This window comes from Lactuca serriola, chromosome 4 (assembly GCF_051521515.1).
Source record: "Lactuca serriola cultivar US96UC23 chromosome 4, Lser_US96UC23_V15, whole genome shotgun sequence".
Taxonomy (NCBI): Eukaryota; Viridiplantae; Streptophyta; class Magnoliopsida; order Asterales; family Asteraceae; genus Lactuca; species Lactuca serriola.
This window is the reverse complement of record NC_136411.1, coordinates 126,114,523-126,186,611: the sequence shown is the minus strand read 5'-3', so window position 1 is coordinate 126,186,611 and position 72,089 is coordinate 126,114,523. Positions and strand designations below refer to the sequence as shown.

The following is a 72,089-nucleotide window of genomic DNA, read 5'->3' as shown; positions in this document are numbered from 1 at the left end:
AATAAAATCAAATGAACGACATAACAAAACATAAGAATTTAATTACTGATAATAAATTTATGACACTGGGATCAAAGTTGTTGAACAACCCTATTCCACTTGTCGGTACCCTTATTTTCACGTCTTCGTCTGATCAATCACCAATATTGTGGTCCACTTAAGCACGAAACATTTGTGACATAATTTTGGACAATTTACCAATAACCTGACATTTTTACCCCTTATTCTTACATAAATTTCCTAGGGACTATTTAGCTGACGACGACCAAGGGTATTGTTGTCCACCTAAATTGAGCAGCGAGATCTACAGACAATCTGTATGTGTTCAAATTTTAATTGTACTATACGTGTTTCCCGTTTCCTGATATGCTCCAACCATCAAGGACTTCCAGAATACTCCTTACACTGGGTGAGCAGACAATTATTAAGATAGAAATAGATTTAGAGTGCATATGCTATACATCCAGGTCAGATCTCTTCCAATCACGCAGAGGATGAAACATATGACTAACTGAAGTTTTAGAGGGATTGAGAAGAGAATGATGCATATACTGTGTACCAGGTCGGATTATGAGTCACATAGAGGTGATAGTATATGGCTAACAGATAGAAAGAATTCATAGAGAGAAGATGCAGAGAGATAGAATTGCATATGTCACAGTCCAGGTCGGATCTCTCGATCACGCAAAGGAGACAACATATGACTAACAGACAGAAAACAAGAAAATAACCTTCTACAGACCTAGTTTATCAGAATTCCCCAGTCACCCCATCAAAACTGGAATTAAGAAGGTAAGTGAATGACGATTCACTAATTCTCCACCATGAAAACATAACGTTAAGTTCTAAATGTATTGAGAATTCCTAGGTTTCGATGAGATTCGTTGACCTTTTCAATGGCATGTTTAAATCTCGATATGCCCCTCTCGTTTGTGACTGGGATACCGAGGATCACAAAGTGGGTGTGAATTACCATGCAAATTCACATGGTGCCTTCATTGTAACAATCACCTATTCGATGTGTCGGTAAACCACACACGCACCATCGAACTATGATAAACAATGAATCACCCTTTGCCACCTTTGCTTAGAACCAATTAGTGTGTCGGTAAACCACACACGCTCCACTAACTTCTTAGCAAGGGTGCAAAGTGTAATTTCATGGGATTGCATCAATTCACTTTTCCTAAAGTAACTAAGATTGGGAATTTTGAAAAAGACATGTAGTTACTTTGTATTTCATATTATACTTTTAATGAGAAGATGAGGTTGCCCTATCCTACCCGTTCGGCTAACGACCCTCCACCGATCAAGCAAGCGGTGGGTGTGAGTGTACACCCATTAAGCGTCATTTTATAGGCAGCAACCTTATACCCACCTTATAGACCGGCTTTGTGAATGAGGCTTACTAACGGTAAGACTAGCATTTTAATTATATATATATATATATATATATATATTAGTCTTGTAATATTATATTAGTATAAGGTTGAATTTTAAACTTGTAAAATTCTAGGGTTTGAAATTTAAATTGTCTAAATTAAACTTTTAATCACAAAACATAAATTTCAAAACTTGAGGGCAAGTTTTAAACTTTTCAAAACATGGGGGGTCAAATAACAAATAATCTAAATTAACATTTAATTACATAATTATCCATATTTAATTTATTTAATAATTTCTTGCAAAACAATTTACCAATTAATCAAAATAATTAATCTATTATCACATAAGGAAATAAATATTTTATTAATTGATAAATATCTTCAATTAGATCAAGACTATACTCATATATATATCATAAAATCGGATTTATATTTATCTAATATGATAAAGGCAAGTATCTCAAAGATAAACAACAAGAAATCCCGATATTTGCTCTTTCTGACGCTTGGACTCGCCGAGTCCATCAGACAGAAACATAAAATTCGAATTTAGCAAGCATCAAACAAGCAACCAATGCATCAATTCAATAGAAACCAATCTAGGCTCTGATACCACTGATGAGTTTTAGCCATATGAACATTCCTATGTGCACATGCAAACCCTAATGCTTGGATCTAGGTTTCTCTAATTGAACATACATTGAATCCAAGACTTCTAATGGATAATAGAGTATAATAACAATAAGAAATCAGAATTAGAAGTTTACCTTGAATCACTTGCTTGATCTTCTTGTCCTTGGAGCTTTAGAGTCACAATTGTCACTCCTCTAATGGCTTACAAACACCAACTAGCAAGAGGATGATTTGAGAGAGAGAGGAGAGGGGATCAAAATCGGCCAGGGTTTCTTCTAAAGCATAGGTGCCGATTTCCCTTGACCCTTAGGGTCTATTTATACTAGTAAGGCTCCTAGGGTTTCACCCTTAAACCCTAATTGGATAACTTAGGCCCTAAGCAATCCAATACCCTAATTGATAAGCCTTTGGACGATTTCAAGGCCTATCCATAGTCCTTAAATCCGTCCCCCTTTATCCATAAGGGATTTATAGCCCAAAGTACAACTATCAAACACTTGACAGTTTATGCCCCTTTATTCAATTAATCTCTTTAAGTCACCAAATTAATTCCTAATTAATTTATGACTTATATTAATCAAATAATAATATTATTATTCCTTATATTATTCTCATAATATATTAATAATATTTCTTCTCTCACAATAAATCATCCTGTCAAGTTGCTATGGTGAAGGTAACCCAAAAGGACCATGCACAACCGGGTCAAATACTTGCCTAATATAGTTGCAGCCTTAGACACTATTCCAACAACTACTGCTAAGGGGATTCCTCAGCAATAAATGTCCTTAAGGCAGCCATGTGGGGGATGGAGTACACTTGGTGAGCACGCAGTTCAAATAAACACCTACAGGTTGTGAGCCTGATAGCGTTCCACTCGACTGTCTAAAATAGTCTTTGGTCATCATCTATACCCCGCTAGATGATTGGATCATCAATAACATCTATAACGAGGCCACTCATCATTTTATTTTGTCACACATCAACTATTACATCTACCCATGTATTATCCAACGCATTTTGTAGATATAAAATAAATATACATTTTAAATCATTTAAAACATGTATAAAATTGTTCATCCAACATAGATAGCAAGTATACAGATAATATGCACACACAACACGTAATTTATATCAAATACTGCATATCTATGTGTAAGCTGAAAGTAACTATGCACTCACCGGATTAGGTGGTGACTCTGCACTTGAACAACGCTTCGTTGTCTCAAAATAATTTTCCCTCGACAAAACCTAGTGTCAATACCACTAGGGTTTAGTCTAACGTTAACCGCGACTAATTAATAGTCTAGCTATTATTATTATTATTATATAAGCGTTAAACAACACTCTATATAACTCATAATAATAGCCTAAATAATTATTTTAAGGACCTAATAACATTACTATAATTATTTAAAAGCTATATTAAAATTTTCATAGGCGTAACTCACTTACAGCGGATTTTAAAGAAAACCGGGCTTCGCTTGGAGAAGCATTCCCGAGCCGAAATGCTCTTTTCTCGGGACTCCGGGAGCCTCGGGTCTTCCTTCGGGTGCTAGGGGGTTTACCTATGCTTTTAGGGGGGTTAGGGCACTTAGAGAGAGAAAGTGATTTAGAGAGAGAGTGGAAAATGTGCAAGAAAGTCGGCAGCCTTCGCTGCCTTTTATAGGGCGAGCCTTCGGTCTATGTTGGGCGTATCGAAGGTGGTACGCGGCGCGTTCGTCGGATAAGATCGCCATGTGTCGAAGCTTCGGTGAGGAGACGTGGCTTAATTTGGTTCGCAGAAGACAACAGTACGCCGCGTGTTCCGAGCTCGGACGCTGGGCGTAGCAAGGGGCGACGTGTCACATATCCGAGGCGGGCACCGAGTCAACAATGGAGGGTCCAGATTGTGCCACGTCATCGATCGAGCAACAGGCTTTGCAAATTCAAGTCTAAACTTTAAAAATTCGTATCTTTCGCATACAAGCTCAATTTTCAACGTTCTTTATATCCACGCATAGGCGGGAACGTACTCTACAACTTTTGTTTATACTCCGTCGGCTAATTTTGAATTTTTTTCAAAAGTTATATTTTTAACAGGCCGGGACACGATTGGTCCGTAAAAATTCATAACTTCTTCATCCGACGTTCGTTTTTGTCTGTCTTTTTATCGTTACTCTAATATTAATGAGATCTTCGATTCTCGTTTGGGTTGTGTCGGCTAAAAACCGCTCGATCTAATATTCGAATTTCGGGATGTACACTACTAAACCGAAACTTCGAAAAATCATAACTTACTCATACGAAGTCAGATTTGGGCGTTCTTTTTTATGGTCGCTCTCAGTTTAACGTATACTACAACTTTGGTTTAGATCACTAAGGATAAAAAGTCCTCCATCGTATATTCACTATTTACGTCTCCCGGTATCGTGCCAGGTTCATCGCGAAACTTCGACAGGTCATAACTTTTTCGTTATAACTCGGATTTCGGCGTTCTTTATATCTCCGGAATCCTTTTTTCGACTACTACAACTTTATGTAAAGATATCGGGTTTATCTCACACTTTAATTTTGACGCTTATTTTTATCCCTTATTTATTATACTTCTATTATTAAGTTATAAGCACATAAATACACATAATTCACATAGTATTCAAATATTTCATCTTTATTACTTCAAAAGAGTTACAATAGATGACCTATACTATTACATCGTATAAAAATGCTTAGCCCCAAAACACGGGCGTTACAATTCTCTCCCCCTTAGGATGATTCCATCCCGGAATCATGCATCATCAAACATATGCGAGTAGCGACTCATCATGTTACTTTCTGTTTCCCATGTGAGATTCGGCCCATTCGAATCTTTCCATCGGACTAGCACTAAGTCGACCATCTTGCGTCATAGCTTCTTAGTCTAACGATCAACAAGTACCTCAGGCTCTTCGATTAGCCTCTTATTCCCATCCATTCTTAACTCTGAGATCGGGATTTTGTCGGGAACTTCTCCCGTGAACTTCCTTAAATAACACATGTGGAAGGTGTTATGAATACCATCTAGTTCTTCGGGTAATTCGAGTTTGTAGGCTTGGTTCCCAATCTTCTGAAGAGCTTTAAACAGTCCAATAAACCTTGGACACTACTTTCCTTGTTTCTCGAATCTTATAAGTCCCTTCCATGGTGAGACTTTAAGCAAAACTGAATCCCCAACTTCGAAGGTCATCGGTCGTCTTTTCTTGTCGTCATAGCTCTTCTGACGATCCTGAGCTGCTAACATCCTTTCCCTAATTATCTTTAGTTTCTTAGCAGTCTCATGGACTATCTCGGGGCCCATAAACTGCTTCTCTCCGGCATCAAGCCAACAAGACGGCGTATGACACTTCTATCCATACAAAGCTTGGTAGGGCGCTGTCTTGATGCTCGAGTGAAAACTATTGTTGTAGGAAAATTCTACCAAAGGTAAGTGTTCGTCCCAATTCCCTTGGAGCTCGAGGGTACATGCTCTCAGCATATCTTCCAGTGTCTGAATCGTTCTTTCGCTCTGACCATCAGTCTGTGGATGGTAAGCCGTACTCAAACATAATTTCGTACCCAATTCCTCTTGTAGGGTTCTCCAAAATCTTTATGTGAAACGACTATCACAATCTGATACAATTGTTAGAGGAACACCGTGAAGTCTTACAATTTCCTTCACGTAAGCATTTGCGAGCTTATCCATAGACCACCTCTCGTTGGCTACTATGAAGTGTGCACTCTTAGTGAAACGATCAACAATTGTAGCTTCTTAGTCTAACAATCAATAATTACCTCAGGCTCTTCGATTAGCCTCTTATTCCTTCACGTAAGCATCTTGCGTCGTAGCTTCTTAGTCTAACGACCAACAATTACCTTAGGCTCTTCGATTAGCCTCTTATTCCCATCCATTCTTAACTCTGATATCGGGAACTTCTCCCGTGAACATCCTCAAATAACACACGTGGAAGGTGTTATGAATACCATCTAGTTCTTCGGGTAATTCGAGTTTGTAGTCTTGGTTCCCAATCTTCTGAAGAGCTTTAAACAGTCCAATAAACCTTGGACACTACTTTCCTCGTTTCCTGAATCTTATAAGTCCCTTCCATGGTGAGACTTTAAGCAAAACTGAATCCCCAACTTCGAAGGTCATCGGTCGTCTTTTCTTGTTGTCATAGCTCTTCTGACGATCTTGAGCTGCTAACATCCTTTCCCTGATTATCTTTAGTTTCTTAGCAGTCTCATGGACTATCTTGGGGCCCATAAACTGCTTCTCTCCGGCATCAAGCCAACAAGACGGCGTATGACACTTCTATCCATACAAAGCTTGGTAGGGTGCCGTCTTGATGCTTGAGTGAAAACTATTGTTGTAGGAAAATTCTACCAAAGGTAAGTGTTCATCCCAGTTCCCTTGGAACTCGAGGGTACATGCTCTCAGCATATCTTCCAGTGTCTGAATCGTTCTTTCGCTCTGACCATCAGTCTGTGGATGGTAAGCCGTACTCTAACATAATTTCGTACCCAATTTCTCTTGTAGGGTTCTCCAAAATCTTTACGTGAAACGACTATCACAATCTGATACAATTGTTAGAGGAACACCGTGAAGTCTTACAATTTCCTTCACGTAAGCATTTGCGAGCTTATCCATAGACCACCTCTCGTTGGCTGCTATGAAGTGTGCACTCTTAGTGAAACGATCTATGACCACCCAAATCATGTCGTGACCGTTCTTTGTCCTGGGCAGTTTAGTCACAAAATCCATGGTGATGTCTTCCCATTTACCCATGGGTATAGGTAAAGGTTCTAAACACCCATACGGTTTCTGATGTTGTGCCTTAACTCTCGCACATGTTACACACTCGGCTACATACTTCGCAACACCAAGCTTCATCGTCGGCCACCAGTAGTAAGGTTTTAGGTCCCTATACATTTTAGTGCTACCGGGATGAATTGAGTACATGGTCTTGTGCGCTTCTTCCATCAGAAGATCTCTTATTCCTCCTGTCTTAGGTACCCAAATCTGATATTGGAATACCTTCAGTCCTTGACGGTGTGTACCGAACACCAACGTTTTTCCTAAACGTTCTTCTTTTTGGTCATTCTTTTCTGAAGCTTCTTCTTGAGCTTTCCTGATATTTTCCACAATCGTCGAGAAAACTTCTATTCTCAAGGCTCTTGGCCATTTTTCTCAAGGTTGATTTTTCGACTAAGTGCATCAGCAACAACATTTGCTTTACCGGGGTAGTAAAGTATCTCAAAGTCGTAGTCCTTGAGTAACTCTAGCCAGCGTCGTTGTCTCATGTTCAACTCCTTCTGATTAAAGAGATACGGGAGACTCTTATGATCAGTGAAAAGCTTGCATTTCGTGCCATAAAGGTAATGCCTCCATATCTTTAGAGCAAAAACTATCGCTGCCAACTCCAAATCGTGAGTGGGGTAGTTCTTTTCGTGCTCCTTCAATTGTCGAGAGACATATGCTATCACCTTTTCTCTTTGGGTCAGAACACAACCCAACCCAACTCCAGATGCGTCACTGTATACTGAAAAGTCTTCAAATCCATCGGGTAGAGAAAGTATCGGTGCTTCGCATAACTTCTTCTTTAGATTCCCGAATGCCTCTACGTGTTTCTCACTCCACGTATATGTAGATCCTTTGTGGGTCAACGCTGTCAATGGAGCAGCTATCGAAGAAAAGCCTTGGATAAATCGTCGGTAATATCCAGCTACCCCAAGAAAGCTTCGAATCTCTGTGGGACTCTTTGGACGTTCCCATTTCGTCACAACTTCGATTTTTGCTGGGTCAACCATTATTCTCTCCTGGTTAACCACATGACCCAAGAATTGGACTTCTCGGATCCAAAGATCACACTTGGAAAACTTTGCATAAAGCTTCTCCTTCTTCAGCACTTCTAATTACTTCTCATAGATGCTTGTCATGCTCCTCTTGGCTTTTCGAGTAGATCAGAATGTCGTCGATGAACACTATCACAGATTTATCGAGGAATGGTTTACAAACCCTATTCATCAAATCCATGAATGCTGCTGGAGCATTGGTTAGTCCAAACGACATTACCAAGAACTCGTAGTGTCCATATCTCGTTCTGAATGCAGTCCTCTCAATATCCTGATCTCTTACCTTCAGCTGATGATATCCTGACCTAAGATCAATCTTTGAGAAATAGCTCGAACCTTGTAGCTGATCAAATAGGCCATCAATCCTCGGCAATGGGTACTTGTTCTTTACCATTGCCTTTTTCAGCTCTTTGTAGTCTATGCACATCCTCATGCTTCCATCTTTCTTCTTCACGAATAACACCAGAGCTCCCCAGGGCGATGAACTAGGTCTAATGAAACCATTATCCAATAGCTCCTGAAGTTGCATCATAAGCTCCTTCATCTCCGTCGGTGCTAATCGGTAAGGTGCCTTTGCTATTGGTGTTGTACCTGGTAACAAGTCTATCTGAAACTCCACTTGTCTATCAGGTGGTAATCCAAGAAGATCTTCGGGAAAGACTTCCGGATAATCACATACGACCGGTATATTCTGCACCTCCTTCTTTTCCTTCTTAACATCAATCAAAAATGCCAAATATGATACACATCCTTTGCATAAACACTTTTTGGCTTTCATCAGGGAGATGATTCTAGAATTCACTATGCGTTTGTCCCCGTACACCATAAATGACTCCTTTCCAGGGGGATTTACCCTAACTATCTACTTTCGACATAATATCTCGGCATCGTTAGCGCTAAGCCAATCCATTCCCAAAACGATGTCAAAACCGTTCAACTCTGTGGGCAACAACTCTTCATCGAATTCATTTCCATTTAGGTCGATGACTACGTTCTTAATACGATTACTAACAGGTACGAATTTACCACTGGAAACTTCTACAATCAGGGCATTATCAAGTTTTTCTACAGGTAATGCTAGTTTCCCACCAAATTTACACGACACAAAGGAGTAGTTGGCTCCGGAATCAAATAGTATATTGGCAAGCAAACCATTTGCAAGAAAGGTACCTGAAGTGACGTCTGTTGCCTCCTTCGCACCCTCGAGCGTCATCTGGAAGGCTCTCACCTTCGACTTTGGTGGAATGTTGGGCCTTGTCGCGTCTTTCTTCTTCGGGAAATCCTTGGCGATGTGCCCTTCTTGACGGCACTCGTAGCACAGCCTCTTGTTAATGGTGCACTCATTGGCATAGTGCCCTGTTTTCCCACACTTGTAGCAGGTTACTTCCTCGCTACATTTTCCTGAGCGCTTCTTCTTGCACTTCTCACACCATTTCGATTCATTTCCTCCTCCCCCGAACTTCTTTGAACCGAACTTGCTCTTCTTTTTGTTGGGTTTAGCATACCCTTCAAATTTTCTCTTCTCGCCAACCTCAACCTTGCTGGCAGCTCTTCCCTTACTCATATCCTCTACAGACTTGACAGCCCAGATAGCTGCCTCCAGAGTATGTGTCTGACGCACTGGCAACGCGTACTCCCATGGAAGTCCCTTTGCATACTTATCGATTTTCGTCAGCTCATCCGAAACAAGATGCAAGGAAAACCCCATCTTTTCTGTGAAGTTGTTGGTGTATTCATCGATCGACATGATTCCCTTCTTCAGGGTCAGGAACTGGTTCTCTAGCTCGAGCAAGTTTTGAGCTGAGCAGTACTTTCGTTTGAACTGCACCAAAAAATCTGCCCATGTCAGTTGTAGGGGCTCATTGGGGCTCAGATTCTTTCCCAGGGTATTCCACCAACGCACAGCGCCTCCTCAGAACTGACGCACTGCAAAGGTGGTTTGCAACTTGCATATGAAACCGCACGTCATAAAGGCTAACTCCATTTCTGAGATCCAATCCATGACTCCGATCGGATCTTCCTTTCCAGTGAAATTCGATGGCTTGCAAGTCAGAAAATCCTTGTACTTGCATCCATTCTTCTCACCTCTATCATCCTTGACTTGACCAACGGTCCACTGTAGTTCCCCTCTTCAGACTACCTTTCGTTCAACTCGGGTTGTTCGATCGGTATGGTAGCTTCCGCTCGATTATGTTGGAGTAAACATCTAGTTTCCTCCATTTGACGATCCAACATCATCTGGATCATTGCTTGCACTCCGGCCATCGTGATTGGCTCGGGAGCGGCTATCTCAACCGGTATTTGCTCAATCACTCGAGCTTGGTTTCTGTTTCCATTTGCATTCCCGGCTCCGCTACGGGTTCTCGCCATTTTGATCTATACACCAAATAAGGTGAATTTAGATCTTTATTTAGGATGGTCGTTTAAATCATCCTTATCCCTCTGAAACGTTTACATGTTAGTTCTAATATCGTAGTCGTACATTTGGAATCCTAAACACATAAGGTTTCCAGATCCGGTCGGCAATAGACCATAGATCTGAACAAATAACAACATATCAGGCACAAAGCATTTAGCACATAAAAGCATTTTAGGCATAATTCCTAAAATAAACTAGTGCTCACACCTCACAATCATCGCTTAGCATTCTAAGTTTAAGTCTAGAAATCCTACAAATTCCTAGTTCACTTAAACTAATGCTCTGATACAAACTGTGACATCCCATTTTCACGGCCAAAAAAGACCGATTTTGTTTATGCTTTGTTTGAAAATCAGAGTAACATTTTAAATAAAAGTGTTGCGGAATTTGTCCCAAAACAAAATATGATAAAGATTTATCAAAAAAATTTCCATAGAAATGTATTTCATTAAAAGACTCGGGATGTCATGTTCGATACAGATCATAAGCATAAACAATAAAACATAGGCCTTACTACATTATTCCGTATATACAGGCCTAAAATCCCTTAATCTCTCATCCCAAGACATCACATCTATGCTCATGCGTCCCTACCTGTAATACAAGAAATTGAGTGGGTCAGGCTTGGGAGACTGGTGAGCACATAGGGTTTTCAACCCATAATAAATAAGTTTATTAATTCCATCAATCAACAATAACCCGATTAACCATTCCTGTTATCCTCTTATTACATCCCTAAACACCTATCATAAGGGACCTAGACTAAAGATCATCATTGAGATGAACACTACTGCTAAGGGGATTCCTCATCAATAAATGTCCTTAAGGCAACCATGTGGGGGATGGCGTACACCTAGTGAACACACAGTTCAAATAAACACCTACAGGTTGCGAGCCTGCTAGCGTTCCACTCGACTGTCTAGAATAGTCCGTGGTCGTCATCTATACTCCGCTAGATGACTGGATCATCAATAACATCTATAACGAGGCCTCTCATCATTTTATTTTGTCACACATCAACTATTACATCTACTAATGTTTTACCCAACACATTTTGTAGATATAAAATACATATACAGTTTAGATCATTTAAAACATGTATAAAATTGTTCATCTAGCATAGATAGCAAGTATACAGATAATACGCACACACAATACGCAATTTATATAAAATACTTCATTCTGTGTGTAAGTTGAAAGTAACTATGCACTCACCGGATTAGGTGGTGACTCTGCACTTGAACAACGCTTCGTTGTCTCAAAATAATTTTCCCTCGACAAAACCTAGTATCAATACCACTAGGGTTTAGTCTAACGTTAACCGTGACTAATTAATAGTCTAGTTATTATTATTATTATATAAGCGTTAAACAACACTCTATATAACTCATAATAATAGCCCAAATAATTATTTTAAGGACCTAATAACATTACTATAATTATTTAAAAGCTATATTAAAAATTTCATAGGCGTAACTCACTTACAGCGGATTTTAAAGAAAACCGGGCTTCACTTGGAGCAACGTTCCCGAGCCGAAAGGCTCTTTTCTCGGGACTCCGGGAGCCTTGGGGCTTCCTTCGGGTGCTAGGGAATTTACCTAGGCTTTTAGGGGGGTTAAGGCACTTAGAGAGAGAAAGTGATTTAGAGAGAGTGTGGAAAATGTGCATGAAAGTCGGCAGCCTTCGCTGCCTTTTATAGGGCGAGCCTTCGGTCTACGATGCGTGTACCGAAGGTGGTATGTCGTGCGTGTGTCGAAGCTTCGGTGGGGGGACGTGGCTTAATTCGGTTCACAGAAGAAAGCAGTACGCCGCACGTTCCGAGCTCGGATGCTGGTCGTAGCGAGGGGCGACGCGTCACATATCCGAGGAGGGTACCGAGTCAGTATTGGAGGGTCCAGATTGTGCCGCATCATCGATCGAGCAACAGGCTTCGCAAATTCGAGTCTAAACTTTAAAAATTCGTATCTTTCGCATACGAGCTCCGTTTTCGACGTTCTTTATATCCACGCATAGGCAGGAACGTAGTCTACAACTTTCGTTTAGATTCCGTCGACTAATTTTGATTTTCTTTTAAAAGTTATATTTTTAACATGCCGGGACACAATTGGTCAGTTAAAAATTCATAACTTCTTCATCCGACGTCCGTTTTCGTCTGTCTTTTTATCGTTACGTTATTATTAACGAGATCTTTGATTCTCGTTTGGTTTGTGTCGGCTAAAAATCGCTCGATCTAATATTCGAATTTCGAGCTGTACACTGCTAAGCCGAAACATCGAAAAATCATAACTTCCTCATACGAAGTCAGATTTGGGTGTTCTTTTTATAGACGCTCTCGGTTTAACGTATACTACAACTTTGGTTTAGATCACTAAGGATAAAAAGTCCTCCATCGTATATTCACTATTTACATCTCCCGGTATCGTGCCGTTTTCATCGCGAAACTTCGACGGGTCATAACTTCTTCGTTATAACTCGGATTTCAGCGTTTTTATATCTCTGAAATCCTTGTTTCGACCATGACAACTTTATGTAAAGATATCAAGTTTATCTCACACTTTAATTTTGACGCTTATTTTTATCCCTTATTTATTATACTTTTATAATTAAGTTATAAGCACACAAATACACATAATTCACATAGTATTCAAATATTTCATCGTTATTACTTCAAAAGAGTTACAATAGTTGACCTAGATTATTACATCATCTAAAAATGCTTAGCCCCGAAACACGGGCGTTACATTATAGTTATGGACTTAGACAATAATCCAAAAAATTATCCCAACTACCACCAAAATCCAGTACACATGCCCGCAACATGCCCTCCAATGTGTGGATAGTCCGCTCATTCTGATAATCAGTCTGCGGGTGGAAAGTCATGTTGAAGTGCAGACGAGTACCCAAATCCTTGTGGAATCTACTCCAGAACCTGGAAGTAAACCGAGCATCCCTATTAGAGACCATAGAAACCGACACCCCATGCCGTGCTACCACCTGCCGAATGTAGATACCGACCAACTTTTCCGCTGAAATACTCTCCTTGATCAGAATAAAATTCACGCTCTTGATCAATCGATCCATAATGACCCATATTGAATCCATTATGCATGCCGTCTGAGACAACTTTCTGATAAAATCCATCATAATCTCTTCCCTTTTTTCAGACGGGAACTTCCAACAGCTCCATTTTTCCGTGAGGTCGCTGATGCTTGGCCTTGACTTTCCTGCATGTCAAGCACCTCTCCACATACTAGCCCAGGTCTCGCTTCATACATGGCAACCAATAGTCAATCTGAAGATCTCTATACATCTTTGTCGCTCCGAGATGAATAGAGAATCTTGAATTGTGTGACTCCTCCATCAAAACCTGATGCACATGCACACCACGCCAATATGGAACCCACACCCTCTGACAATTGGTAAATAATCCTCGACTATCATAATCAAATGAATCCACCTGACCCACTACGCGCTCACTCTTCCAGTGCTCTTCTGTCATAGCCTCAACCTAAGCATCTCGAATCTTCTCTAAGAGTCACGTAATCACTGTCATCCTTAAAAACACATCCCCGATCGAGGGCATCAACCACCTTGCGGCTGAGAAAATCGGCTACCACGTGGCCTTTCTTAGGTGATAAACGATCTCACAATCATAATCCTTCACCACATCCAACCATCTACGCTGCCTCATGTTCAGATTCGGATGGCTCATCAGATACCTCAAACTCTTGTGATCTGTGTAGACAATACAACGGATTCCATATAGTTAATGTCGCAAACTCGAGAGGGCGAGCACCATATCCCCCAACTCTAAATCATGCGTAGGATAATTCGCCTCATGAGGCTTCTGTTACCTAGAAGCATAAGCAATCACATAACCCCGCTGCATCAGCACTGTACCCAAACGTAAGATTGATGCATCACAGTACACTATAAAATCCTCAACGCCCTCCGGCAGGGTCAGAATCGGCGCCCCACACCATCTCCGCCTCAGAGTCTCAAAAGTTGGCTCCTGCTCGGGCCCTCAATGAAATGTGATGGTCTTCTTCGTCAATCGGGTCAAAGGAACCACTATCTTGGAAAAATCTTGAATTAATCTTAGATAGTAACCCCCCAATCCAAGGAAACTCTGAATCTCAAAATGAAACCTCAGAACCTCCCACCTCATCACCGCCTCAACCTTAGCTGGATCAACCAGAATATCGTTCGGGTTGACAAGGTGTCCCAGAAACTTCACCCCGTGCATCCAGAACTCACACTTAGAGAACTTCTCATACAACATGTCTCTCCTTAAAGTCTCCAATACCTCCTTCAGATGCTCCACACGCTGCTTATAGGTCTTATAATAGACCAGGATGTCATCAATAACACAATCACAGACCAATCCAACATCGGCCTGCATATGCAATTCATGAGATCCATGAATGTGGCTGGAGCATTAGTGAGCCCGAAGGGCATCACCACCACTCATAATGACCATAACGAGTTCGGAAGGCCGTATTCTACGTATCCTCCTCTTTGACCCTCATCTAATGATAACTCGAACGTAGATGAATCTTGGAAAACCAGGATGCACCCTGGAGCTGGTCAAACATATCATCAATCATTGGGAGTGGATAACGGTTCTTCACCATTAGCTTATTTAGCTCCCGGTAGTTTATACACATTCGATGCAACCCATCCTTCTTCTTCACAAACAAGATAGGCGCTCCCCATGGTGAACTACTTAGCCGAATAAATCCTTTGTATAACAGCTCTAACAGTTGTGTATATAACTCTTGCATCACTGGGGGTGCTAACCGATAAGGTGCTTTGACTATCGGAGTCGCACCTGGAACCAAGTCAATCCGAAATTCCAGTTGTCTCTCTAGAGGTACTCTAGGAAAATATTTGGGAACACATCCAGGTACTCTTGAAAAATCAATACATCACTCACAGTCGTCTTACCCTTCTCTCGGGTATCCATCACATAAGTCACAAACCTAAAACAACTCTGCTAAAGGTAGAGTCAAGCCCGAGCTGTTGGACAGAGAGCCAACTCACGTTGAACACCCTCTCCCTGAATTGCTAACTTTCCCCTACTTGGGTTTCGAATATGCACCAACTAATGCTTGTAATGAATCATTGCCCCATTGGGGCTTAACCAATCCATCCCCACAATAACCTTGCTCTCACATAGAGGAATAAGAACCAAAACAATTGGGTACCACTCACTAAACAACTGCAATATACAACCTCGATGAACCCCTGATACACGCACCGGTCGATCATCAGCTACTACAACCTCTAATGGATAATCCAGCTCCCTCGAGGCATCGATAAACCTCTTGTTGAGCGTAAGAAATACAAAGGATCAGGTAGCCCCCAAATCGAATAAAACCAAAGCAGAAATATTGTTCACATGAAACGCCCCGAAAAGCAAAGCACGAATATAAGCATGAAAAATCAACATAAATAAAGAGATAAGGAGAAGATACATACCCGTCACCACATCAAGTGCTAAGTAAGCATCCTCGTTTGTCAGCTGAAATTCCCTGATCCTCACTACACGTGCTTCCGCCTTGCCCTGACGACCATCTATAATCCGCAAGGTCGCCGAAGCGGGCGCTGCAACTGGTCCTACCGCTGCTAAATTTTGACGACCGGCCTTTTATGGACCCATTGATTGCAATGAAAGCAAATCAAACTCAATCCCTAGGTGGTGGCTATGCAATCTCAACTAAAGTGCCTAGTCTTGTCACACTTGTAGCACCCTGAACCACCTCCTCTACAAGCTCCATCGTGTGACTTGCCGCACTTGCCACAACAGCCCTGACCCTACTGGCCCTTTGATCTCGAATCAAAACCCTTGGACTTTCTTGAACCCTCAGAACCATGAACCTAATCTGACTTCCTCTTCTTCTCCATCTCTAAGTGAATATGGCTCTCGCCACCATATCCTCCAATGTCCTGAAACTGGATATACTCTCAAACTGACTAATTTTCCTCCTCAAGATATCGTGATATCTTGCCTTATTAATCTCCTTGTCAACCATATATTGCGGAACCAGTAACTCCCTCTCAAGGAACATAGCGGTGATCTCTGCCACTGTCTCAATACTCTGGTGAAGGTCCTGATACTCCATTGCCAACTGTTGGACCTCTATTACAGGTGAAAACTCAGCCAGAAACCTCATCATGAAATCCTAGCAAGTCATCGACTCAATCGTCTGAACCTCCTAACACGTGTCCAACCTCCTGTCACCAATCTCGAGCTCTTTCTTTCAGAAGACAAGATGCAAGTCTAACCTTTGCCCCTTATGGGCAACAAGTAGTTCGGAAGGCATTCGCGATATCCACTAACTAATGACCGCTCACAATCGGGTCCTTCTCCTCGAAGAACTCTAGAGCCCCACATGCCCGAAACTCTTGGAAAGTCAAAGTGTGGGCTCCCACCATTGCCACTATCTCAGAAAGAAAAGAGCCCAAGCACTCATCTAGAATCTCGATGATACCCTCCCTGATTGTACCGAAGATCACAGGAGTCTACTCAAGAATACTGCAGGTAATCTCTAATGAAATGAACTCCCGTATCTGATCATCCATATGTCCGGACCCAGAGCCCGAACCTGAACCACTGCCAGAATCTACTCGCATGGCCACCATACTGAAAATAAACCATTCAACCCATTAGAATATATATACTCAAAGAACCTCACATTCTCCAAGCTTCCTAGTATCATCATGACTTTCTTTGAATCAAGTACGGATCCTCTGGTTCCAGTAGTATATGTGACAACCCAAAATTTCCATTCTGTACAAACCATTTGAAGCCAATAGAAGTAGAACAGTTACAATGAAAATTCAGACTTCGAGTATAAGTTTGGCAAATTTTCAGGATTTACATTTAAGGGGATATCAGGAGAGTGGATGCACTAGGGTTTCGTGCAACACTGTTATTCCAACACTATGTTATATTATAAATCATTTCGGGAATAAAAATATTTTCTGCCAAAAATATCTCAGGACTATAAATAGAATTCTGAACCAAATTATGTCATTAGTTACATTTCCAACTAGAGAAAAGCCATTTTCTCTCTCACGGATCTTCGGGTTTTTATCCCAAATCATGAGTACACTTCTCTAGTTGTCTTATAATGCTTATAATGTGCTTAATAACTTAGATTACATAGCAAATCTGTGAGATTCGGGAGTTTACCGCCCAAGAACGTTCTTGGAGAGTAAACTCCTATATGTGGCTTAAATGCTACCTAGTCTTTTCCCCATGTTAGGTAACTACCTTAGGCTTGTATGCTAGTGTTTATATGACTAGAAAACATCAAAATCGGATCAAGACCCCAAGATTTGGGAGTTTACCGCCCAAGAACACGCGGAGAGTAAACTCCATTTTAAGGGCCAAAAGTGTCCCAATGTCCCTCAAAGCCTTAGAACTCAACATAGGGACTAGCATTACATGTTTTAGACCACAAAACAATTAAAATCAAGGATGAAAAGTGAGTTCACAGCCAAGGGTGTTCCAGGGCCGTGAACTCCATGTTTAGGTGTCAAAATGCCTTGAAAATCTTCCTTAAGCCAAGAGACAAATTAGGACAAGTACCCTAGTGTGTTTGGGGCAAGCAAACACCATTAAAACACCAAGAAAAGGGTGTTCACGGCCCAAAATGTTCCAGGGCCGTGAACTCCAATAAAGGGTGCCAAATGGTGCCATAAATCCTTCTAAAGCCAAGTACAAAAGCCTAGTTTTAATCCTAGTGAAATTAAGGACTTGAAAACACCATAAACATCCTCCCAAGGGAGATTACGGCCGTAATCTCCAAGGGAATATGGTCCCAGGGCCGTAAACTCCTAAAAGGAGTTATATTATGCCCTAAACTCTTCCATAGACCAAGCCATTAAGTAGAAATGCTTCTTAGGACCTTATAGAGCATCAAACATCAAATGGTAACATAGGTGTCAGCTTACGGCCGTAAACTCATGAGTTTACGACCGTAAACTCACTTAGTAGGGTCATTAGGGCCGTGAACTTCATAGTGGAGTTTTCCTTGAGCCTTACACACAATAGCTTCCCCTACAAACACTTAGATGCAATCCTATAGGCTAATAACACTTGATAAAGGTGTTTAGCATGTCCTAGGGTGTCTTGACTTGTTTATTAGTTTTTTATAGACTAATTTGTTACGTATATGTGAAATTATATGTTAACTAGGATCATAGAGTGTGTTCAAGACTTCACTTGACACCTAGCGGTCCTACCTCTTCAGTTCATCCGTATCACCCACAACAGGTGAGTTCATACCCCTTAATCAATGTTTTAACTATTTTTAAATGTTTTATGGGGGGATACAAGTAGAATCATGCTACTTATTATATCAATCACATGTGATTAATAAGCAGCATTTAAATGATTTACTACTCATTAGCCGTTTTACCAAACAGTTTCCTTCAAATGATTTTCATAAACATTTTATATGTTTTAAAACTCCTTATTACACTGTACATTTTACTCTGTATATTACATTTCAAACTTATTTACAATTGTCTTTCAAACAAATGTTTCTTTATACTAAACTGTTTTATCAAACCCATGCCTTCAAACCGTTTTATAGATTGACATCAAGTCGATCTTCTCTTAAGATAATAATTATGTTCAAAGGTTTTACAAAACTTATTTATGCTTTTATATTATAAATTGCATGCCTCTATATGTATAGTTATATAAGAAATGTTTAAAAGACTTAGGAAGGCTATCCACCCTATTTCCTTTTCGCGCTTGAGATGTGGTCTGGTGGGATATCGGGTACTCGTCCGAAGGTCATTTAAATATTAGTTATATAACATATGTACATATATAGTCATAAAGGCCCTTCCAGTTCATCCCATGCCCTTGGGTAGCAAGGGTATACATCCATGTCCATACGTGCCGGTTAGATTACTAGTAAACTACCATATGGGTAGTTTAGGAAGATACTAGAACTATTACTAGAACACAATATCATACTATGAGTCAGTTCATTCATGAGTCAATACTTACAACTATGAGAACATATACAACTATACTAGAGAGAGAACATATACAACTATACTAGAGAAGAACATATACAACTATACTAGAGAGAGAACATATACAACTATACTAGAAAGAGAACATATACAACGATACTAGAACGAGTACATTACTATACTTGCTAGGTAGAGAGCACGTACATTACAGCTAGAACAGTTCATTACATTACATATACATGAATACGTTAATAATTGTGATCCACTGTATCGGAGCATGCCTTAAATGTCATGGACCGAGTTGTAGCCAAAGTCTCTTGGAGGGAGAGCGTGAGTTTGCGTATAGATCTATACTGGATTGACTATCCTACACCTTGTTACTAGCTACAGCCGGACCTGCAGGTCTGCGGGTGCCAAACGTCATTCCGTTTTACGACCATTCTTATGTCGTTATTACCAGTCAATAGTATGGTACAATTAATCACATGATGCCTTAATATAAATCCAGTTTAAGGTAGTTAGTACAACAGTAGTTCTTATAGCGCTACATTTTAGTACTACATTAATTTTCCCTGTACATATAATTAGTGATCCTTTTCACTTATACTTTAAATGTAAAAACTATATTTTGTTAATGATAGTTACACTTGGGAAAATTACACACTTTTATGAGAAACGAACATTTAGCACAGTTAAGTCTTGGTAGAAGAATACATTGAGAACAGCTAGGTCTTGGTAGAAGACACCCTTTACATAATATTAGGAATCATAGGGATTTCTAGGGTTTTTCAAACGTTTACAGTTGTTTTACGAACATTTTTACACTTACAGTTCATATACATTTTAATACTTACAAATTCTTACATACAATTAAGACACTAAAATACTTATGATCTCACCAGCTTCAAAGCTGATACTCGCTTTCAAAATTACTTGTATCCTCAGGTCATCATAGACAGGTACCGATGCACGGAGAAAGGAAGATGGAGCTAGTTCAAGACTCATCTTTCATTTTGATTTATGCTTTAGTGTTTATCAAAATTTGACAGAACACTTGTATAATAATTATATTATTAATGCAATGGATGATGTTGTTGCTTGTTTACTACTTTTCATTGTTGTGATACTGTACATGACGTCCTCCGCCCCAGAACGTCTCCGTCGTTCTTGGTTTTGGGGTGTGACAGTATAGGCCCATACTACCTTCGATATCTATCCATAATTTCCTTAAGGATCCTCTCAAGTCCCCCAAGTTACTTCCTTATCCATCCAAACAACCTCTATGAAAGCAAGGTTCTCGACACCGAATCACCTCTTAGATTTTCCTAGGGCTACCGCCACACCACACACAGTCATCAACTGCAGAAGGAACTCCTTCTAACACCCTCTAACTAGCTCACGAACACAACTACATATCACTAATATCGGATAATTCTTTGAATGAAATGTCTCGCACTACAACGGTTGGAATCGGATAAGAGTTGCGCAATAGGGTTAAACCTAACCTTTTGAAATTATCTAATCACAAAAATATGTAACTTAGCATATTATCTTACTAGTTAGCTGATGTTAATGTGAAATCATAAAAGCACAAAGCAAGTAGCATTTGAGCATTGAGTAATCTAAATCAAAGCATAACCTAAACATGCCATCCTATCACTGACTGATCCAGTATTAGCATGCAAGTCTACAAGCTCATACTATAGGCATCTAAAGGCATCTCTCTTAGCATTCTATCATGCAAAAATCCTGAGTAGATCCTTTGCCCTAGTCTAGCATGCAATCCACAGATTCACAATGCAAACATATCACAAGAACATGTATGGGTATTTTGGGAAAACTTACTTGAGCTCGACCGATTGCATGCACCACAACCCTTTCTTTTATTAGAAAACTCTTTCGTAAAACATTTCTTTTTATGAAAAGTCTACTAAAACCTCAGTTTAAGTTCAGGCACACCCGAGAGTATGCCTGAATCACTCAAACCAAGGATTCGATACGAAATTGTAACGTCCTAAACTTAGAACCAAATTTTTTTGTTTTTATATTAAATAAACCATCAGCCAAACATGTTTGTCAAAACCATAGAGTATTCAGAAAATATCCATAGGTACATCAGAGTTTAATAAGCGAAAAATCGTGGTATGTGCAATTCGATCATCCTAAGTTCTTCCCTTTTGAACCGGAGATACCCGAAACATAAAGTGAAAACCATAAACATAAAGCTGAGCGAGTTCCCCAGAATAACTCATACCATACATATATGTCAGCTCAAGGCTGTACCGAGTCTATTTCACCCCGAGTCTATTTCAACTCATGTGCCAGCACAAGGCTGTATCGGGTCAATTTCACCCCCAAGTCAATTTCACCCCTGGGTCTATCTCAACAAATATGTCAGCACACTAGGTTGTACCAGGTCTATTTGTAACATACACGTTTTGAAATCATGTATTGTAAATTATAAAAGAGAATAATATTATGAAATATTATGTGAAATTGTGTGTTGAGTTCTAACAGATAGTTTTTACTAGAAATGAAGTAAAATTATGTTTAGAATCACTCAGAAAATATTGGAAGTCTTATGAGATTCCAATTAAAAGCCAAATAGTGAAATTTAGTGAAAATATAAAATTTTAAATAAGTAAAATTTTGTTATTGAAATCTACCAAAATGTTAATCCGAAGAGAATTATTTCTACTAGAAATGAAGTAAAATTATGTTTGGAATCTACCAAAATGTCTTCGTAAGAGAATTATTTCTATTCTATGGTATTAGCAGAAGGTTAGACAAGGCTATAAGCCTGAAATCTACCAAAATGTTAATCCGAAGTTGTATGTCGTATGTGCCATTTGGGCCAAAGATTTATTGATGTATATCAAGTATGGAAATTGTTATGTCTCATTGATTGTATATTTTTGAATCAAATCAATGATTGAAATCGAAAGTTTGTCACATGATTCTCATATGCCTTTGTTGTTCCTTGTTCCTCTTTCGTCTGCCATATTGAAGTATATATATATATATATATATATATATATATATATATATATATATATATGACATATCATTATATTGTATCTATTATTGAACTCACTAAGCGTCACCGCTTACCCTCTCAATGTTTAACAAATTTGCAGGAGATAAGTAACCAATATAGTCATATACTGTCGGAAGGTTTAGAATAGTTGTAATATTACTTTTGTATTTAGGGATAATGTATGTATAAATATATAGTATCCTAGGTAGTTATGTAATATATATATATATATATATATATATATATATATAACACTTTGTAATAGTCGGTTTGTATCTAGTCATTTGAAATATCTGTATCAATGTAAAATATTGTTTTTATGAATATGCAAGTAGCATGTTTTGGAGTAACTATATTGTCAAGTATGAAAGTTTGGGTCTTTTAGAAATATGAAAGTGAGGGTCTTTCACTATTTCACCCCAAAGTCTATTTAACCCCACATGCATATAGAAAACAAGCACATAGGCATACAAGCATACAACAGGAGTCATAAAAACTACAAGCACATACAATCCCTAGTGTCCTACAGTATACTGAGCAAGCTTACCTCAGTCTGCTGAAAGTCAAATTGATGCTCAGGCTGCTGAACCGGATAATCCCCGCACTAACCAATCAAATAAAACCCTAATTAATAATTAGGTCAAAACCATAATCAAGACTTTAATCAACTAATCCCGACTCCCAGGGTAAAAGACCATTTTACCCTTCCCTCAATTGGCATAAAAGTCGTGGCCTGAACTTAATGGCACTAAAAGCCCAATAATGGCCCAAAACCTAAAAGACATTCAAGGCCCAATATGGTCCCAAATTCATGAAGGCCCAAGGCCTAACAATGGACAAACTTAGAAAAACCCGTGCCCAACAAGTGCCCAAAACCCTAAAGTCTGAAGACAGCCCAACATCAAAATCCCATGACTAGGTCGAGTACGCTAAGTGTGAAGGGTTTTGAGCATTCTAACACTCCTATGATGTACATGCAACCCTAGAAACCTTGGATCTATGTTTTACTAAGATACATGCAAATTTGATTTTTCCAAGGTTCTTATCCTAACTAGCATGGCATGGGGAACTTGAAACATAAAAGCTAGTAGAAGAACATACCTTTCTTGTTGCTTGGATTCCTTAAGAGCTTTGTGAGCCTAGCACCCCAAATGTGATGCCTCAAATGTTTCACACAACACCACAACTCTTGGGATAACTTTGAGAGAAGCACACCGTCACTCAAAATCAGCTAGCCCTCCTTGTTCTTCACTTAGTGCTGATTTTGGTAGCTTATGGGGTATATATATAGTGTGTCACTAGTAGGGTTACACCATGTAAACCCTAAATGACATGGCTTTTCATTTCCTCCATGATCCATGGGTTTTAACCTCCATGGACTTGTTGGATATAGTGTCTAAGTTCATAACTATATTTGGTATGTACTTGACCCGACCCGGCATGGTCCATTTGGGTTGCACTTCACCCGAACAATTTATGGATAATATTTGAGAATAGTACAAGTTATGATTTATTAATATATTATAAGTTGTAATATATTAATATAAGATCATATTATTTAATTAGTAGTGATCTATAATTAATCTAGGATTAATTTAGTGATCAAAGATTTTACTAATTAAATATGGGCTTTTATATTTATATAGTGTGGGCTTATGCTTATTTGGAATGGGCTAGGCTTGGATGGAGAAGTCCATGGATAATCCATGGAGCTTTAACCCATGGATCTCATGGAAATGAAGAGACATGGGTATTAGGGTTTACATGGATGTAACCCTAATCCACCACACTATATAAAGGAGGCTTTGGCTGTTGAAATCAATCTAGTGGATACTAGTTGACACATGTTAAGGTGAGGGCCGATTTCAAGAGAAGTGTGACTATTCTCTCAAAGTTCCAAGTTTGTGGTGATTTGTGACTTTCATTTGAGGCATCCACATTATTGGTGCTAGGCTCTAAAACTCCAAGCAATCAACTACAACTACAAGGTAAGTGTTTCTACTAGCTTTATTTGATTCAAGTTCCCTATGCCATGCTAGTTAGGATATAAGCCTTGGAAAATTAATTATTTGCATGTATCTTAGACAAACATAGATCCAAGGTTTATTAGGGTTGCATGTATACTTAGGAAGTGTTAGAATGCTCAAAACCCAACAGTGGTATCAGAGCCTAGGCTTGTTTGTTTGATACTTGTTGCAATATGCTTGGAAAAAGTCGAAATCTTGCTGTCTGACTGATGGACTCGCCGAGTCCATGGGGGGACTCGCCGAGTCCACTTGTATCTTCAACCTACTCGCCGAGTAGGTTCATGCACTCGACGAGTAGGGTCGACAGAGTGCAGATTTTCGACTTTAGTTGCTGGAAATGGATTAGAAACATTACCCTAAACTGTTTTGGTACTTGAAAACTTGTTTTAGAAGGTGTAATGTCTTTTCTAACTCATTTACAACAACTAGTTATCAAAATTACAAAGATTAAGTGTGATTTTGATATATGAAAGTGTTCATGTTCATGATCTTGTTCTTATGATGTTTAGATGATCATAGGAATTATTTGTAACCTATGTGGTAGATTAATTCATGATCATAATGTGATTTAATGGAGTCCATAACTTGTCCTCAAGTTATGGAAAACCAAAAGTCTCTTGGATTGAAAACCATTAAAAGAACACAAGAGTTAGAAAAGTGAAGAGTCTTCATTATATTACTCTATTAAACTCATAAGTTACAAGATATGAAAAGTTTTTTGAAAGTTTACAAAACTTGCCCTCAAGTTTTGGAACAAGTAAAGTTAGGTTAAAACTTTAGTTCCAACCCTTAGAATTTTAAAAATTTAAAATTCAACCCTTATACTTATATTATTATGATTTAATAATTATATATATATATATATATATATATATATATATATATATATATATATATATATATATATATATATATATATATATATATGTATAAGAACAAAGTCGTCTTACCGCTAGTACGCCTCATTCACGAAGCCGGTCTATAAGGTGGGTATAAGGTTGTTGCCTATAAAATGGTGACTTAATGGGTGTCCACTCTCACCCACCGCTTGCTTGACTGGTGGAGGGTCGTTAGCCGAACGGGTAAGACAAGGACTTACAAATTCTCATTTAAAGTATGATGAATATTATAAAGTAACTAAATGTTTTATTAAATTCCCAATCTTAGTTACTTTAGGAAAAATGTGAATAAGGTGCTAATCCATGAAATTACACTTTACACTTTGTTTAAGTCGTTGGTGGAGCGTGTGTGGTTAACCGGCACACTAACTTGGACTTAACAAGGTAGGTAAAGGGTGACTTAGGGTTTATTATAGTATCGATGGAGCGTGTGTGGTTTACCGGCACATCGATTGAGTGATAAACCTTAAGGGTACCAAGTGATTTGCATGGTTACTTCACACCTCGTTTTGTGATCCTCGGCATCCCAGTCACAAAACCTGGAGGGCACACTCGAGATTGAAACATGCCTTTGAAAAGTTCATTGAATCTCAAAGAATCTAGGAATTTCTAAGAACTAATCAAAACCTAATACTTAACTATTTCGGTTTTCGTGGTGGAAATTGGTGAATCGTCATTCACCTACCTTTCAAATATGGTATAGCTTAGATTACGACATACCTCTTCTAAGTTATATTATATTGTGATTGGATCCTAGCCTTAATATTACATTTGGGTGTTTTATTAAGGACTCTCTTATATCTAAACTAATCTTGTTCTCTTCTCTTCAGATGTCTTCCAACAATGCTTCTGGCTCTAATCCTAATGGCTCCTTCACCCTTATGAACTTGTGTGGGAAAGTTACCTTTGATGGATCCAACTTCAATGAGTGGATCAGAAACATCAGGATGATTACCCGCTACGAGGACAAAGAATATGTCCTTGACAAGGAGCTTAAGGAGATTGATGAGATCACTGCAACTCCTCAGGAGATCACTGACTTTCGGGCACATGAAAGGGATGCTACGAAAGTGGATTGCATCATGATGGCCACGATGACAGCGGAACTCCAAAAGTCTTATGAGGATTTCTACCCTTATGAAATGCACCAAGATTTGATGGAAAGATACCATCAAAGTGCAAGGCAAGAGAGGTATGAAATCATCTGCTCCATGATAACAACCATGATGAAGGACGGGGAATCCGTCACGAGCCACATGCAGAAAATGCAAAGGTATGTGGATCGTTTGCTGAAGCTTAATGTGAACTTCCCTGAGGATCTTGCAATAGATATCATTTTGCACTCCTTACCATCGTGTTATGATCAATTCCGCATGACATATCACATGAATAAGGAAGAGGTCACACTCAGCAAACTTCAGGGACTTCTCAAGACCGCAGAATCAGGTCTTAAGGGGAAGTCGGTTGCTATCACTCCTACTCCAAACTCAACTCCGGTTTTGGCAATTGGGAAAGGTCGGTGGAGGAAGAGAAAGAGGTCCTCGAAGGGTACCAAGGCTCGGACCCTTGATGGCTCTTCTTCAAGTGGAACCAAGAAATGTTTCGTCACTCCTTCTTCTGACCCAAAAGAGGCTGAATGCTTCTATTGCCATGAAAAGTCTCATTGGAAGCGGAACTGCCCAAAATACCAGCAGGATGTGAAGGATGGGAAAGTCAAACCCAACCATGTAGGTATTTACACTATCATTTCTAATAACTCACCCCATTCTAAATCTTGGGTCCTTGATACCGGTTGTGGTATTCATATTTGTTGTGACTTGCAGGGACTAAGAAGAAGTGAGAATGTGGAGCAAGGAAGAATAAACTTGATCATGGGGAATAGGAAAGTTTCACCTGTCACCAAGATTGGAGTTTATACTTTATCGCTAAGTAGTGGGTTTAATTTAGAATTGAATAAATGTTGTTATTCGCCAGGAATGGCAAGAAATATTATTTCCTTTCATGCTTTATACAAACAAGGGTTTACCTTTTCATTTAATAATGAAGTTGGTTCTATTGATGCTTTCTATAATAATGTCTTTTATTTTAAAGCATTACCTTGTGATGGTGTGTATGAAGCTGTATCTGTTGTAGATAACTTAGGAAATAATGTTTTGTGTATTGATTCTACTAATAATAATAACTTGGATAAAGCATCATTATGGCATTGTCGTCTTGGACATATAAGCAAGAAACGCATAGGCCAACTCCAAAAGGATGGAGTCTTGGAGTCGTTTGACCTAAAGTCAGATGATAGTTGCGAATCATGCTTACTTGGAAAAATGACAAAGTCACCTTTCACAGGCTCGTGTGAGAGGGGTGAAGGTTTGTTGGACCTTATACACACGAATGTGTGTGGACCATTCAAACATGCCACAAGGGATGCTAATCGTTATTATTTGACTTTTACTGATGATTACAGTAGATATGGATATGTCTACTTAATCAAGCATAAGTCAGAGACTTTCGAGAGGTTTAAGGAATTTAAACAGGAAGTCGAGAATCAATTGGGCAGGAACATTAAGATGCTTCGATCCGATCGAGGAGGTAAGTATCTTAGTTCAGAGTTCCTCGACTATCTTAGGGAATGTGAGATTGTCTCACAATTGACACCTACCAGGACACCACAGTTGAATGGTGTGGCTGAGAGGCGTAATCGAACCTTGTTGGATATGGTTCGTTCCATGATGAGTCGAGCTACGCTACCAATCTCATTCTGGGGGTATGCCTTAGAGACTGCCGCCCATATTCTTAATCTTGTCCCTACAAAGAAAGTTGCCAAAACTCCTCACGAGATGTGGACTGGCAAAGTACCTAAGCTAGACCACATCAAGATTTGGGGTTGTGAGGCTTTCGTGAGACGCGAGACTCATGATAAGCTCGAACCTCAAAGCGAGAGGTGTATTTTCATCGGCTACCCACAGCAATCCTTTGGTTACCTCTTCTACAGACCTAGTGACAATGTGGTCTTTGTAGCAAGAAGAGGAGTCTTTCGAGAGAGAGAATTTATAAGCCAAGGAGACAGTGGGAGGCAAATTGATCTTGAAGAAATTCAAGAATCAAGCGGTGAAGGAACTTCGAACACTAGCCCTCAACTTGAGGAGGAAACTCCTGTTGAGCCAGTTGATGAGCGTGTACCTCTGAGGCGTTCCACGAGAGTTAGGAATGCACTTGAGCATTATTATGGCTTCCATATTACTGCGGAAGGTGAGACACTTATTAGTGATGAGACACTAGTAGGTCTGGATGAACCTAACAGCTACACGGAAGCCATGGCAGGCCCTGAGGCTGCTAAATGGAAAGAGGCCATGGATAGCGAGATACAATCCATGTATGACAATCAAGTTTGGAACTTGGTTGAGAATGTACCTGGTCGTAAGACTGTAGGGTGCAAATGGGTCTTCAAGAAGAAGACCGACATGGATGGTAAAGTACACACTTATAAGGCGAGACTGGTTGCAAAGGGCTTCTCTCAAATTCCTGGAGTAGACTATGATGAGACCTTTTCTCCAGTAGCCAAGATTAAGTCTATTCGGGTTCTGTTAGCCATAGCTGCATTTCATGACTATGAAATATGGCAAATGGATGTCAAAACCGCTTTCCTTAATGGAAAGTTGGCTGAAGATGTTTACATGAGTCAGCCAGAGGGTTTTGTCAGCAACGAGTACCCTAATAGAGTGTGTAAGCTCGAGAAGTCCGTTTATGGATTGAAACAGGCACCTCGCAGGTGGAATCTTTGCTTTGATGAGAAAGTCAAGGAATTTGGCTTTTCGAGGAGTGAAGATGAATCTTGCGTCTATATCAAGGCTAGTGGGAGCATAGTCAGTTTTTTGGTACTGTATGTGGATGACATACTACTCATAGGAAATGACATTCCAACCCTGCAAGAAGTAAAGTCCTGGCTTGGGAAGTGTTTCTCTATGAAGGACCTTGGTGAAGCTGCCTATATCCTAGGGATAAAGATTTTGAGAAACAGGAGTAAAAGGCTAATTGGACTTAGCCAAAGTACCTACTTGGACAAAGTGTTGAAAAGATTCAACATGCATAACTCCAAGAAAGGTGAGTTACCCATTCAGTGTAACGCCAGATTGAGTAAGACACAAAGCCCTAGTACTGAGGCTGAGATAGCAGAAATGAGTCGATTTCCTTATGCTTCAGCTGTAGGATCGATCATGTATGCTATGACGTGCACTCGACCTGATGTAGCCTTTGCTTTGAGCATGGTTAGCAGGTATCAGGCGAACCCTGGCAAGGAACACTGGACTGCGGTAAAGAATATCCCCAAGTACCTGCGAAGGACTAAGGACTGGGTCCTTACCTTCGGTGGGAGTGATGACTTGAGAGTTGTAGGGTATAGTGATGCTAGCTTCCAGACTGATAGGGATAATTTCCGCTCTCAGTCAGGCTGGGTCTTTACCCTAAACGGAGGAGCAATCTCTTGGAAGAGTTCCAAGCAGGAGACAGTGGCTGATTCCACTTGTGAATCAGAGTATATAGCGGCAAGTGAGGCAGCAAAGGAGGCGATATGGCTAAAGAACTTCATCGGAGACCTTGGAGTTGTACCAGCTATAAAAGAGCCAATGGAGATTTTCTGTGACAGCAATAGTGCGGTTGCCTTAGCCAAGGAACCAAGGGATCACGGGAGATCCAGGCACATCGACAGAAAATACCATTTTATCAGACATCGAATTGAAGATGGACTCCTCGTGGCGAAGAGGGTATCATCAGATGAGAACCCGACAGATCCCCTCACGAAGGGACTGAGTAGGGTTAAGCATCTCCAGCATGCTCGGAGCATAGGGCTGAAGGATGATATAAGTTTTAGTAGTTAGATAACCCGGAAATTTGTAAAGTGTAATTGACATTTGATGATGCATAAAAGGTGTTTTATTTATGTGTAAAGTGTTACTATCTCTTGTCGATCTTTTACTATATTTCTTTTGCATGTTTTGACTTCTAGAATAATTTTGTTTGGTATAACATATTATTCAAACCTCCACAGTCGGTCATATGTCGGAAGTAGGTATGAATCAAGACTGTCATGATGGGTTGTAGAGGTCTAAGGTGTTGGACAAGGCTACAACAATCATGAGTGCTCATAAGTTCTGAGCATTGGACTCAACCCACGCTCACTGTAATCACTTCATGGAATTTTATCTCGAGTGATCGTGAGACGGTAATATCATATAAGTCTTCAAACCTAGAGATATGATTTGTTACTTACGAGTTGGTTATGCATTGATTGTACGTAAACGCATTGGTAACTCGATGTTATAAAACGTGCCTTTGTGTGTAATTCAATGAGTGGTAGAACAAACATATGAGTCGAAGTTTATCTGTTCCTTCTTGGATTAGAAGCTGATATCTGGGCCCCTCGATGATTTTGTTTTGACCTATGTACCGGGCCCGGTCAGAACTAAATTGATGTGTTCAGTTAAGTTCTATGTCAAACAAATCGGAAATCGGGAAACAAATGCTGGACAATAAGCAAGACAATGTTCCATGTGTTTGTCCGGCTGATATCTAGAACAGAGGATTATATGATCACTTATCTAAATGGCGCGTTCAAGTTCAACAGAGTTTAAAGAGCTACGAGTGCTGATCGGTTCATGAAGTTATACTTGCAAATATAGTTACTAGACTTATCCAAGTGGGAGACTGTTGGATATAGTGTCTAAGTTCATAACTATATTTGGTATGTACTTGACCCGACCCGGCATGGTCCATTTGGGTTGCACTTCACCCGAACAATTTATGGATAATATTTGAGAATAGTACAAGTTATGATTTATTAATATATTATAAGTTGTAATATAGTAATATAAGATCATATTATTTAATTAGTAGTGATCTATAATTAATCTAGGATTAATTTAGTGATCAAAGATTTTACTAATTAAATATGGGCTTTTATATTTATATAGTGTGGGCTTATGCTTATTTGGAATGGGCTAGGCTTGGATGGAGAAGTCCATGGATACTCCATGGAGCTTTAACCCATGGATCTCATGGAAATGAAGAGACATGGGTATTAGGGTTTACATGGATGTAACCCTAATCCACCACACTATATAAAGGAGGCTTTGGCTCTTGAAATCAATCTAGTGGATACTAGTTGACACATGTTAAGGTGAGGGCCGATTTCAAGAGAAGTGTGACTATTCTCTCAAAGTTCCAAGTTTGTGGTGATTTGTGACTTTCATTTGAGGCATCCACATTATTGGTGCTAGGCTCTAAAACTCCAAGCAATCAACTACAACTACAAGGTAAGTGTTTCTACTAGCTTTATTTGATTCAAGTTCCCCATGCCATGCTAGTTAGGATATAAGCCTTGGAAAATTAATTATTTGCATGTATCTTAGACAAACATAGATCCAAGGTTTATTAGGGTTGCATGTACACTTAGGAAGTGTTAGAATGCTCAAAACCCAACAGGACTATCCATGGAGCACCCTATGGGTTTTAGCCCAATCCAATAAACCATGGATCATTAGCGCACTATATAAGAATGGATGATTTACACAATCAACCCCATATATTTAATTAGTCTCTTTTTGATCAACAAATTAATTCTTGATCAACACTAATTAAATAATATGATTTCATATTAATATATTATAACTTATAATATATTAACAAATCATAAGTGTCCTTCTTCTCATTTTGTCTATCCAATTATCATGATGCCATGCAACCCAAATGGACCATGCCAACTGGGCCAAGTACATACCAGAAATAGTTATGGACTTAGACACCTTATCCAACAAAGTATACCCCTAGTACGCCTTGCGTACTAGGTTGCTACAAGAAGTCGGAAATCCAGATGCGTACGCACAACATATGCATTCGTATGCCCCCTTCAGCCACTTCATCCATTAATCCCGTAATGCTTAAGACCAAATGTCCAAATTTCAGATCCAGACCTTGGGGAATGTCTTAATCCATAAGGTCACTAACTTGATGCTTTTGCATGGCTCAAAGGGACCCAAACCTTAGATTTAGCATCCTACTTTCACCAAATGTACATATAATCATGCATAGTTGATCCTTAACCAACAAGATGTTAACTTTATGAACTAAGGATCTTAGAAACGTCAAGAGGAGCAAATCATAACTTATGGAGTGGTAAATTCACACTAGATCTCATTTATGGGACCAAAAGTGACCAAAACTCTACTAGATCAAGATCTAAGCATAGAATGAGCAAGGTGAAAGCTATATACCTTTATGCTTTTCATTGAGAACCCTTGTAATTTCTCTTTATCATAATCATATAGCAATGTTATCATGGTATCAAAGCAGAGGTTCGATACGTTGTTAGAAGCCTTTGTAGCAGTCCTCTGTGGCGCATATCAAACTTTTCTAGGGTTACTGTAGCAGATGGTATTCATTTGTTGTTGCTGGTATTCATTGTTGATATGTTGATTCGTTGTTGTTGTTGATTCATTGTCCGATTGATTGCTTCCGCTGGTTTATTACTCCTTTCATTCTCGGATTGTTATATTGTCATTGTGGTTATTTATTCATTGTCAACATGACTGGAAAGGATGATTCCCTTTAGTCAATCAGTACTCATCTGGATGGAAAGAATTATACGTATTGGAGTTACGTTATGAAGAACTTCCTTCGTGGGAAGAATATGTGGGGCTATGTCACTAGGACTAAAGCCAAACCCTCAATGCCTCAAACTGATAATTTTGATTTGTTGCTTGATGCTTGGGAGACTGATAACTCCAAGGTCATTACTTGAATTGATAACTCTGTTACTTAGTCTATTGGTATGCAGTTGGCTAAATATGACACAACAAAGGAAGTTTGGAATCACTTGGAGAGATTATATACTCGGTCCAACTTTGCTAAACAATACCAGTTAGAATATGATATTCGTGCCCTTCAACAAAATGACCAGAGCATTCTAGATTTCTATGTTGCTATGAATGATCTGTGGGATCAACTGGCTATTACTAAATCTAAAGAGTTAAAAGATTTTGAGCCTTACATTGCTAGGAGGGAAGAAAAACGCTTGGTCCAGTTCTTGATGGCCTTGCGTTCTGATTTTAAAGACCTACGTGGAACCATTCTTCATCGCTCTCCTCTTCCCTCGGTGGATTCTGTTATCCATGAGTTAATTGCAGAAGAGACTCGTATCAAGTCTCATGCGGATAAAGGGTTTAAAGCAATCTCTATTCTTACTCGCGCTCCTGCTGTGGTTGTTGTTTCCTCTAATCAGTCTCGACAAAATTCAAGGGTTGCTTATGATGAGTGTGCATTCTGAAAACAAAAAAAACATTGGGAAGCTCAGTGTCCATTGTTAGTCAACAAGGATAAATTTGGTCAACCTCAGTCGGGACAACAAAATAGGTATGGTCAATAGAAGTTTCAGCCACGTTCCTCTGGTACTCCTCCATGGACCCCTCGTCCTCCACAGTTTGATGTTGCTGCTATACCACTAGTTGACACAAAATCTGTTGGAAACATGCCACCATCTGCATTGGATCCTAAGGTGTTTGAGAGTTTCAGACAGTATTTGGCCTCTAATCCCACTTCCATGTATGAATCTATGTCTCATTCTGGTACTACTTCATCTGGTACATCAGGTATTCCCTCATCTTTGTAGATTTTAGATTTTGGTTCAACCCATCATATTACTCCTCATTTATCATCATTTACTTCTTTGTCGCAAGTGTCATCTATTTCTGTTAAGTCTGCTAGTGATACATCTATGTTAGTTGAGGGTGTTGGGTTTGTCTCTATTTCTCATATCACTCTCCTAGATGTTTCTTACATTCCCAAACTTACATTGATTGTTTCCTCAGTCAGTCAGTTATGTAAGTCTGGTAACTGGGTGTTCTTTTCTGATCTTGTCTGTGTTATACAAGATCAATACACCCAGAAGGTGATCGGGATCTGTCATAGGGGTGGGAGAACTGTATGTATTGGAGGTTCTCAAAGTATCTGCTATTACTGCCTCTAGCATTGATTTATCTTCTTTTCGTTTGAGTCCTTTGTCGTCTAAGTTTTATCTTTGGCATTCTCGTCTGGGACACATATCTGTATCACGTTTGAATTTTTTAGCATCTAGTGGTGTTTTGGGTCATTTAAACACTTGTGACATTTCTAATTGTAGTGGTTGTAAACTGAAAAAATTCTCTTCTTTACCCTTCAATAAAAGTATGTCTTGTTCTACTGCTCCTTTTGACATTATTCATTTTGATGTGTGGGGTCATGCACCAGTATCCACATAGGGTGGGTCAACCTATTACGTATCTTTTATAGATGATTATACTCGATATACATGGGTTTATCTTATGAAACGCATATCTGATTTCTTTGATATTTACAACAATTTTAGAGCTCTTGTTAAAACTTAACATTCGGCTGTGATTAAGTGCTTCAGGTGTGACTTATTGGATGAATATACCTCTAATGATTTTACTCAGTTACTTGCTTCTGATGATACCATACACCAATCTGTATGTACCGACACACCTCAGCAAAACGGTGTTGCAGAACAAAAACATTGTCATATTGCTGAGACTGCTCGCTCATTGCTCTTGTCTGCATAGGTCCCTAGTGCCTTTTGGGGAGAATCAATCCTAATTGTTGTGTATGTGATTAATCGTATCCATACTTCATTAAATTCAGGAATGTATCCTTTTGAGAAGCTATATGGTCATCTACCATACTACTCTTCCTTACGAGTTTTTGGATGTACTTCTTTTGTTCTTCTTCCTCATGTTGAAAGGAACAAGTTGGGGCCGAAATCTGCTATTGTGTATTTTTGGGGTATGGTATTGGACAAAAAGGATATCTTTGCTATGACCATGTGAGTCAAAAGTTATATGTTTCCCGACATGTCCCTTTTTTGGAACATATTCCTGCTACAACCCACAATGTAACGATGTCTGATCTTCTGCATATTGATCCTTTTAATGAAGATATAGAGGCTCGAGATCCATCTATGCCACCTGATCCTTCAGCTCATGACACACCCACTTCTTCAGAGAGTTCCTCGACTCCACCTGTTCCTGAGCCTGCTCCTCCGATTGTAGAAATTAAGGATCCACCTCCACCACCACCCCTTAAAAGATCTACTCGTCCTATCAAGTCCGCCAAGCTACCAGATTTTGCTTACTCTACATATTCAGGACCATTTGCTTCATTTATAGCAAACATCCATCATCTGTCTGAGCCTGAATCATATAGAGAAGTTGTTTTAGACCCTCTTTGCCAGAATGCTATAGCTGAGGAGCTCACTGCTCTTCATCAGAATCATACATGGGATTTGGTTTCTCTTCCTCCTGGGAAACATACGATAGGTTGTCGTTGGGTGTACAAGATAAAAACAAAAGCCGATGGGTTTGTTGAGAGGTACAATGTCATACTTGTAGCAAAAGGGTATTCCCAACATTATGGTTTTGACTACGAGGAGACATTTGCCCCAGTTGCAAAGATGACGACAATCCGTACTATGATTGCAATTGCATCCGTCCGACAGTGGAAGATCTTTCAAATGGATGTCAAGAATGTTTTTTTGAATGGTGACCTCCATGAAGAGGTTTATATGACTCCTCCCCCAGGAATTCAACACGGCCGGGTGAGGTTTGTTGGCTTCACAAAGCTTTGTATAGTCTCAAGCAAGCCCATCGTGCTTGGTTTGAGAAATTCTCCATAGTGATAACCTCTATTGGATTTTTCCAGAATAATCATGATTCTGCTCTATTTGTTAGATGCTTAAGTGCAGGAGAAATTCTTCTGTCCTTATATGTGGATGACATGATTATTACAGGTGATGACCATGGTGGTATTGAGTCTTTGAAGCATGATCTAGCTCATCGATTTGCTATGAAGGATTTGGGCTTGTTGCGTTATTTCTTGGGTATTGAGGTAGCTCAGTCTAAGAAAGGGTATTTTCTTTCCCGAACTTAAAATATATCTGACTTGTTTACACGGGCGGGCCTCTCTGACAATCAGACTGTTGATACTCCTCTTGAAACTAATGCATGATATTCTTCTACTGATGGTGTTCCTTTGTCCGATCCAAATCTTTATCGCACTGTTGTGGGAAGTTTGGTCTATCTCACAGTTACTCGTCCATATATTGCTCATGTTGTTCATGTTGTCAGTCAGTTTGTTATTGCTCCTACCTCTATTCATTGGGGAGCTGTTCTCCAGATTTTGAGATATCTTCGTGGCACTCGGTTTCAGACCCTCTTGTTTCCCTCGACGTCTTCTCTTGAGTTACGTGCCTATAGTGATGTTGATTGGGATGGTGATCGTCATGATCGTAAGTCCACCACTGGATTTAGTGTATTTCTTGGGGAGTCTCTCATTTCATGGAAGAGCAAAAAACAGGACGCTGTCTCTAGATCTTCCACGGAGGCTGAATATCGTGTTATGGCTATAACTACATGTGAGATTATCTGGTTACGGTGGCTGCTTGCGGATATGGGAGTTCACATTTCTTCATCTACTCCTTTGCATTGTGATAACAAAAGTGCGATACAAATTGCGAAGAATTCTGTTTTTCATGAGCAGACGAAGCACATTGAGATTGATTGTCATTTTACTCGTCATCACCTACAGCTCGGGACTATTTCACTTCCGTTTGTTTCATCAACCTTGCAGTTTGCGGATATTTTTACGAAGGCTCTATCGGCTTCTCGGTTTCAATTCTTATGTGACAAACTCTCAATGCTAATTACTGCGACATTGTGAGTTTGAGGGGGGATGTTAGCCTATATATTATTAGCCTACTTGTTTATGGACCCTTTAGTCTCTAGCCCATTAGGGTTTTTTGTCTAACTAGTATTTATATCCACTTTATTCTTTGTAGTTTTTATGTTTTTCATTGAGAACTCTTGTAATTTCTCTTTATCATAATCATACGGCAATGTTATAAAAAAAATATACATTTCAAAGTAGATATTTGAGACAAAAAAAAATAAAAAATAAAAAATTGACATTTCAAAGTTATCCTTCAAATTTCCAATTTGTTTGTGGAATTTTGTAGTTATTAGTTTTGTTTAATCTGTATCTTAAATGCACAATGCACATGCTTAATCCATGGAGTGCAATGAAAATGTTTTGATGCATTCATTATCAATACCTTTTGGGTTGTTTGGAAATTTAGACATACTCTCATATTTGGAACAACTAGTGTTCTGTTTTTAATATATTAAAACAATATATTCAGCCATTTAACAAAAAAAAAAAAAGGTGTTATCTTTGATGATATCGTGTCTCGTTCATTTTTTAGGTTAGTAATAAATAGTAAGAACCATAGTTTGAACTAGGTCTGTTGACTACTATTATGTAATTTGTTATTTGCTAGCACCCTCCTAGCTATTTAATAAAATCTTTTGTTAAAAAGAAATCGCACTTCCAATCCAAGGCTCAAATGATGTTGCTGTTTTTGGTTTTTTAAATCCGATGAAATAAACATTTTGAAGTCTCTATGATAACGTTTTTGTTTGAAGTCTCCACGCAAATATTAGAAAATTTGAAGGTATATAATAAAATGTTGAGTTCCAAATCCAAAATGAAACACGATTTGATCCTCCAAGTAATTTTTTTGGGTGCTATCTGAAATTCTTAAAATTCATGCATCACTATTACTATTATTATTATTAACTTTTTTTTTATTAAAATAATTATATCTTCTATTTTCTAATTTGGCCTCTACCAATAACCATAAGAACCCAAGTCCCATGTTGACCCAAATTACACTATTAAGATAATGACATGTTAATGGTTATCCACCTTCTGTTATAGATTAAATTATTCAAAGTGTTTTTTAACAGCATTATTTCCCAAAAAAAATTATATTAATATTGCCTTTTTTATCACATAAATAATAGTAATAAAAAAATCATTAAACTACTAATGAAATGGACTTTATTTACTTTATTGTTTTGTATTTTATTAACCGGGTTTGTCACTCCGGATATTATTCATTATCTGGTTTAAATGATTTAAGTAGTTAGACTTTAGAAAGTCCACAATATTATCCTCTTTGTATTTTTGGTAAGTTATAATGTTTTTGAATTATTAATATTCCAAAATGATTGAGTATAGAAAATAGAAAGAGTTGATCTTAATCAAATAGTTGCAATTCGAGAAAATGATTGGGAGCAAGTGTGGGTCACGACACATGTTAGCGTACAGGCAAACCCATGTGCCCACATGAGTGTACGAAGTACTAAATTGAAAGGGGCTAAGATTAACGATGCTCTCTCTCTCTCTCTCTCTCTCTCTCTCTCTCTCTCTCTCTCTCTCTCTCTCTCTCTCTCTCTCTCTCTCTCTCTCTCTCTCTCTCTCTCTCTCTCTCTCTCTCTCTCTCTCTCTCTCTCTCTCTATATATATATATATATATATATATATATATATATATATATATATATATATATATAAAGAGAGAGAGAGAGAGAGGTTCAATTGAGAAAATAAAAAAGGTTGAGAATAGAAGAATCATTCTCAGCTACTCATTTAATCTAAACATAAAAAGACACGGTGGCAAACTTGTAATTATGATAATAACCTTCAATCTCAAATATGTAACTGTATAGAAATAGATAACAGCTCAAACTCATTTCTAATCGATCATTCATCATCCAAATTTCTCCTCCAACCTTCAACAATCATCCAAATTTCTTCAATTAAACCATCATCAACATCATTCAGTGTTAATCAATCATTGATCTTCGTCAATAACATGTTTATCAACACGATTTAACAGTTAACAACAAAAAATCGTTTTTGGTTTTTTAATCTAACCGTCAATTCTGCTTGAATACGACCAGATCTTCAACATCCACGATTAATTATACTCCCGGTGTCATTAGATCAACATCATCGATAATCAACAAAAAATCCACTTCACATCATTCATTCAACATCGATTATCAAATAAAACTTCAAAATTTAGGTTAGAAAAAGATCAAATCGGTTTTTTTTTTTTGAAAAATTTCATATAATTCTCTATCAATCTACTATTTTGTAAGATTTAAATAGTCAAAGTATCATGTTTTTAACATTTTTAAAAAAGTTAAATTGTATGCACTCAAACTGTTTAATGAAATGCATAAACTAAATTATCATGTTATATTCATATATGAATATGTTTTCTCACCTGAATCAGTATATGATTATTAAAACAAAAAAACAAATATGCAAGTCTGTATGTTATTCATATGTGAATAACATATAAAAATTATATATATTTGTGAAAATACCTTGTAATATTCATATGTGAATATACTGTGTAATATTCATAAGTGAATATATCATCTAATATTCACAAGTGAAATATACTATGTAATATTCACATGTGATATACCATGTAATACTATGTAATATTCAGATATGAAAATATTATCTAATATTCATAAGTAAATATACCATCTAATATTCACAAGTGAATATACTATGTAATATTCACAAGTGAATGCATCGTCTAATATTTAAATATGAATATACTATGTTTATTATATGTTATATTCATATATGAATGATATTTAAATTGTAAAAAAAAAAATTAATCATAGTTTTTATTCATAAGTGAATAATGAATGTACTGTAGTAAAAAGCTAATTCATTTTTATTCACTTATGAATAAAGATAGCTGAAAATATTAAAAAAAAATAATTTTATCTTAAAATTATATCAATATGGATGTCTATTTGTAGAGAATAAAAAATCATGAATTTTGGTATATTTAAAATCATTTTTCAATAAAAATAGCATCTTAAAAATTAAAAAAAAAAAACGAAAAAACTATTTTTTTGTATATATTAAGGTAATGCTTAGCATAGTTTAAGGAAACATGTTTTGTTGGAAACACATGTCTATTCCTTTCCCATTTCCGCTGGTACGACGGAGGCTTTTGTAGCAAAAATAAATGAGTGGCTGAGAATGATTCCCCTATTCTCAACCTTTTTTTCTCAATTGAACCCTCTCTCTCTCTCTCTCTCTCTCTTTCTCTCTCTCTCTCTCTATATATATATATATATATATATATATATATATATATATATATATATATATATATATATATATATATATATATAAGAACCACTAAAGATTAAAAACCATAAGAACCATACAATATTACCAAACTACTCATTCGGTGCAAAAGACCCTGTAGTAATGGAGAAAGACTGAGGGTATTACAGTAAATTTAAACATAGTTGATTAAACAAACTTTCTTTTAGAATCCCCTTCCTCCTCAAATGGCACACACATAAACACACAATTACTTTTTTACTTTCCTACTCCTTTCTCTTATCTGCACAAAATCAACAGTGCCTTCATATTGTACTAGCTAGGGCTTGATTATAACTAGAGATCCGCCATGGAAATCGATGGCAAAACAAACCTTTTTCTTCTACTTGGATTTTATCTTCTTCTCTCTTTGATTGCTCCATTTGATTCATCGCTTCAGTATGACATCAACCATATCCCTCGGCTGTTATCAGAAACAAAGAAGCTGAGAGTTCAAGCCCTAATTGATCAGTTAGGGTTCTGAAACGCAGCAAAAACAATCATCGTTGACGAAAAGAGGAGTCTCAGGCGGAGAATGCACCATGTTTCCATTGGAGTTGGTGTCATTCACGATCCTATTCTCATATTTCTAGATGAGCCGACATCCGGCCTCGACTCCACTGGTGCTGACCACCCCTGACTCTAACAGAATCAAACTTCACCGTTGTTGATGTATCGGTCTGCCAAATCTGGAAACATCCTTCCAGTCACAGTTATGGATTACTTGGACCTGGTAAGGATCTTCTACCGGCGATGATGTCATCGATCTCCCCGCTCATCTCGTCAATTTGTAGAAACAAACCCTATCTCGATTTCCAGTAAATTGACGCCCTTCAACTCCCAAGTATTTTCTAACAACAATTTTCAGGTATGATTTTGTGTTTTCTCCATTTTTATCGTTTATACTAGTTGTAAAATCATATGATTTACTCTTTGCTGATTCTCTGAGATTTTTTGGAGGATTATGATGATTTTCAAGTATTTTGAGTTCGAATCTCAGATAAGGGGTTGGGTAGACATCATAGGCATGTGCTTTTCTCTTTTTTTAATTATAAAAGAAGTAAATACTGATGCCTATTGCCTTTGTTGCGGACGAATTTGTATTACTTTATTCATTATTAATTGTCGCTTGCGTGATTGGTTGGATATAGCATGTTTTGTAGCTTGCTAGCTACCTATATCTGTCGGACTTGGTTAATCAGACATAACGTTCGTCTGGAACAGATGTTGCATGCAAATTAGATAAAAACTCAAAGATTATAGTAGCTTGCTGTTCTTGAGGTATAATGAAATCTAGCAGCGAATATTATCCAATGTTATGGTGTTATTCAAGTAATGCAGTCGACTAGATCCTCCTTACGATCTACAATATCAAAAGTGAGTTTTATATCTTTTAATACTTATTCATTTGAAGTTTATAAAAGTGAATGATGTTGTAAATAAATTTCTTTTCTACAGTTGGAGGGGACAAATTGGGTGGTTTCTGAATTTGCGACTATAGTAGCACAAAAAAATAGCCCTTCTTGATCAATGTGAATCTTTATTCACTTGTGCATTTTCTCTATAGGTAAATATTTACATTTTAAATTGTCAAAAAAGTTTAATAAAACTACAAAGGAACAACATTCACATATTAATATTAGCCCCATCACTTTTACATACTCTATTTAAAATTGGATAAAAGTAGATCATTGTATAACATTTCTTTCATCTCATGTTTCAGAAACAAACACATTCATAGAAAAATCGTAGTTTAATGCAGTTAATTCATAGCTTAATGCGGTCAGTTTACAGTTTTATAGCTTTATTTCACAGGTTAATACAGTCAATTTATAGTTTAGTACACAAAGTTCACAAGTAAATATAATAAATTCACAATTTAATACACAAAATTTATACATTTATAACTATATTCTCAACTTGAAACTTACATTTATACCTTTAGATCTGAAACGTAGTGTTTTTTCAAAGTTTATTTACACAATATCCACAATTTAAATTTTACATACTTTATTCAAATTAGAGAAAATCATATTTTTGTATAATGCTTCTTTCATTTAATATTTCAGAAGCAAACATAAAATTCACAAAAAGAACACCTTAATAAAGTAAATTCACAATTTAATACAATTAGTTCACTCTTAATACAGCCAGTTTACGGTTTAATATGCAAAATTCACAACTTAATACAACAAATTCATAGTTTAATATATAAAATATTATACATTCACATCATAACCTCTTTGTTCCTTATAGTATCCTAAGAGGCATGATTTTTATAAATTTTAAATTGTGAATACATGATTTTTTCATAACTACGAATGCATGATTTTATAAGTTTTAAGCTATGAATAAAAGATATTTTGTACAAATTTAAGTGCTTTAATAAAAAAAACATAAATTTTAAACTGTGAATGTTGTAAATACATCAATATTTTTGAAGTTTTATATTTTTCTTATGTTAGTATTTTCTCAAATAATGTTAATTTAGGTTTTTTTTAATTATGAATTGTAATGTTTTAATGCTTCATTTACTGTTTAGTTATGTTAATGTTAGTTTTAACTTTTATTAATAAAAAATATATATTTTAAAATGTGAATACATGATTTTTTATAAGTTTTAAGACGTGAATACATGGTTTTTTTTATATGTTTTAAGCTGTGAATACATGATTTTTTTATACATATTTGATTGTTTAAATGAAATACATACGTTTTGAGTTGTAAATGCATGAGTTTTTTATAAGTATTAAGCTGTTATGACATGATCTTTTACATAAATCTGAATGTTTCAATGAAAAACATAAGTTTTAAGTTGTTAACGCATAATTTATTATGATTTATATAATTTTGAATTAAGTATGTAAAATTTAAATTGTGAATATTTTTGTAAATAAACTTTGAAATAAGCACTAGCCTATAAATCTGAAAGTGTAAATATAAGTTTTAAGTTAAGAATATGGTTTTAAATGTATTTGGATTCATCTACAACTTATTTTTATGTTTATTTTTAATGTCTGAACTTGTAAACATCAAATTCGTGATTTATAAATGTATGCATGTTTAGGAAAATAGGAAAAAACATGAAAAATATAGAAATTGGTTGACCCGATGGTCGAACCGAAACCAGTCACCACACCGGTTCGACTATAAAAACATTTTTTAAAACATTGTCTAAAATGCTCTATTAAACTATGAATTTGTTTGGTGCACACAATATATTTGATGAAATGTTTAAACCACAAAATCGTAAGCACAAAGCTTAGTGAGTTCCCCAAAATACCGCATACTATACATATATGTTAGCACAAGGCTGTACCTGGTCTATTTCACCCCCGATTCTATTTCAACTCATATGTCAGCACAAGGTTGTATTCGGTCTATTTCACCCCCAGGTCTATTTCACCACCGAGTCTATTTTAATTCATATGTCAACACAAGGCTGTACTGGGTCTATTTCACCCCCAAGTGGCCGAGTCTATTTCAACTCATATGTTAGCACAAGGATGTACCGGGTCTATTTCATCCCCATGTCTATTTCACCCCCACATATATATAGCAAACAGGCACACATGCATACTACACATACATTTGGACTCACAAAGACTACAAGCACATAAAATCCGTAATGTCCTACAGTATAGTGAGCAAACTCACCTAAACTACTCATCGGAAGCTCAACCGCCACCTCAACAACAGAAAAACCAAACCAAGCTTCTTAAAGCCAAACCGAATCAATCTGTAGCCAAATGCTCAATTCTACTCAAGTTTGACCAAAAGTCAAACTGGTGAAAAAGTCAATGGTCAACGGTCAAAGTCAAACAATCAACATCCAGACCATTACCACGTCGTGGCCTTCCTTGGCCACGGCATGGCCATGCCAGGACAAAACAATCGAGTTTTCAAACTCTACCACGTCGTGGAAAACTATCTGAAGTGTCATTTCTTCATCAAGCACTTAATCCTTACGGATCTAAATCCAAAAAATCTACTCCTTTCAATGACTTAATGGATAAAGTTTTCAACTTTATACATTTGGACTTTATCCAAAGCTAAAATCATGAGCCCTAAGTCCAATAAGCACTTAATATGACCAAAAATCAAACATGGGGTCAAGAACACTCAAGCTAAGACATTTTTCTCACTAACTCATAAGTTCAAGACCATGAGAAAACCATATCAAGTTCTGGATTTCCTAAAACTCCAAGAGCATCAAAGAATGGGACCAAAAAAAATGGGCTCAAACATCAAACAAGATACAAAAAGGTCAAGATATGAACTTTATACCTCCAATAACTCATAAATGTGGAGAAGATGTTGGATCCAATCATGTTCTTTGCTTCCTTGTACCAAGATGAACTTCTTTCTTCTTCAAGTTTCACCAAAAGAAGACATTAACCTCAAGATCAAGCCACCAATCTCATTTCCATGGAATAGAGGATAGGGTTTCTAAATGAAGGGACGGGGGCTGAAGAAGATGACCTAGAATGGGGGTTAAGATTCTTAAATATGGGAGCAACCCTAAAAATATGTGGGCTTGGGCCTGAACAGCTTCCACATCGTGGTGGCTTTATTAAACGTGCATCCCTTTCCAACATGGCCATGTCATGGAATAGATTTTTCTTCAAAACTCCATCTTTAGCCCTAGATGAAGAAAGGCTTAACCAATCTCGAATACGGGTGTCACAACTCTCCCCCACTTAAGTTAGTTTTCGTCCTCGAAATCCGCTCTTACCACTTACTCTTAAACATCCTATAAAGCCCTTGTGGATTTTCCAAGTCCATTCCCCTTAACACGAGTCGAAGCCACTCTAGATGCCAGAAGTTGCAACAACCACGCAGTGACTCCCTAAAGCTAAGCACATAAGTTAACCCAGGCAGAAACTTCTAAAAGTCTAACGTTAACAAATGCATCCACAGGTTAACACCCTAACCAAAGACCCTTTCTTTCGAAACTGATTTCGATTCAATATTTAGTGAGAATCATGCAACCCAACGAAGAACAAATACCATCACAACTAACTAACATCGAACGTGGCTACCTCCTCATCTGAGTCTGAAAATTCCAAAACCATGTATGACTTCCATACAGACACTGCCACCCGAACCTCAGCCATGATGAGTAGAACCTCCCAATTCCGATCTGAACAAGGCCTCTCCAACATTTCCAACCAAGTAGAAACCCCAAATAAAATCCCAACAGACAAAAACTAAACTAGTATGTACTTCAATCATGCCGGCCGAAAATTTGCAAATTCGATTAGACCAAAATCCTTACCAACCTTGCTCCATCTTACTGGTAAACTAAAGGAATGAATCCACATCCCACTACTAGAACTGGCAACCTCACACTCGGACGCGAAAGAAAACCCCAAACAAATCCTATCCACTTAACACACGTCTTGCCCCCGAGCCTCACTCACGATAACATAAACAAAAGGGTCTTGCCCATGGGTCTCACCCAAAATAACATAACCAAATGGGCCTCACCCACAATCAAAAGCTACACAAGTCTAAATATCGACATAGCTCTAACAACCCTCGTGCCTACACAAGGGGCGGATAAACAAAAATGACGGGCCTGAATCAACCCAAGCGAAAGGTGTGATACTCCCACAATCTTATAATCACCACCGCAACGGCCTACCTCGTCCAAGTGAATGCTATGGGCCAGATCATACTCTTACAACTGCAAAATCCCGATCGTGAATTTCCACAAATTTCATATCCAGAACTTGTGCCCAAAAACCTTAATTATACGCTTGACTTCCTGACAAGTAATCACCAACCTACTGCTCCCATCAACATAATGATGGTTCATCCAATAATTTCACATTGCATCTGAATACCCTATCAGCTCGGGTATACATTCACCTGAAAAATCACTTGATACATTTACAACGAACCTCGTGACTTGAGGTTTAAGAACCAATACCCAACATTCGTAACCAAACCCATCATAAACCATCCTTAAAAAAACGGGGTCCCCAATTGCGAGCCTTCATCAAGAGACATCCGATGCATAACTAAGACACCCACCAAAACATCCTTTTATTATCATTAAGATCCAAAACAGCTGGTCATCGAGTCTCCCGACTCATAACAATGCACTAAATCTCAAGCATTCCAATAAGACTAATGCTCTTAGACCTAATAGTCTCATTCAAATGACACCGGGTCCCACCCATAAGAGTCATACCACCACTGGTTCACAATACATCATGACACCTAACCACTAAAATGATAGGATCACGGTATTACGGTGATCTTGTCGTTATTCCATCACTATACTGGAGACTCACGACTAGTACCATAGGGGCCTAAAGATACCCAGCCATCAATCCACCAAATTGTAGGAACCGAATGAATATCCCTCTCAATGTTAACCGAATCACAAATATGGGTCATACCCTTCTATGATGCACAACTCCTTTCATAGTACCGACGGCTACTAAAGCAAATTTTAGGCGAAAACATGGTTGCACATAACCAGAGAATGAGATAGGGGGTTCCACTCTCATTACATGTTGTCCATCTTTAGTCCATGACGACGAAATGCTTAACCAATCTGGAACATAGGTGTTGTATGTTATCCAGGGTGTCATCCCCAAGGTTTTTGGGTGTATGAAGACCCGCTATGATCGATTTGTTCGATGAGTGGTATGCCGTTGTGTCTGAGGATGCTATTGTTATGGCTACCGCAGCTGTTGCTGTTGCGGGGGTTCAGGGGAGAGGATCATTCTAGTATCGAGACTTCAGCAGCATGAAGCTCCTAGAGTTTAACGGGGTCAAGGACCCAATCATTGTTATGAGGTGGTTATAAGATATGGAGGTATATTTCTTCACTTGTTCCTTTCCGGATGACTGGAAGGTTAGGTGCGCCCTGTACCTTCTTTGACTGGGCCCAAAGGACTGGCTGAACCTAGTGACCGGTTCTTACACTCCTGAGCAGAGGGCTTCTGTTACTTGGCAATGGTTCTCATAGATTTTTTGCACTATGTATGTTCTCCTGGTGGAGAGGGAGAGGGAGAGGTTAGCTAAGGAATGTTTGGCATTAGGGAAAACGTGGAGTCGGTGACGAAGATCACCAAGATGTTTACTAAGAGGGCTCTTTTCTGTCCTAACTATGCTGCTACGGAGCAGTCCCAGATGACGCGATAATTAAGCATGCTCAAGAATGATATTCAGTAGTTTGTTTCTACCCAAAGTTATAGTACCCTATTTGAGCTTCAGGATGTCGCACGAAGACGGGAGATTGATATTGACACCCCGCCAAGAGAGAAGAGGTAGGCTCCGGTGTAGCCACAGCCTGCATCGAAGTAGTTCATTGTCGCTATTTTGCGACCAGAATGAGTGAGGAGTCGCACTTGTGGAAAGTGCGAGAAGGCGCATGAGGATCTTTATCCATCATCTACTAGATGCCACAAATGTGGAAAGGAGGGGCACTATGCGAGGGATTGTCCTAGCAGGCCCCAGTATCGAGCACTGGGATTTGTTATGATTGTGATTAGGTGGGCCATGTGAAGGCCAATGTCCCTTTCTTGCTTCCAGGACCGTGCAGGCAACTTCCCTGACTACATTGAGGATCATAGATGGGCGCCAGGGTAGGGCAGAGCCCCCCTGGGGCTCGAGGTCGTGCTTTCCGGCTCACGACAGAGGAGGCTAGGGCGGCACTGGACATCGCTACTAGTGTGTTTTCATTTATGATTATGTCGAGATATTTTATTGTATGCTTATGATTGTATTTCTATTAGGTACATTCTTAGTGAACTCTTTACCTGCTCTTGTGCTATTTGACTCGGGTGCGAGTTGGTCCTTTTTGTCTCACTCCTTCAGTAGGGTTTTTGACATGTCTCTTGGAGAGTTGGAGTGCCCATTGCAAGTTTATATTGCCAACGAGCATGAGGTTTCTACTTCGAGGGTTTTTCGGGATTATGTTTTGGAGATTTTCGGGGTGTCTTACCCGATCGATTTGATCCCTATTCCTATGGGGGATGTATGTGATAGTGGGTATAGACTGGTTGAGCAAATTTGGCGGCATGATAAATTGTGAGGGGCGGTGAGTTATAGTTCTAACCCCAAGTGGGGGAGAACTGATAATTTATGGAGAAGGTACTAGCGTTGGATCAACCTTTTGTTCTGATGTCAGGGCTCGGCAGTATCTACAACACAGGTGTATGTGTTACCTTGCTTATGTGATTGACAGCCAGGTAGGCAAGGGGGTTTTGGTTTTAGTTGTTCCTATAGTCTGAGAGTTCCCGGATGTCTTACCGAAGGAATTACCCAGCGTGCCTCCTACGAGGCAAGTGGAGTTTAGGATCGATCAAATCCCTGGTGCAACACCAATTGCTAAGGCACCATACCGATTAGCACCGCCAGATATGTTGGAGTTGTCCTCTCAACTTCAGGAGCTATTGGGCAAGCGGTTTATCATACCTAGAAGCTCGCCTTGTGGAGCACTGATTATATTTGTGAAGAAGAAGTATGGATTACACCGGATATGCATCGATTACCGGGAGTTGAACAAGTTGACAATGAAGAACCGTTACCCACTTCTACGGATTGATGATCTCTTTTGTAACGTCTCATTTTCACAACCAAAATTTTTCATTTTTAATAAGCTAAAAATTTCTAATTATAAAACCATTATTAAGAATAATCTTTTATTTCAAAATACATTTATCGAAAATCAGAGTAATGTAAGAAAAACATAATCCTCAATATTGTTGATGAGTGTCTACAGTCCTGCCTACGCCTTCCCATGATCGTCAATGGAACCTGAAAATATAAACAAATAGGTAAGCACAAATCTTAGCGAGTTTCCCCCAAAATACCCCCATACAAAAAACGTACTAGCATGCATAACGGGGCCACAATCATAAGATTGAAATGCCTTGGCCCACAACCTCTCGGGTGGATTGCCACTCTGGCCCACAATATCTCGATTGGATTGCTATTGGCCCAATTTCTCCAGATTAAATTGCCACTTTGGCCCATAATCTCTCGATTGGATTGTTACAGGGTTTGTTGGCCGTCAGCACAAATGCAGTGCAACCTCAACCTATCCCACCACCATATGTCGACATATAAACAATTAAGGATCAAGTAGGCACATAATAGATGCAACTATCAATCATACAATTCACTACTGCCTACTAGAGCTCTTGTAGCACGCTGCTCTGCTACCACCTAACCTCCAAGGAATGTGTAACCATAAGTAACCAAAGGTGAGATAGCCACCTGAACAGATGATCCTACTCTAAAGCCACAACCAAACAAGGAACAAGCAAGAAAGACTAGAAAAAGAGTTCTCATGTTATCCTACATGACTACATACAGCCCCTAGGGCACCTCACTAGGCGATAACCAACTTACTGGCATTATAACCAGCACAACACTATTGTTGCATCCTATCATACAATGATATATGTACATAAATCTAACATATCACTACAACAAAACAACGTCCTCTAAACAAAGATACATAACCAACAATCCATGAATGCATAAATATATCTACCTAAAGGTGAAATAGACACTTGAACGGATGATCCTACTCAAGAGACACAACCAAACAAGGAACATGAAAGAAAGCCTAGATCAAGAGTCCTCATTCTGTACTACGTGACCACATACAATCCCTATGACATTCCTTTACTAAATGATAACCAAGACTAGTGTGTCGGCATTGGTGCCTTCGACCCACGGGTACAGTGAGAAAAACTCACTTGAAAGAAGAACCCCGAAACTCTGATATGTGCTTCGTTTATCTCGAATCCGATAATCACCAAACCAGGTAGAATCTTAATCAACAGTCCAAAACCCTCAAGTTTGACCTAAAGTTAGACTAGTCACAAAAGTCAATGGACAAACTTGGTCAAGACCAACGCCACATCATGGCCATCCTTGGCTACATTGTGGGGTTACAAGTTCAAATAGTCAACATGCAGGACATTGCCATGCTGTGGTCCTCCTTGGCCATGCCTTGGCAATGCTAGAACAAGGCAGTCCCGATTTTGACTTTGGCACGTCGTGGCTACTGGAAAATCACCATTTTATCATTAAGAGATTAATCCTTTCAAATCTAGGCTCATACTTCCATAACTACTTCTCCACACCGACTTAATAGATAAAGTTTCCAACTTTATCTATTAGGACCTCGCCATAATACAAGATCTTAAAACTTAAGTCCATAAAGTCCTTAATATGACCAAAACTCAAATATGGGGCTAAGAACACTCAAGCTAATACCTTTTTCTCACTAGATCAAAAGTTCATGACCAAATGAGCACCACAACAAGCTCTTGAGTTTCTCAAACTCCAAGAGCACTCAAGAATGGGACCAAAACATCCAAAATGGGCTCAAACTTGAAATAAGAAGAAAAAAGGTCAAGATATGAACTTTTTACCTCCATCAACTTAGAAATGTGAAGAAGGTATTGGATCCAGGCTTGCTCCTTGTTTCCTTGCACCAAAATGATCTACCCTCTTCTCCAAGTTTCACCAAATGAAGCAAACCACCTCAAGACAGATCCATCAAGCTCAAAATTAAGGAAATGAGACTAGGGTTTCGGAATAAGGAGATGGAGGCAGAAGGAAATGACCTAGAATGGGAGTTAAGAGGTTTAAATACAGGAGAAACCCTAAAATACATGGGCTTGGGCTGCTACAACTACCACACCAGGGCCATCCATTTCCACGTCAAGGCGTCCTTCTTAAACGTGTGTTCATTAAATTGCACGCCACGTCGTGGGCATCCATTCCTCACATCGTGGCTGAGGGTTTGCTCCAAAATCTTATTTTGATTCCTTTAATCTTGGCTAACCTTCTTCAAGAAATGGGTGTTGCAATTCTCCCCCACTTAAGTTAGATTTCATCCTCGGAATCAGTTCTTGAAGTTTCCTGTCAAACACCATATAAAGCCCTTGTGGGCCCTTCAAACTCGACTGATTTGACACAAGTTGCGATCATTTTCATACCAAAAACATCAACCATCGACAGGACAGGCTCAATGCCCAAGGTATTGAGCCAATTCGAGAAAAGACTCTAGCAGTCCAATTTACAACGACTATGACATCCCTTGATCTCCTAACACCCCTGTAGATATAACGAGAAACAAGCGACCTGGCAGAAAACCATTGCATAAATGAAGAATTCACTTCGTAGCCCATGACCCGCAGACAAGGCTAAACCATCCTTTCTATCAATTGTAACACCACAAATTCCAAGCATAAACATTTTGACCCTTATCGTGAAAATTATTTGCATAGTTGGTCCCATGTGGCATTTAAATGAAAATTTGGACTCGATCTCGTACGATGGGCGTATATGGCAGAAACACAAACCCTAATTTTTAGGGTTTGGATCCTATTTAAACATCCTTAACTCATTGATACATCTTCATTATTCAGCCTCCATCTCCATATTCGATCCTAGCTAACCCGGATCAATTTTTGAACATCCTTGAGCCATTAATGTGTGTTTTGGTGTTCATAGAGGAAGGAGAAGAAAAGGAGAACATCTTGGAAGATAGGAATAACCTTGGATCTAGAAGTTTTGTACTCTCCTCCATCTCCATAAGGTATAAAGTTTATATCTTGATGTTTATTTGGTTAGATCTAGCTTGTATGATGTTATTATATGCTTTTTTCCCCAAATAATGATGTCCTTGAGTATGGCATGTGATAGACAAAATGGGTTGTACTTTTGGATGTTTTGCAGTGTCTAGGGTCATAAAAATGTAACCTTGGTCCCTTCTTCACTTCCATGCTAATGCTAGATTGTTGAAAAGCTTAAGACAAGTTAGGGTTTTGGTGTTAGGCATTTTCTAGGCATGCAAACTCATAAAGACGGAAACTTCATGGTTTGGAATGCTATTTGGGGGCTAGATCTACATTTTGACGAAAGGAATTAATGAAATAAGCACCTAATGGGAAAGTGACATTTGGACGAGTATGTTGGGCATACTTCTGAGTATGTTGTGCCTACTCCCTTGGGAGCCCAATCTAGAACTTAATACGTTGGGTGTACTCAACCTAAGTCAACTCGGTTGACTTTTTAACCGATTTGGAACTTAATACGATGGGAGCCCGATCTGGAACATGCTGAGTACATTGGGCATACTCAACCTGAGTTAACTCGGTTGACTTTTTGACCTTTGACATTGACCATATTTTGACCAAGTTTGACCTAGGGGTATTTTGGGTAATTTGAGTGGTAATTGAGTTTGGTTACTTTTTTTGTATAGGTGACTGGTAGAGCTGATATTTGAAGCATTTTCCTATTCAGCTATCTTTTCAGACTGATAGGTGAGTTTTTCCTCATTGTATTCGTAGTTCAAAGCCACCAATGTCGGCCCACTGCGCTATACATCCTGGTTTAGAGAATGATGCTATGTTGTATTGATATGTTAGAGATGAGTCCCGATATATAGGATGTTGTTATGCGATAGCAATATGTAGACCTGCCTCTTAGTTTGTTGACTGGTTATATGATTATCTGTTTACTGGATATATGTTATATGTTATGTATATGTCAACATAGTATGGTTGGGTTGAGGCGATGTTGCTTCTTACGGATGCCAAAAAACTTGGGAGAAAGTCAGTCATAAGTTGTGGGGCCCAGAGGCCAACCAGACTTATGATGTGGGCTCGGAAGTAAGCCAAACATGAGATGTGGGTCGGAAGGCAAGCCAGAACCATGTTATAGAGTCAGTGGTAATCCAGTCTGTTAGCTGTGGACCCAATATGCATGTTGTTATATGTTATGTGGTGGTACTTTGGGGTGAAATCACTAAGCATTGGCTTACGGATTTCAATTTTATGTTTCAGGTACTTTAGATGATCGGGGGAAAAGCAAAGGCATGATTGTGCACATCCTTTTTCGGTTTTTATGATATTGGATTTTGGGACACTTTGATTTTGATTATTACATTTCGAACAATGATTTGTAATTAATTATGGTTTTTGGATTGGTTTTGAAAAACAAAAATTTTACTCTGATTTTTAGGATGTTACATGTTGGTATGAGAGCCCTAGTTTGAGATAATTGTATGAGCATTTATGCTAATCCATACTCAAACTAAGGATTTGTAAAAGTTTTTAAAATAATTTTGAAAACTGTTTTTCAAATATGGTTTTCAAGGGTAACCAAAGAATGAGATGTGTACGACCAGCCGAAGCAAGGAAGTATACCCCAAGATACCCACATGATTATTTGCTTATGATAAAATTGCATGTTAGTTATAGAGTAGGGATCTTCATGAATTGTGTGATAGAATTGCCTGAATTATGATGCCTTATGCCTACAGAGTTTTTCTGCTCGAATGTTGCTTGCTAGTTGCTTGTAGGACTTTTTCGGGTGTGAATTAACTACTAATTAAATATGTTAAGTCACATGCTGCAAGGGTTAAATAATATTAGAGTGAAGGATTTGGTCCTATTGTGAAGCTCTTGTATGAGTCTAACCGTTTTAGGGTTGAATCTTTTAATCTAAGATTATTTAAGTTATATTGCATGCGATTGTATTCATGAAGCAGTTAACTGGCACCAATGGGAGCCTTTCAGCAACTATTGGCAAGGTGAGGTGGGGATCCTATGATAGCATAGGGAGTGTGTTGTACTCATGGTGCACTATTTAGCGGGTGTTGGAGTGTCGTATTGGGTGAGTGTGGGTAGTAGGGCTGCTAAGGAATCTTTAGCCACTCTCGAGATTGTGAGGATATGATGTATGCATATCCTAGTTCTGGGATTGTTTTTAGGTAGTTTGTGATGATCTATTGAGACAAATACGGGTAAATATGGAAGGTAGTATGGGCCCGTAGTACTAAAAGCACAGGATCTGTACATGTAACAATGAAGTCACAAACCCCGAGGGTTTAGTCTCTCTGTGTTGGTTGAAATGGTTTGACGTGTGGCCTTCCTGATATATTTTGGTTCATTTTCAGTATGGTGTTCATGAGGGAATCTCGTACAGGATCAGGATCTGGTGGCCAGGATAGATCGAGGTTGACTGATGATCAAATACGGGAGATGATTGCCATTGAGGTTTCACAAATATTGCAGGAAGAGTTTTCTTCCATCCTGGATCAGATCATTGGCATGCTAAATGCCAAGTTCGAGGAACGAACTGCAGCCTTGCAGACTGCTAGAGGGACCGATGTGGTGACTACTGCGGGAGATCTTGATGTGTGCATGCAACTCGGAAAGAGAATGAGGGCTCATTCAGCGATGGACGAAGAGTTTGAGGTTACTAACTAGGTTAATGGAAGTCAATAGGGCTTTGATATTTGCGAGAAGTGTGGTGGAACCCACAAGTTTGGTTGTCACAAGTTCAAATACTACAAGTGTGGAAAGAAAGAGCATGTCGTTCGCAAATGCAAGAATGATCGGATGTGTTTCCACTGTCACCATTCAGTTCATCTCAAACCTAATTGTCCTTCATAGGTAGCGGAGGGAGTGCAGGACTAGATACCCACCGTCCGACAGGAGATCAAGGTTGAAACACAAGAAATCACAGGTATGATTTTTGATCCTTGGTTTAATCGTGAATGGATAGTCATTCGTATAGTTAGCTTGTTAGAACTATCATGTTAGCATCTGTAAGTTACAATGGGTAAGGGTTGCGGATTTCGGGGTGCTTCGTAAATCATAAGAGTAAGAGGATCGTTCATAAAGGTTTGGAAGTTGTAATGTTGGGAAAGCTTCTGACATCTCCATCTAGGGATCGGGATTTCCTTGTGATTGATGGTTATTATTCGAGAATTATTATAAGCCATTTTTCATACTGAGAGATGTATTAAAAGGTGTCTGGGTGAACCGGTTTTAGGCTTCGACGTGGAATACGTCGTCTAATGAAGGAGCAAGACTTGAGCGGAGGAGAACTGAGCGTTCTGCTTGAAGGATCAGCAACCAGATTGATTTTGATGGTCTCCGCGCGATGAGCCAAAGGAAGTTGCAGTGTAAATTTGTTGGATTTATGGTGTTCGATATTGTTGAGATCTTTTATGGTGGAGAAGAATGATAATTGATCTGAAGGGGGTGCAAGGTGACTTGTTGTTAGATTCCCTACTCTCAGAGTTATGCACACAATCCTTGCATTGGAAGCTTTTAGACAATATCTTGTTGTAGTCGGCTATCCCTTTTAGGACAACAAAATAGAGTTAAGAGGATCGCCTATTGCTCAGGTTGATTATCAATTGAAGGTGGTGTTAGGGCCAAGATCCTTATGATATTCAGGATCCTCAAATATCCAGGATCATCGGCTACCTCAAGATCCCGTCTAATTATCGTTAATATTTTTATTAATATTTATGACGGTCATATTTTGTCCATAACTAACACGTGTTCGGAACTAGTCAAGGGAATACCAATTCTCAACAAAGAATCATCTCAACTATGCTAAAGACCCAAAATACTTGGTCAAATAACGTTCGTGAAGCTGGTCATAGAGGACCCCAAAACTATCAGATATCTTGTTAGCTAGACTAGACTATAAATTGACACTTGTATTCTGCACACGACACACGGTTCTGAAACCTAAGCTTACACTGTGAAATTGCTTGCTTATTTTTACTAAGAACTCCTTGTAATCACCATTTTTATATCAGTAAAATCATCAAGGCAGGTGATCATTATCACCTCCCAAGGTTTTGTGCCAGAGATCCTAGCAAGGATCAAGGGCTTTCCTTGTAAACCATTGTGTCACTTTCCTTTATCATTTGCAATTACATATTCTGAACATCACAACCTCTCATTCAATTTGGTTGATTAGCACTAAGGCGGTTTTTGACCAAAACAATTTGGCGCCCACCGTGGGGACGTGGTGCTCGAAATCCTCGAGAAAATCATGTCTACACAACCGATCCTTTCTTCATCCTTTGCTCCTTCCATTCCAACTAAAAACCTACCACCTCCTTCGAGTGCCCCCCCTAATTAGAGGAAAACTCATGAAACTTCCAAGATAAACACCCCTCCGGTCACTAACCAAGGAAGTTTCAGATCCCCAGGACTCTAGGATCCGACTGCCTTGGTCACTACCGCAAAACTCTTTGCTATGATGAAGAAAATGATGCAACAGATGACCCAATAACATGAGGAGAATAGAGCTCTGCTCAAAGAAGTGGAAAAGATGAAGACGGAATCTCAGAAGTCCCAGGGAACAACGGCCACAATTATACAACCAAGGATCCTGAACTTTGGCGATGCAGGATCCTCAAAGAATCACCAGGAGAACACAGTTCCCGCCACTGTGGCATCGCCCTGGGGGACAACTATAGACAACCGATCATCTATGGTCAATGATCTCAATGAGACTTTCAATACTCCTAGAAACCTTGATTCTAGTAATTTCTTAAACGGCAATACTATTAATACTAAATATATTAACGTTGATGTAGGAATAAACCCAAACATGGCCAGGGAACTTCAACAATTAAGACAAATGATCTCCAGTGTACCTGGAGTGGTCCAAACAATACCAGAAGCATCTCCTACAAGCCACAGGATCTCGATATTTGCTCCCATGATAACCAATACCAAAGTTCCTAAGCGCTTCCAAACTCCCAACATGAAGCTATATGATGGAACTACAGATCCTGAAGAGCATATTGCCCAATACAGAGAAAGGATGGAGATCATTCCCATCCTAGGTCACTTGAAGGAAGCTTTCCTATGCAAAGGCTTTGGTCTGACCCTTACAGGATCAGCCATCAAATGACCGTTAAACGTTCCCCCATACTCTATTACTTCATTCGAACACTTAGTCAATATCTTTAATAACCAATTTTCTTACAACAGAACCTTCAAAAAGATCACTAGCAATATCTACTGAGTGGTTCAGGATCCTAATGAGAAACTTAGGAAGTTCGTTAACAAGTTTGGCAGGGAAGCTTTGAGCATCCCCAACATCGGCATGGACACCATTATAGAAGCCTTCAAAATGGGACTTAGGTAGGATTCACCCTTCTATGAAGACCTTGTGATGACCCCATGCAAAAGATTGGATGAGGTCAAGTGTTGGGCATTGAGGATCACAAGGCTCGAAGAGGATAGAGAAATCCATAAGATAAGCAACCCTTCGAGTCAATATGAGAACCCCAACAGAAAGGCCGAGTCCTCGACTCCAAGATTGTAACGCCTATGTTTCTGGGCTTGTCATTAATATTGATGTAATATTCTAGGTTAATTGTAACCTGTTTCGAAATAATAGAAGTGTATTATTTGAGTATTATGTGTTTTGTGCTTAATTGAATTAAGTATGAAAATAAGTGTCAGAATGAAATGTTAGATAAATCCGAAATCTATGGATAATGTTGTAGTAGTTGAAACGAGGTTTCCGAATATATATAGAATGGTGAAATCCAAGTTATAACAAAGAAGTTATGATCTGTCGAAGTTTCGCGACAGAACCGGCACAACGCTGAATGACATAAAATACGAAATTAAGATAGAGCGATATTTAGCCCTAGTGATCTAAAAGAATGTTGTAGAGTTGGTTAAACCGAGAGCGTGCATAAAAAGAATGCCCAAATCTGACTTCATATGAGGAAGTTATGATTTTTCTAAGTTTTAGCTTAGCAGTATGCAGCCCAAAACTCGAATTCGAGATCGAGTGATTGTTGGTCGAAACAATCTAAACGAGAATCGAAGATCTCGTTGATAGCAGTGCAATGGTGAAAAGACAGATGAAAACGGACGTTAGATGAAGAAGTTATGAATTTATAGCGGAGTTTTCCTGTCCCGGCCTACTGAAAATAATACAATAAAAATAAAGTCAAAATTAGCCGACGGAGTCTAAACTAAAGTTGTAGAGCGTAGTCTCACCTACGCGTGGATATAAAGAACGTCGAAAACGGAGTTCGTATGAGAAAGATATGAATTTTGGAAGTTTTATAAATAATTAAAATATATTAATTTTAATATTAATTCGGATATTATCCGAAGGAGGGGGGGAGTCATCGATCTGATCCGAACTACGCCCAGCGTACCCGGAACTACCTCAGTTACGTCACCTGACCGAACTCAAGTGTCATACGCATACAGTGACGTCGCGTACGCCCAACGTAAGGCTTAGTACGCCCAGCATACCTAGATTTACGCCCAGCGTAATCGAGGTTTCAGCACCATATAAATAGATGTCGATGGCTGCCGATTTCTTTTGTTTAAACTCTTCTCTCTCACTCGTTTTTACCCCGTTTTACGTGCAAGAAATATCCCGAAGCCCCGGTATTAATCCTGAGCCCCGAAGCAAGTCCCGAAGCCTCGAAGATCCTGAGAAGTGCAATTCCCGAGCCGAAGCTCTACCCGTGAGAAGCCAATTTTTGTAAAGATCTTCCAGATCTACCGAAGGATACTACTTCTACAAGTCGTAGTGATGTCCGATCATCTTCTGATCAAGTGAGTGTGTAGTTACTTTCTTCTAACACATAATTATGAAGTATTTTTACGAAATACATGTTATGTGTATATTTTGTTGTTATATGTGTGAATGTATATTCACTTTCTTCTATCTCATAGATATGATTGATTCTCTATAAAAATACGTGTTATGTGTATGTGTCTCATCTGTTTGTTTGGAATATGTATTGAATGAGAATGCTATACATGTTTTAAACTATGTATAAAAATATATATTTTTATCTACTAATATGTTGGGTAGAATATGGGTAGATAGTTGATGTGTGATAAACATATGAGAGACCTCGATGTTGTTGTTGTTGATCTAGTTATTCAGCGAGGTATGGATAACAACCACAGACTTTTTCTAGACAGTCATGTGGAACGCTAGCAGGCTCATAACCTGTAGGTGTTGTGAACAATGTGTTCACCGGTGTACTATATCCCCCTCATGGTTGCCTTTAGGACATCTACTGTTGAGGAAACCCCTTTGCAGTAATGTCCGCCCCGATGAAAATCCTAGATTAGGTCCCTTGAGATATATGTTGTTTTAGATACGTAAAGTGAGGATAACGGGAATGGATAATCGGGTTATTATTGGTTGGTGAAATTAAATTTAATTATTTATTGCGGGTTGCAAACCCTATATGCTACCAGGCTCCCAAGCCTGACCCACTCAGTTTATTTGTATTATAGGTAGTGGCGCGAGGGCATAAGATGGGTGAATCATCAAGTTATTTTTTTATTAGACCAGTTGTTATATGTAACTGTTGTATGGTCTATCTTTTGTTGTTTATGCTTATCGGAACATGACATCCCGAGTTATGATTATATAACGAAAATACATTTCTTTATGAAATGCTTTGGTAAATATTACTTTTATCATATTTTGTTTTTGGGAACAAATTCCGGAACTCTTTTAAATCAATGGATTTACGCTGAAACTATTTTAAAAGCATAAATAAAATCGGTCTTTTCTGGCCATGATTTTGGGGATGTCATTGTAACGTTCGTAGATCCGGGCTAGTCAATCTAGAGGCAATAGGGTCGAAAACGAATTTTCGACAAAAGATTATTTAGAATAAATAATTTGAACCAAGTTGTAGTATATGTCACAAGGTTTCAGTACATATGAAGAACGCCGAAATCCGAGTTATAACGAAGAAGTTATGACCAGTCGAAGTTTCGCGACGGAACCGGCACGGCACCGGGAAGCGTAAATATTGAATTTACGATAGAGCGAGTTTTAGCCTTAGCGATATAAACGAAGATCGTAGAGTATGTTAAACTAAGAACATCGATAAAAAGAACGCCCAAATCTGACTTCGTATGAAGAAGTTATGATTTTTTGAAGTTTCGGATTAGCGGTGTACAGCCCGAAATTCGAATATTAGATCGAGTGATTTTTAGCCGACACGACCTAAAGGAGAATCAAAGATCTCGATAAGATTAGCGTAACGAGAAAAAGATGGGCGAAAACGGACGTCGGATGAAGAACTTATGAGAATTTAACGGACTAATCCTGTCCCGGCCTGTTAATAATATAAAATTTAAAATCGAGTCAAAATTAGTCGACGAAGTCTAAACAAAAGTTGTAGAGTACGTTCCTGCCTTCGCGTGGATATAAAGAACGTCGAAAACGGAGCTCGTATGCGAAAGTTACGAATTTTTAAAGTTCGTAGTCAAATTTGTGAAGCCTGTTGCTCTATTGATGACGTGGCAAGATCCTGGTTGTTGCTTGCTGATCACGCCTCTCTTCGGATGAAGGACATGTCGCCCTTCGCTATGCCCCGCGTCCGAGGACACGTACGCCCCGCGTACTCCGATCTTATCCGGTTCCGATGCGAGTCACGTGCGAGACAGCTGGATGCGAACTGGCCCTATTATCCGAAGCTACGCGCAGCGTAATGCTGTTGTACGCCCAACGTACCTCCGAAGGCTCGCGCCTATAAATAGGCTGCGAGGGTTGCCGAGCAAAACACACCAAATCCCACTCTCTCTCTAACTTATTTCTCTCTCTAGCTTCCCAAACCACCCCTAAGCCCTAGGAATAATACCTAGCACCCTAAGGAAGCCCCGAGGCTCCCGGAGTCTCGAGAAAAAGTGTCTTTCGGTTTCGAAACGCTGCTCCAAATAAAGTTCCGGTTTTCGATAAAATTCGCTATAAGTGAGCTACGCTTACACAATTTTTAATATAACTTCCAAATAATTATAGTAATGTTATTAGGTCCTTAAAATAATTATTTGGGCTATTATTATGAGTTATATTGAGTGTTATTTAATGCTTATATAATAATAATAATAGTCAAACTATTAATTTGTCGCGGTTATCGTTAGACTAAACCCTAGTGGTATTGATACTAGGTTTTATCGAAGGAAATTGTTTTGAGAGTATCGAAGCGCTGTCCGAGTGCTGAGTCACCACCTTTCAGGTGAGTGCATGGTCCCCTTCAACTTACACATAGATATGAAGTATTTACTATGTGCTATGTGTGCATATTGTCTGTTTACTTGTTGTCTATGCTCGGTGAAAGATTTTATACATGTTTTAAATGACTTAAACTATATATGTATTTTATATCTACGAAAATGTTGGGGTAAAACATGGGTAGATATAATAGATGAAATATGAGTTGGACGAGGAGTTGAGAGGTGATATAGACCAAGAGGTATGGGTGAGAGGTGTACGATGTGAGAAGCCTTTTTCCCAAACGATGTCCCCGTCATTCAGCAGAGTATGGATGACAACCACGGACTATTCTAGACAGTCCAGTGGAACACTAGCAGGCTCGCAACCTCTAGGTGTTGTGAACGATGTGTTCACCCGGTGTACTCTAAACCTTGGTCACCATGCAGACTTGGTGCCTAAACATTGGTGATCATGCAGACTTTGATGCCTAAACCCTGGCGACTATGCAGACTTAGTGGCTAAACCTTGGCGATTATGCAGACTTAGTGCCCGTTGTGTAAACCATGGCAACGATGGACTTCGTGTCGATTCCTTTGGATGATCCTTAGGAATGAATGAAGGAGGAATAGCTGATTCTTAGGGTAGACCCTTAAGAATAGAGAATATAATGGGGATGGGTAATGGGTTTTAATTGTTTGATTGTTTAAACATAATAATTATATTATTGTGGGTTGAAAACCCTATGTACTCACCAGGTTTCCCAACCTGACCAACTCAGTTTATTTATATCACAGGTGTTGAGATGAAGTCACATTACACTGAGAGATTTAAAGAGATGTAGATCACTAGTGTAAATAAATGTAAGTTCTGTTTATGCTTATGTTTCTGTATTAACGATGGCATCCCAAATGTTTTAAAATGAACAAAATACGTTTCTTCAAAAATGTTTTAAAAACGTATTTATCGTGTTTTTCTGGGAACAAATTCCGCAACAATTTTATTAAAAGAAGTACTCTAATTTTTATAAAGCATAAATAAAATCGGTCTTTTTTGGCCGTGAAAATGGGGATGTCACAGTTGGTATCAGAGCATTAGATTAAGCGAACTAGGAATTTGGATTTATTTCTAGACTTAAACTTAGAATGCTAAGCGAAGATTGTGAGGTGTGAGCACTAGCTTATTTTAGGAATTATGCCTAAAATGCTTTTGTGTGCTAAATGCTTTATGCCTTATATGTCGTTATTTATTCGGATCTATGGTCTGTTGCCGACCGGATCTAGAAACCTTATGTGTTTAGGATTCTAAGCGTTTAACTACGATATTAGATCTAGCATATAAACATTTCGGAGTGATAAGGATGATTTAAACGTTAATCCTAAATAAAGATCTAGATTCACCTTATTCGGTGTATAGATCAAGATGGCAAGGACCCGTAGCGGAAACGTGAATGCAAATGGGAACCGAAACCAACCCCCAGTGATTGAGCAAATACCAATTGTGGTGGCCGCTGCTGAGCCAATAACGATGGCCGGAGTGCAAGCGATGATCCAGGCGATGTTGGATCGCCAAATGCAGGAAACTAGACATTTGTTTCAGCAAAATCGAGAGGAAGCGACCATACAGATTGAACACCCCGAGTTGAACGAAGGCAGACTGAGGAGGGAAACTACTGTAGCACCCGGTTCCTGGTACGTAAATGTTATTTGAGTATTTCCTTTCTTTTAGCCTTGGACTCGGCGAGTCATAGGTCCGACTCGCCGAGTGGATGCGGGACCCGGGACACGTTTAAGTTGGCGACTCGGCGAGTCCATATCCTGGACTCGACGAGTCACAGCTGTTGGATGAAACCCTAAGTTTCAGGGGTTTGCACCCTATTTAAAGGACTTATCCGCCCAGGCCAGCCCCCATTCTCTCCCCAGAAGCTCCAAACCCTCGTTCTAAGCTTGTTCCTTGAGAGTTTGAGGCTATTATGTGTGTTCTTGAAGGTTTTGAGGAAGAAGGGGAAGTAGATCAAGAGGAAGGAAAGGAATCCAGGCATCTTTGCACTCTTTCAGCAGTTCCTTTGAGGTATAACCCATTTTCCCCTGTTTCTATGCTTATTACTTCATGTAAGTCATTCTTGAGCCAAACCCCAAGTTTGTATGTGCAAATTACTTCGTAATAGGCTGATTGGCCCTTAGATCTAGGCAAGATTGAGCTCCAGGAGCTCAGATCTGTTAGCTTTATGGCCCCATGTTGCTTGTTCACCCTAGATCTACCCTTTTGAGACATTTTGAGCCCTAAAATCCATATTGGTGAATATCCACACGTAAAGTTGGAAACTTTACGTGTGATTCGTGTCCTAGAAGTCCAGATCTGTGAATGGCATGGACTGGAATCGAGCAAATCTGTGTATTTAGTGGATGCATGGCAACGACTCGGCGAGTCTGTCCGCGAGTCTCCGAGTTTGTCCCCTTTTCGTAGTGTCGAGTGAGCAGTGAGTCACGGGGTGTGACTCAGTGAGTCGGAAGCTAAACTCATCTATGGAGGTACTCGGCGAGTCAATGCCCTGACTCGGCGAGTTCCAGGCAATCTCCTTAGATCAAGAACAGACTCGGCGAGTTGTTCATACAACTCGGCGAGTCTCAGCATAAGTGTTCTTCGGATGAAGATGGACTCGACGAGTAGGATGAAGGACTTGAATATTGGTTAAGAAGGTAAATCCGTCGAGTCGTTGCCTAACTCGACGGGTAGGATCGGGATTCAGGGCAGTCGTTTGGATAGGGACTCGGCGAGTTGGAAAGCCAACTCGGCGAGTTGGGTCAACTGAAAGTTGACTCTGACTTTGACTTAGGGCATGGTCAGGGGTAAAATGGTCTTTTTACTTAAAGGTCAGTGCGCAGTGTTTGATTGGGTATATTGTGGGAATTGCAGCCGGAGGATTTCCGGAGCAGCAGCAGCAGCAGTAGGCAGTCAGTTCCCGATCAGATCAGCAGCTACTTCGAGGTGAGTTACCTTCCAGTAGCGGTGGGTCTAAGGCCACAACGCCGACCCACCAGTAGGAGACGTATGGTAGATGATTGTCTTTGTGATATCATCTAGGTTTACTACTACCTGATATGTTATATGCTAGCATGATACGTTGTATGTGATAGTAGTCGAGTTCGGTTGTTAGGACCGAAGGGTAGTCAGACACCCCAGATACGTCTGACAGTATATGATGATATGTTTGCATGCTGGCTTGTTATGTTATATGCGATAGAGGTAGTATGAGGGGACCAATCCCTGTGGTCGGTTGTTAGGACCGACGGGTTGTCAGCACCCCAGAATGGCTTGACATGGGTAGTCAGCATCCCAGAATGGCTTGACATGGGTAGTCAGCACCCCATAATGGCTTGACATGGGTAGTCATCACCCCAAAATGGCTTGACACGGGTAGGACGGCACCCCAGAACGGCCGTACCGGGTAGTCAGGCACCCCAGAATAGCCTGGCAGTATGTATGTTACGTGTTTGTATGGTATGTGGTACGACGGGGGAACTCACTAAGCTTTGTGCTTACAGTCTTCAGTTTTGGTTTCAGGTACCTCCTCAGCTAGGGGAAAGGAGCTGGCGCGGTAGCAGCATGTCACACACACACTCTCCGGTTTCCGCATTTACGAGCTTCACTGGGATTTGTACTCTGATATTTTGATTGAATGTATGAATTGGCTTTTAGACATGGTTCACTTGTGCTATGATTTGATCAGACAATGTTTTTAGTTTTTAATATTTTCTAAAGTAATGTTTTTAAAACGAAATTTTTGGTCATGAAAATTGGGTCGTTACAAGTTGGTATCAGAGCCCTGATTTGAGGGATTCGGACACACCCTCGGGAGTGTCTGAACTCAAATCGAGGGATTAAAAGATTTTCTAAAGGAAAAATGTTTTCTAAAATTGAGAAAAAAAAAGTTTTGAGAAAGAACGAAGTGTGTGATGTGCGCGACCGGCCGAGCTCAAGTAAGTATCCCCAAAGTACCCATACAAGTTTATGTTATGTTTATCAGCTTTTGTAGAACAGCATGCTAGAGTAGGACTAAGGATCTAGGAGCGATGCCTTATGTGCCTGCTTAATGTGTTTCAGTTGTATGAGAACTTGCATGCTAGTTATTGAGTAGACAGTAAGTAGGATAGCCTGATTAGGTTATGCCTGGTAGTATGAGCTTAGCACTTTATGCTAGCTCAGTTCCGAAGGTAGATAGAGTTAGTTGAGATTGTTACCCTTAACTGAATGCTGCTTGCTTCGTGCTACGTGGGACTCTGAATAATGGGAGTTAGCCATTAGGCGAATGCGTCACGTCACATGTGATCAGGGTTGAATAATCTTAGAGTGCCGGATTTGATCCTACTGCGCAGCTCTTGTTTGAGTCCAACCGTTGTAGGGATGAGTCGGGTACTCGAAGGATTATCTAAGCCTCGTCACATGTGATGGTATTCGGGTAATGGCTAATTGGCATTACAAGGAGGCCTGCAGCAGCTGAGGACTGGTTAGAGTGGGATTAGAGATTTCCCTAGGGCAAGCCTAGGATGAGTATAGCAGCGATCAACAGTAGTGAAAGGGACCTGGTGGAGTTGAGGCATTCCTTGGAGAAGGTACGGATAGATGTGGAAGGTAGTATGGGCCCGTACTACTGAAAGGAGAGGATCCGTACCCGAACCAAGGAAGGCCAAGATAAGACCAGGGAACTTGTAAGTAGTTGTGATCCAGCAGGGAGTATCAGTATCACTAATGATTGTTGTGATGTATTACAGAATGGTGGTACTTCGATCGAGGCCGGTAGATGGCGGTTCAGGAGACGGGTCAGGTTCGGGATCAGGTTCCGAGCCGGTGGATGAGGGACTATGCGAGTTCATCGCGTCAGAGATTACCAGGGGTATCCTTGATTCGACTCCCATTATCTTTGGGTCGATCAAGGAAGGGATCATCGAGTTGATGGAGGATCGCCTCAGGGCGTTCAGGAGCGACATGGCATCTGGCCAGTCGGGATCTTGCACACTGTCCTTTAAGGACTTCAGGGGCAGTGGTGCGCCAGATTTCCATGGGGTGAAAGACCCCATTGCTGCCAGGCGATGGATTGCAGACATCGAGTCTGCCCAGTTGACTAGCTTCTGCCCCGAGGGGTCGAAGGTGAGGTATGCAGCAGGATGTTTACGGGACCGAGCCCGGGATTGGTGGGAGTCAGTGGGTGACTCGTTGGGAGCCTCAGCTGTCGAGGCTATGACCTGGTCGGATTTTGTGACCAGGTTCAGGGCAGAGTTTGCGCCGACGGTCGAGCTTCAGCAGCTGGCCAGGGAGTTTCTTGACATGAGACAGACGACGGAGACTGTGGCGGAGATCACCGCCAAGTTCCGGGAGAGGGCTTTGTTGGTGCCCCAGTATGCCGGTGACGAGGACATGAGGAGGACTCGTTACCATGATATGCTACGAGCTGACATCCGGGATCATGTTAGTTTTTCGGCTTGCCCTACCTTGGACTCTATGATTGCCAGGGCGAGGGAGAGGGAGATAGATTTGGAGCACATCCGGAAACGGAAATTGGAGGAGGGACAGGCAGGAGGGGCTTCGGGGAAGAAGCCCAAGGGATCAGATGGTAGGCCGAAAGGCCAGTCAGGACCGAGCCGCTGCAGGAAATGCGGCAGGCCGCACGAGGGGGTGTGCAGGATGGGATCATCAGGCTGCTACAAGTGCGGCAAGTCCGGGCACATCAGCAGGGATTGCACTGCTCCGACAGCAGTTATTCAGACATCAGAGTTGCTGTGTTTTCACTGCAACCAGAGGGGCCACAAGAAGGCCAATTGCCCCCAGTTGACAGTTTCAGCGCCGGTGAAGGCGCCAGCTCCAGCGACCCTGCGGATCACGGATGGCCGACAGGGCAAGTCAGAGGCTCCAGTGGTGAGGAGCCGAGCATTTCAACTGACTACCGAGGAGGCACGTGCCGCACCCGATGTGGTGACGGGTACGATTCTTTCCCTCTATCTTATTTATATAATGTTATGTTATTGATATGTGCTCTGTATGTATACGTATGCATTAGGATCGTTCCATGTGAACGGCCTCCCAGTTCAGTTGTTATTTGATTCGGGTGCGTCCCGATCATTCGTTTCCCTTGTGCTTAGCAAGAAGTTTCATGAGCCATCAGGCGAGTTAGATTGCCCTTTGGAGGTGGAGATTGTTGATGATCGATCGGTGCGAGCATCGATGGTATTTCGAGATTGTGTGCTGCGTTTGTTCGAGGAGCACTATTTGGTAGATTTGGTTCCCATACCGTTGCGTGGGAACAAGGTGATTATAGGCATGGATTGGCTGAGCCCTAATGGGGCTGTGATAGATTGCGTGCAGCAGCTAGTGCGGGTCAGGACCCCAAGTGGGGGAGAGTTAGTGATTCATGGAGAGAGGCCCCAGTGTGGACCCGCTGTATGTTCAGCAGCGAGGGCTAGGTGCTACCTTCAGCAGGGATGCGTAGGATATGTCGCGTATGTGATGGATACCCGGGAGGCAGGTAAGTCGACAGTGAGCGAGGTTCCGGTGGTCCGAGACTTTGCAGATGTTTTCCCAGAGGAGCTTCCTGGGATACCTTCGGAGCGACAGGTGGAGTTCAGGATTGACCTTGTTCCTGGTGCGGCTCCGATAGCCAAGGCACCGTATCGGTTGGCTCCTCCCGAGATGCAGGAGTTGTCTACGCAGCTGCAGGAGCTGCTAGATAAGGGATTTATTCGTCCGAGCAGTTCGCCCTGGGGAGCCCCGATTCTGTTTGTGAAGAAGAAGGACGGGTCGCATCGGATGTGTATAGATTATCGGGAGCTGAACAAGGTAACAGTAAAGAACCGTTACCCGCTTCCGAGGATTGATGACCTCTTTGACCAGCTTCAGGGAGCATCTTGGTTCTCCAAGATTGATTTGCGTTCGGGTTATCATCAGATGAGGGTCAGGGAGGAGGATATGCAGAAGACCGCGTTTCGGACGCGCTATGGCCATTATGAGTTCGTGGTGATGCCGTTTGGACTCACCAATGCTCCTGCCGCGTTCATGGACCTCATGAACCACGTCTGCAGACCGATGCTGGACCGGTCTGTGATAGTCTTTATCGATGATATCTTGGTTTATTCCAAGACTCGGGAGGAACATGAGGAGCATCTGAGAGAGGTGTTAGAGACCCTGAGGAGGGAGAGCTTGTATGCCAAGTTCTCCAAGTGTGAGTTTTGGTTGCGTGAGGTGCAATTTCTTGGACACCTCGTCAATCAGAACGGGATTCTGGTCGATCCGGCCAAGGTCGAGGCCGTGATGAGATGGGAGGTTCCGAAGTCTCCATCTGAGATTCGGAGTTTCCTGGGATTGGCAGGCTACTATCGGAGATTTATCCAGGATTTCTGTAAGATAGTCGTACTCCTGACGCGGCTGACGAAGAAAGCCGTGGTCTTTCGGTGGGGACCCGAGCAGCAGGCTGCATTTGAGACGCTGAGACAGAGATTGTGTGAGGCGCCGATCTTAGCCCTGCCAGAGGGCGTAGAGGATTTTGTGGTTTATTGTGATGCGTCCATTTCTGGGTTGGGCGCGGTACTGATGCAGAGAGGGCATGTCATTGCCTACGCTTCGAGGCAGCTCAAGCCTCACAAGGCGAACTACCCGACGCACGATTTGGAGTTGGGGGCGGTGGTCTTTGCCCTCAAGATTTGGCGGCATTACCTCTACGGGGTTCGATGTACCATCTACACGGACCACAAGAGTTTGAGGTACCTCATGGATCAGCCGAATCTAAACATGAGGCAGCGTCGATGGTTGGACGTGGTGAAGGATTATGATTGTGAGATCCTTTACCACCCGGGGAAGGCCAATGTGGTGGCCGATGCGCTTAGCCGCAAGGCGGTGCCGATCAGGGACGTTTGCATGAGGATGACCGTGGTGACTCCCCTGTTGGAGCAGATTCGGGAGGCTCAACAGGAGGCTATCAAGGAGGAGCATCGGAAGAGCGAGCGTGTGGTGGGTCAGGTTTCCTCCTTTGATTATGATAACCGAGGACTTTTGACACTACACCGTAGGGTGTGGGTGCCGTATCACGGAGGCGTGCGCCAGATTTTGATGGAGGAGGCGCACAAGTCCCGATTCTCTATTCATCCCGGGGCGACGAAGATGTATAGGGATCTTCGTCTAGATTATTGATGGCCCTGCATGAAGCGGGATGTGGCATGGTATGTCGAGCGATGTTTGACCTGCAGGAAGGTCAAGGCCGAACATCAGAGACCGCATGGCAAGATGCAGCCGTTGGATGTTCCACTGTGGAAATGGGAAGATATCACGATGGATTTTATCACAAAGCTTCCCACGACCGCACGTGGAGTGGATTCGATTTGGGTCATCGTGGATAGATTGACCAAGAGTGCTCACTTTATTCCGATTCAGGAGAGCATATCGGCCGAGAAATTGGCCGACATCTATATCAGGGAGATTGTGGCACAGCATGGGGTGCTAGTATCGGTGATCTCGTACAGGGATGTGCGTTTTACTTCCAGGTTTTGGAAGAGATTCCATGACGAGTTGGGCACTCGTTTGCATTTTAGCACTGCCTTTCACCCGCAGACGGATGGGCAGAGCGAGCGGACCATCCAGACTCTGGAGGATATGCTGCGGGCGTGCGTGCTAGACTTCGGTGGTAGCTGGGATACCTATCTTCCCTTGGCCGAGTTCTCCTACAACAACAGCTATCACGCGAGTATCGACCGCCCTCCCTTCGAGATGTTGTACGGACGAAGGTGTAGGACCCCGATATGCTGGGGTGAAGTTGGCCAGAGGGTCATGGGGAGCACCGAAGTGGTGCTCAAGACGATCGAGAGGATCCAGCAGGTCCGGAGCAGGCTTCAGACTGCTCAGAGTCGGCAGAAAAGTTATGCCGACAAGCGTCGATCCGATTTGGAGTTCCAAGTCGGGGATATGGTTCTCCTGAAGGTGTCGCCCTGGAAAGGCGTCATTCGATTCAGGAAGCGGGGCAAGTTGGGCCCGCGATTCATCGGACCGTTAAGGGTCGTAGCCCGGGTGGGCAAGGTAGCGTATAGGTTGGATCTGTCAGCCGAGCTCAGCCAGATCCACAACACTTTCCATGTTTCTCAGTTGCGAAAGTGCTTAGTGGACGATTCTGCAGTAGTACCTTTGGAGGATATTTAGGTGGATGACAGTCTGAATTACATTGAGCGCCCAGTCGCAATCCTCGACAGGAAGTCGAAGGATTTGAGGAACAAGAAGGTGGAGCTAGTGAAGGTGCAGTGGCAGCACCACAAGGATTCGGAATGGACTTGGGAGCCGGTGGACGAGATGATGGAGCATTATCCCGAGCTGTTTCAGGATCGAGCAACAGACTTCGAGGACAAAGTCTAAAATAAGTGGGGGAGATTTGTAGCACCCGGTTCCTGGTACGTAAATGTTATTTGAGTATTTCCTTTCTTTTAGCCTTGGACTCGGCGATTCATAGGTCCGACTCGCCGAGTGGATGTGGGACCCGGGACACGTTTAAGTTGGCGACTCGGCGAGTCCATATCCTGGACTCGGCGAGTCACAACTGTTGGATGAAACCCTAAGTTTCAGGGGTTTGCACCCTATTTAAAGGACTTATCCGCCTAGGCCAGTCCCCATTCTCTCCCCAAAAGCTCCAAACCCTCGTTCTAAGCTTGTTCCTTGAGAGTTTGAGGCTATTGTGTGTGTTCTTGAAGGTTTTGAGGAAGAAGGGGAAGTAGATCAAGAGGAAGGAAAGGAATCCAGGCATCTTTGCACTATTTCAGCAGTTCCTTTGAGGTATAACCCGTTTTTCCCCTGTTTCTATGCTTATTACTTCATGTAAGTCATTCTTGAGCCAAACCCCAAGTTTGTATGTGCAAATTACTTCGTAATAGGCTGATTGGCCCTTAGATCGAGGCAAGATTGAGCTCCAGGAGCTCAGATCTGTTAGCTTTATGGCCCCATGTTGCTTGTTCACCCTAGATCTACCCTTTTGAGACATTTTGAGCCCTAAAATCCATATTGGTGAATATCCACACGTAAAGTTGGAAACTTTACGTGTGATTCGTGTCCTAGAAGTCCAGATCTGTGAATGGCATGGACTGGAATCGAGCAAATCTGTGTATTTAGTGGATGCATGGCAACGACTCGGCGAGTCTGTTCGCGAGTCTCCGACTTTGTCCCCTTTTCGTAGTGTCGAGTGAGCAGTGAGTCACGGGGTGTGACTCAGTGAGTCGGAAGCTAAACTCATCTATGGAGGTACTCGGCGAGTCAATGCCCTGACTCAGCGAGTTCAAGGCAATCTCCTTAGATCAAGAACAGACTCGGCGAGTTGTTCATACAACTCGGCGAGTCTCAGCATAAGTGTTCTTCGGATGAAGATGGACTCGACGAGTTGTTCATACAACTCGGCGAGTCTTAGCATCAGTGTTCATCGGATGAAGATGAACTCGACGAGTTGTTCATACAACTCGGCGAGTAGGATGAAGGACTTGAATATTGGTTAAGAAGGTAAACCCATCGAGTCGTTGCCTAACTCGACGGGTAGGATCGGGATTCAGGGCAGTCGTTTGGATAGGGACTCGGCGAGTTGGAAAGCCAACTCGGCGAGTCGGGTCAACTGAAAGTTGACTCTGACTTTGACTTAGGGCATGGTCAGGGGTAAAATGGTCTTTTTACCCAAAGGTCAGTGCGCAGTGTTTGATTGGGTATATTGTGGGAATTGCAGCCGGAGGATTTCCGGAGCAGCAGCAGCAGCAGCAGTAGGCAGTCAGTTCCCGATCAGATCAGCAGCTACTTCAAGGTGAGTTACCTTCCAGTAGCGGTGATTCTAAGGCCACAACGCCGACCCACCAGTAGGAGACGTATCGTAAATGATTGTCTTTGTGATATCATCTAGGTTTACTACTACCTGATATGTTATATGCTAGCATGATACGTTGTATGTGATAGTAG

General features: G+C 40.3%; 1 protein-coding gene across 1 annotated transcript; it reads left to right on the top strand.

The window, feature by feature from the left end:
* Window positions 1-32,898: 32,898 nt before the first annotated feature.
* LOC145098791 (uncharacterized) lies at window positions 32,899-33,561 on the top strand. Its single transcript, XM_079036395.1, has 2 exons — window positions 32,899-33,024; window positions 33,073-33,561. The coding sequence occupies exons 1-2, from the start codon at window positions 32,899-32,901 to the stop codon at window positions 33,559-33,561; spliced, it is 615 nt and encodes a 204-aa protein (XP_078892521.1).
* The last annotated feature ends 38,528 nt before the right edge of the window (window positions 33,562-72,089 follow it).

Bases quoted from the DNA above. Each gene is read 5' to 3' on its own strand.
- LOC145098791 (XM_079036395.1), top strand. From the start codon at position 32,899: ATGAAGAACTTCCTTCGTGGGAAGAATATGTGGGGCTATGTCACTAGG. The intron at 33,025-33,072 runs GTCATTACTTGA...ATTGGTATGCAG, and splicing joins GGGAGACTGATAACTCCAAG to TTGGCTAAATATGACACAAC.